The sequence below is a fragment of the Gossypium hirsutum genome, chromosome A09 (assembly GCF_007990345.1).
Source record: "Gossypium hirsutum isolate 1008001.06 chromosome A09, Gossypium_hirsutum_v2.1, whole genome shotgun sequence".
Classification (NCBI taxonomy): Eukaryota; Viridiplantae; Streptophyta; class Magnoliopsida; order Malvales; family Malvaceae; genus Gossypium; species Gossypium hirsutum.
In genome coordinates, this window is record NC_053432.1 from 77678631 (window position 1) to 77741036 (window position 62406).

The 62406-nt window shown below is 32.6% G+C and overlaps 5 protein-coding genes and 1 long non-coding RNA gene across 22 annotated transcripts in view; 3 read left to right on the forward strand and 3 right to left on the reverse strand.

Moving 5' to 3' along the window:
• The window catches only part of LOC121206240 (probable serine/threonine protein kinase IREH1), a 13023-nt gene extending 2259 nt beyond the window's left edge, over nucleotides 1-10764 (reverse strand). For 9 of the 15 annotated variants that reach the window (XR_005901296.1, XR_005901295.1, XR_005901294.1 and 6 more), the window contains exons 1-12: nucleotides 9893-10763; nucleotides 8138-8202; nucleotides 7844-8026; nucleotides 6407-7771; nucleotides 5656-5828; nucleotides 5216-5462; nucleotides 3160-3252; nucleotides 2930-3070; nucleotides 2685-2777; nucleotides 1988-2192; nucleotides 1598-1683; nucleotides 483-571 (exon numbers count right to left, since the gene is read on the reverse strand). Coding sequence is in view for 4 of the 15 variants with exons in the window: in XM_041076921.1 (XP_040932855.1) it covers nucleotides 483-571; nucleotides 1598-1683; nucleotides 1988-2192; nucleotides 2685-2777; nucleotides 2930-3070; nucleotides 3160-3252; nucleotides 5216-5462; nucleotides 5656-5828; nucleotides 6407-7771; nucleotides 7844-8026; nucleotides 8138-8202; nucleotides 9893-10553 (3401 nt within the window). In the remaining 11 variants the exon portion in view is untranslated. The other 6 variants (XR_005901298.1, XR_005901297.1, XR_005901300.1 and 3 more) reach the window with 4 other exon arrangements.
• Nucleotides 10765-18692: 7928 nt separating this feature from the next.
• LOC107890858 (surfeit locus protein 1) lies at nucleotides 18693-25327 on the forward strand. 2 transcript variants are annotated; one of them, XM_016815434.2, is made up of 7 exons: nucleotides 18693-19011; nucleotides 19093-19193; nucleotides 20892-21130; nucleotides 21945-22119; nucleotides 22208-22491; nucleotides 23592-23679; nucleotides 24872-25327. In XM_016815434.2, exons 1-6 carry the CDS (start codon nucleotides 18837-18839, stop codon nucleotides 23659-23661), a joined length of 1044 nt encoding a protein of 347 aa, XP_016670923.2. In that variant the 5' UTR covers nucleotides 18693-18836; the 3' UTR covers nucleotides 23662-23679; nucleotides 24872-25327. The 2 variants fall into 2 exon arrangements, with proteins under 2 accessions (XP_016670923.2, XP_040932858.1); XM_041076924.1 differs by lacking the exon at nucleotides 18693-19011 and having other exon boundaries at nucleotides 19098-19183.
• On the reverse strand, nucleotides 25294-34691 carry LOC121203177 (uncharacterized). 2 transcript variants are annotated; one of them, XM_041076926.1, is made up of 6 exons: nucleotides 34475-34691; nucleotides 33841-33977; nucleotides 26771-26910; nucleotides 26235-26321; nucleotides 25839-25997; nucleotides 25294-25599 (listed from the first exon to the last, which is right to left on the reverse strand). In XM_041076926.1, the coding sequence occupies exons 2-6, from the start codon at nucleotides 33950-33952 to the stop codon at nucleotides 25501-25503; spliced, it is 597 nt and encodes a 198-aa protein (XP_040932860.1). In that variant the 5' UTR covers nucleotides 33953-33977; nucleotides 34475-34691; the 3' UTR covers nucleotides 25294-25500. The 2 variants fall into 2 exon arrangements, with proteins under 2 accessions (XP_040932860.1, XP_040932859.1); XM_041076925.1 differs by having other exon boundaries at nucleotides 26771-26919; nucleotides 34475-34643.
• Nucleotides 34692-35626: 935 nt separating this feature from the next.
• LOC121206241 (WD repeat-containing protein RUP2) lies at nucleotides 35627-37173 on the reverse strand. The gene has a single exon (XM_041076927.1). It carries the CDS (start codon nucleotides 37076-37078, stop codon nucleotides 35864-35866), a length of 1215 nt encoding a protein of 404 aa, XP_040932861.1. The 5' UTR covers nucleotides 37079-37173; the 3' UTR covers nucleotides 35627-35863.
• A 6862-nt stretch (nucleotides 37174-44035) lies between these two features.
• On the forward strand, nucleotides 44036-44796 carry LOC121206242 (uncharacterized). The gene is made up of 2 exons (XR_005901301.1): nucleotides 44036-44136; nucleotides 44307-44796. It is a non-coding gene; the product is annotated as an uncharacterized lncRNA (long non-coding RNA).
• An 11188-nt stretch (nucleotides 44797-55984) lies between these two features.
• On the forward strand, nucleotides 55985-57408 carry LOC107942407 (protein C2-DOMAIN ABA-RELATED 4). Its single transcript, XM_016876069.2, has 3 exons — nucleotides 55985-56391; nucleotides 56676-56771; nucleotides 56854-57408. The coding sequence occupies exons 1-3, from the start codon at nucleotides 56272-56274 to the stop codon at nucleotides 57166-57168; spliced, it is 531 nt and encodes a 176-aa protein (XP_016731558.1). The 5' UTR covers nucleotides 55985-56271; the 3' UTR covers nucleotides 57169-57408.
• Nucleotides 57409-62406: the final 4998 nt, after the last annotated feature.

Here is a 62406-nt window from a genome sequence, read left to right on the forward strand (position 1 = left end):
TTTCAGCTTCTATAAATTGAGAAAACAAAGCTGTTAACTTTATCGAGAAAATATAAACATACAATAAATATGTCTGCAGAGATGTGTATAGATGCATCCCCTTAACTTGAGGTTTAGAAATGTTGCTTTCATGTTCATGATGGAGAGATAATTACACTATGTAGACACGTCTTGTATCTTGAGTTTCACTATGATCTATCCAAGTTGGTGCTTGATATAACAAAAAATTTACAGCTTTATTTTCTCGATCTATGGGATTAAAACCTCTTTTAGTTAAGCCATTCAGCAAAAATAGTACAATTGTATTTGCAAACCATGCATGCTAGAGAAATTCCACAAACAACAATTCCCAATAATGTCCATGGAATAATGTTACAAGAAACTACTTAAGACTTACTCTTTACAAGCAAAAGTTATATATTTCGACATGCATCGAATTCTCATGAAATACCAAAATGAAATCAATAAAACAATTTTCTTACCGATCAATTAGATCATGTGCTTCTAGGCTCATTTCTTCAGGCACCCTTGGCCAAGGTATTTTACGGTTGAGAATATTATCAAATATTGTCTATAACCAAAATATGGAAGAAAATGGAAGTAAGAATGAGCAATGCTTTAAAATGAAATTTTGTATGTGGATAGCACACTAATAATTTTAGCAGCATTTTTTAAGAACTCTGACAGTTCCAGCAATGAACAACCTTTTAAGAATAATAATATTTTTATTAAAAAACAAACTTAGAACGCTATCAACATTAGAGCACCAGGTACACCAGTTATTGTGCCAAAAGATTAATAAAAGCATAAAAGTTCCTTCTAGCTCAACCTATAGTTGCTATGCAGTTTTGACTGGACCAAACAGAAGACATTCCCCCTTAATTGCCCAAGGTGCTAGAAAAAACCAATATTACATATGTGCTCTGTTGTTTACTTCTAATATTGTCTTAGCAGTTTCCATCCCAGCCAAGAAAGGGACATCTGGAACACAAAAGTATACCCGACAATTGGCATAAGACTTGTCTTCCAATCCATGCATTTCCACAAGAAATTTATGATGGTAACTAGCATTGAGAACTTCGAATTGATGTTAACCAAGGATATGATTGATTTCCCACCCTCATTGAACAAACACCTAGAAATATGTTCGTCACTAATCTAGAAATAGCTTCATTCTTACAATGCCTCATTTTCGAGACAATCTGGATTAAAGGAAACCAGCCCTGGGATTGAAACCAAAATTTAGTGATGGAATACAGAAAACAAGAGATAAAAAGATTTGAATTACAAAGTAAGAAAGAGTTCTACAATCTGATGGTGTAATTCATATATCAACAGCACAACAAAATCTCAATATATTTTTTTTTTGGGGGTGTTTTTTTTTTGGGGGGGGGGAGAGGTAAAAAGTTGATATCCTTCAAAGTTCTAATCAACAGAATTAAGAGCAAAGAAAAAAGCCTAACTTTATATAAGACCACAGGAGACCTAATACTTAACAGATAAGGGATAACACTAACAAAATGCATAGCAAGAGAAGTAAAAGGGACCAGAACACCAGTACCATCAAGAACTACAACAGCTAGAATTGATATATTACCTGCGGATGTTCTGCATTGAAGGGTGGAATGCCAACAATCAGTTCAAACAGAATGACACCCACAGACCACCAATCCGCTGTTGCACCTGAGGAAAATTAAATGATATGGTAAACATACAGATTTAAACATGATCAACCAAAGAATAAATGCATAAGCATATGGGATAGAAACAAAGAGGAACAACCAATCTGCTCCCATAGGCTTTGAGCAAATTATGACCAAGATATCAGTCAAAAATCTTTTAATCAACAAATAATTTGGATCCAAGTTGCTTACGCTTCTAGATTAACACACTTTTGAGGTAGATCTTAATCTAACTTGCCCTTAAAGGGAAACAGCTGATTCAAAAGGTAATTAAAGCACCTTAAACTAAAACAAGTTATACAAACCATGTCCTGTTCCCAGAAGAATCTCTGGTGCCAAATAGTCAGGCGTTCCAACAGCAGACCGTTTCTTCCGCCTCTCTTGCTGGTGCTCAGATGCAGATAACTGAGGCTGCTCATCATCAAGTAGAGATGTGCCACTAACTGCTGGACCAGATAAGTCATCAGTGCTGTTGATGAGACCAACCTTTGAAAGCCCAAAATCAGTCAACTGCTAGGATGGAACGTTTAACTATTAGTTTGCAAGGGTATGTTCAGAAAAAAAAAAAGAAAGGTCAAAAAAATTTAGCACTAAAGTAATATCAATGTCACATTCCTTTAAAGTACCCTAATTTACTTAACAAATTATCAGCTTGAAATAAAATAGGTAGTACCTTGACCATTCAATCACATCTCACCTTTCAACATAATGAATACAACACACTTCTACTTGCCATTGTAATCTCAATAAATATCATAAATCATGAAAGAACAGAAAAGGAAAGATGATATTTTGCATTATAACAACAACAATAATCAATCAATTGTAACTAGAGAGATGAAATCCTGCTTCTGACAAAAAAAAAAGATATTTTCCATTGTGACTGTCAATAACGACATGGTTATAATTACTGAAAATAACAAAGTACAAAAAGTATGCAATGTGTATCTTCTAATACCCATGAAAAGAAGGAAAAACAAGGAAGGTCATATTAATCATTACCTTGATATGACCATCGTGTGCAATCAACAAATTATCAGGCTTCAGATCCCGATGAACCACATGCTGAGAATGTAAATACTCCAATGCAAGCACCTGTAAAAATATGTATATATGTTTTTACACTTCATATAACAACGAAGAAGATTTTCAACTAACATAAGCCAAAATATATATTCCTCATAATATATTAAGCCAAAACTTGTGTTTCCAAAAAAATACTTACGACTAAAAAAAACAAAACTTACCACTTCTGCTATGTACACACGAGCAACCTCTTCATCCAAGCAGCCTAAATTTCTCAACAATGAATATAAATCTCCTCCATTTAAATACTCCATCACAAGATACAAGTTCTCACGGCAAGTAAATGAATAGAAAAATCGAACCTATACAGCACATTGATAATAGATTAACGTAAGAATAAGGAAAGAAGCTCTCAAATAAAGTCAATTCTTTGCAAGCTAGACCTGCTCACCACAAATGGGTTGCGGACTGAAATCAAAATATCACGCTCTGCTAATATACTTTCAACTGCATTCTTACGAATCATATCTGCCTTCTTTAGAACCTGCACCAAACAGCACAAACAATTTTCTTTTCTTGAAAATTAAATCCACCTTCACCTCTCATTGACAGGCTAACTGCTCAGAACGATGGAAATAAGATGAGGGGCCCAAACATGACAGCAGAAATATTGAGGGGAGTCATAAATAAAAACAAAGCAGAAATTGCCTTCAACACAAAAGAGAAACACATGATCACTAATACAATAAAAAGGCAAAACAATAAGAATAGAACATAGGAATAAGATAAAAGGCCTGAAAAGAAACAAAGCAGAGCAAGAGAGAATCAGGGAACCAAAAATAAATTTTAGCTACAACATTTCTATGGGCATTGTCGTGAAAAGAAAATATAATTTTCTTCACATCCATTGTTTGTATGATTGAAAATGAGAGGAAAGAAAATAAAAAAGATGGATTATATTATTTCACCATTATATTCTTTGTTAAGATGAAAAAGAAAATACAAACAATGATGGATAATCTTCAAAATATACAAACTTGATTCACACCACTAACATTTTGCTTTTTGCTTCTTCTTTTTTCCCAATTTGGACTAATTTGTTTTAGTTATAGTAGATGTGGCAAATGATAATCTTCCCTATTTCCTTTTCTCACTTCTCTTTCCTGCCAAGCACCCCAAATTTCATTTTCTTTCCACTTTCCCAAACCCTAAACCCAAAATTCATTGTCTTTCCAGATTAATAATCAAAAGCAGCATTGCTGCCCCACGGATGCTTGTGCCATCCATCACTGCAAAACAGATTGAGCTGCGGGCATCAAAGGACCGAGATTATATTCCTCATTTGAATTACTCATATGTATGCATTTCAAAGGGACAAGGACGAGGATCTAATTCTGCCCAAAACAGTTAAAATGTTAGGATGAGTAACATCACTGTGTCAGTAGTTTGACCATATTTTATGCAAAGAAAATATGCTATTACTATCTTGGGTTGTGGGTATTTCATGAAAGTACTCCTTTTTAGCCCATAAGACTAGATTTTGAGGCCCAAATGTCCTTATTGCTCCATGCTTGAATCATACTGGAAGAAATAAAACAAAGAGGTTGGAAGGAATGCCAAGGTGGAAAGTGGAACGTTACATTATTTATTTTAAACCCAACCATTAAATTTTAAAATTTACAGAAGCCACAAACTCACATATTTTTCTCCTTTTTAGTTTCTACTTTCTTTCTACATATCTCTCACATCTTCTCCCTTCCTCCATCAAATTCAGTCTCTCCAGATTTGCATATTTCTCCAGTCTTTATTTGCCATCTACAATACTACATTCACTTTCTGTGCAACATTCTTCTCCTCATATACCTTAATTGATTATAAATTGTCTGTGCATTGTGTAGCTTGAAGATTCTATAGCATCTGAAAGGTAATAAGTTCAGATAAACAAAGAAGAGAACTTTGTTCATTGCAACAATTTGGTCTAATTAGAAGGTTTAATCTCCCACCAAGTCAGCTGCTTCTGGCAGAGATCGCATAACCAAGTCCATGTCAAGTCTTGACAACAAAGCATTCTAGCAAAAATGCAAAAACACAGCTACATAAATTTTGATAAGTGATTTACTAGAAATAAATTTATTTAGGCATAATCTCTTTCCTCAATTTTCTAGAACAATTTTAAGGTCATCTTGCTGAATGGGAATGTGAATGCAACAAAGTCCCCGAAAGGTGATCTAGTAAATCCTCTCCACAAATATTCAGGATAGAGAAGTTTAGAGTTTCTAAAAAATGAAGAGAGCAGCGAAATATGCATCATAACACCGAAGATGCACTCAAGTATTTTTACTTATGCATGATGTAAACACAAGAACCAACCAAAGTAAACAAACCAATAAAGCTTTAAAAGAATAAGAGGGGTGCCATAATTGAGGAAATATTAAAACAATAAATGTAACATCTATTATATTCATTGATAGAAAAGATCTTAGGGAAAGAAAATAAAACTCAGGTACCTTTATAGCAAAAAGATCCCCCGTTGTTCTCTTTTTAGCTAAGAAAACACGTCCAAATGCTCCACGACTAATTGGTTTTATTATCTCAAAGTCATCTATGGAGGTACGGTCCTTCGATGAAAGAATAGGGCTCGTTCTCAAACTACGAACCACATCATCCTCTAAGGGAGCATCCTCATCAATGACAGTACTAGCTATATCAACTTTTTTATCCTCGACTAGCTCACAAAGCTGCAAGTACTTCTCCCTACAACATTGAAATCATAACTGAATAAAAATGCAAAACAAACTCAATTAGCACCTTTTGCTCAAAACTCAAATATTCTTTACGATAGAATGTTCAGCAAAATTTTCATCGGATGGCTAAATATTATTTTGTTTGTCTATCTACTGCATTGTGTTTACTAGTGCCAAAGAATAAGCATCAGCAACATACTTACCTGATCAGTTTCTCAATGCGTGCCCCAAATGTTTCCACTGTAAGTGCATTAAATTTTCTGCGGTCTATGACATTTCTCAAGTCATCAAGACAAGATAGCAAATACGGCATGGATCGATCATCAGCCAATGGTGTATTTGCTACACATCTGGCAATATCAGCAAGTTCATTCATCTGCACAGCATGGAAGAAATTAGAACTTGTGCAGCTGAAGTAGGCCTAAATACACTAAACTGGATACTAAAAAGCAACACATCAGGGTCACAGAACCCAGACTCTTCAAAGCAGATACGTAATGCATCTGCAATGCATAGTATTGTATTTGCAAAATTGATCTGAAACAAATTAAGACTAAAGCTTTCATCTTAAATACTGTATAATCTATTTGCATAGGCAACTATTGATAGTCCAATAGTGGTGCATAACAGTTGTATTTGCAAAAATTGAACTGAAACAAATTACAAATAACAAACAACATAGACAAAAAGGTTTTTGATATGAAAAGTAACTCTGACAATCAAAAGGAAGAGCATAACAGGAGAGGAGAGCTGTGTATGAATGGAAGGTCAAGGGAGGGAAACTACAAACTTGTATAGTAAAATATATAAAACAAAAACATACTGTTGCATTGGACATATAAAATACATATCAAAAAGGCATACATATAACAGTAAATATAACAGTACATAGCATTTTCTGCAGTTCTCAAAACAGGCTAATCATTATGAAATAATAACTTGGCAAAGAGATACCTGTGGAAGATCCTCTTGCTCAGAGAAAGCACCCTTGCCTGACAATAACAAGTCTATCTGACAAGTTCTTGGTGTTGATAAAGGAGATCTAGGAGTCATGCTTCCTGCAGAAGATGTTGTCATTCCTTGATCAGACTTTGGGCCAAAGCGAGTTTTACATGACATGGAAGGCAAACCCTTAAGGTCATCCATAAAAACTGAATTATCAGCTTCAGGGAAACAATCAAGCATGTCTTCTGAACCTCTCCTAGACCAATCACTTAGTTTAGGAGATAGAACATCAGAATCTTCAGTCACACTCGAATTTGATGCTTTTGCAACATCTGGGCTCCCTAAGTGTTGGATATCCTTATTAGCAAAGGAATCTGCCATCTTCTCAAGTGTTTCAGCAATTCTTACAAGACGTTCATCAACACTTAAACCGTTCTGATCACATCGATCAGCAGCAGTACATATTCTTGAGTGATCTTCCACATTTGAGGTGGGAACCTCCTCCTCACAAATGCGGCATATTATAGAACTTCCTTCAGAAGCAGTCGGTTGGTCTCCCCGAGAACCCGATGAAACTTTGTGTTGATGCTTAGAAGGCTGCCCTTCAGATTCTTTTGCAGCAGGAAGCTCCTGAAGCTTAATAGAAGCCAGATCTACATCAGATGTGCCAGTTCTTTTCAGAGTTTCACTTGTGCTATTATGCTTCACCTTAACAGCAGTAACTTCCTTTGGACCTTTTCTGGCAGGTGTTGGGAGTTTCTTCCAAGAAGTTATTTTGTCTATGCTCGCAGGAGACTCCAAGTTCTTTGGCGTGTCATCAATGGGAGCAACATAACCTCCTTGCAGGACAACATGGTCCTTACTCCAATCCAAGGCATGTTGCTCCTGACTATAAGATTTCTTAGACAAGGCTGCTTTTGATGCCTTTGATGAGCTCAAACTTTTTGCTTCTCTTAGAACACCTGAAAATTTTCTATTGTCTACAGGATGCAGGACTCTAGATTGGCGAAGTTGTACCAAAGGTTCATCCTCAGCCAACCCACTTTCTTTGTGGAACTGCAACAGTCTTGTACACCTTGTAAGAATGAAAAGCATCCGGGTATAAAGCTGCTTCAGCACACATGCAGGAAGTTCTTGACGCTTATCATCTAGCTCCTGAACAATGCCTTCACACTGAAGCCAAAACTCACCAGGTGGTGTCATAGCACAGCTTCGAGCCAAAACCAGCAAATCCTCAATAGTTTCCTGCCACTCAGGATGACTGTCAGCAGTTCTTTCTAGAACTCCAACAAGATCTGCTGCAAAAATAGCCAGATCAGAGTTCACTTCCTCCTTTGCTTTGTCAAATTTTGCTCTAATAGCAACCAAGGTTTCCTGCATAAAAAGAAAATTCTAGTTAGAAACACATAACTGAATGAAAATAGGAGGCAAGAAATAGAAACAAACCTCCAAGTTGTTTAAGCGTCGAGGTTTCCAAAGCGGAAATGGTCGTACGCCTTTGGAATTTAATTCATGGGAAAAGCTCTTAATATCAGCAGGGAACCTCTTCCGAGGACCACTTGTAACACGAAGAATAGCTTGAAAACGGGGCGATTCAGATTCCTTTGGGTTTTCACAATCAAATGAAATCTGGGAAAGAAATAACACAATCATAAGTTAAAACTTAAAATGAAAACAGCAGGCAGTTGTCCCTAGTAATAAGTAACAGCAAAGTAAGGATCAAAGAAAATACTACTGTACCTCTGGTGTACAAAAATCTGAACTTTTTAAGCCTCCAGAGTGCCCAAGTGATGACTCGTCTTGCCCTGGTAACAGAATTTCAAGGTATCAAAGCAACGTTTGAAAGAAGAATCACAACAAATTGCCAGCAAGCCTTCATGCAGTGAAACCATTTTATTATGACCCAGCATTCCAAATAAAAAGTAGTTTGAACCCCCAGAAATTTTCTAAAATAAAAATCCTCTTTTAGTTAAAACAGAAAGGAGAAATGAAAAAAATGCACTCAAGAGAAATGTTGCAGCTTCAGAGAAATGCATAACTACAAAAGCAGTGGGGCCTTTCTTTATGACATTAGGAAGGAAGAAGATGGTAACTAGAAAAGCCCCAAAAGTATTTTAACCAGATCATAAGCATAGTATTCCAAAGTCCATATCGAAGTTCAGAACTTCAGATAGGTGGAGATGGGGCAGTGACAGTAAATAGTCAAAAAACTTTGTTACATAAGAAGCATTTTATAATAACTAACAATTTGAACTGGCAATATGAGAAAAGCAGTTCATTTCATATCCTTTATAATCACATCACCGTCCAAGGGACAGTTTGATTACTGAATATACCAAATTAAATGCAGCTGCTAAAAATATTAAGAATCACAAGCATATCAGCATCTTAGGGAAATTCCCTTTAGCTCTCCCAAAATCCATAGCCCATCAACCATTTCTATTTCTACTAATCACCCATCCACATTCTACATGCTCTTTCTATTTTAATCTCTTCATTCTTGAAGAAGATTTGTCCAGAATTCAAAAAAAAAAAAGATCCTGTTGAGACATGGCAAGAAGAGACAATGAAGAAAGGCCTACCAGAATCCAATATAATATAAAAGATGAATCAGTAGGATCACAAGTAATATATTTCTTTGTTGAACATGATATATTTACTCACTGTGATCAGCAGTAAACATATCATGCACTTTTAGCAATTAATTTTAATATGCTAATGTTTCCCTTGACAAAAATCTAATATTAACAGAGATAAATGAAACTTTACAGAAATCATTAGAGCAAATTATATACCTTTCCATTTGGATTCTACCAGCTCAACCTAATAGCACAATTTTAAAATTTTTCTTTAAAAAAAAAGGTAAATTGGAAATTTTCTTTGCAAAGAATCTTTAAAATTCAATACTTTGCAACATGCCAAGTGCCAACTGTTCAAGAAAAATGCACAAGAGTATGGTAAAAGTAAATAATATTAACTAAACCATTGCATATCTTTTATCATCTCAGAGTGACAACAATCAAACCAAAGCAACTTTGTCTGGCAACATGTTCTTTTAGCATCTTCATCTGTGCTAGAGACTAAAATTCTTAAATATCACCCTCTCTATCTCTCAATAAGTTTTATAAGGCACCAATTCAAATGCACTTCCACAACTTATCATGCCTCGTGACAAAGTTAAGCTTCGTGTTCATTCTGCCTAGCCCTCTAACTTTCTGACCTACGGAAGAATAGCTCAAAGCTTTAATGCTAATCTAAGATAGGGTAATCCTAAACAGATGAAGAAAGCATTATAAACTGTTTTAGCATCTACCAACCAACTGGTCATGAAACAAGGAAATCCAGAAAGAGTCCCGGAATAGAGGAGATAACAAAAATAAGAACAGATAACTATAAAGCAACAATACTGCCACTAAAGTATCATCAATGGCATAGTTGAAACATCAAGCATATGAGAAATACAAGAACAATGATGAGTCAAAGTAGGAACAGTACCAGCACCTGAAGATGATTCCCCGTTCTGCAACCGTGACTTCCCTTGCACACCAGGACTCTGCTCTCTTGAGTGCCAACCACCACCACTCCCAGGCGAAATACTATCCGAATTGCTCACTTTATCAAGCAAACTGTCTTGCAACAACCTCTTGGTCAATACGCCTTTCTTCCCAGAACCTGATTTCGACGAACTACCGTCGCCACTACTACTGCAACCTCCCGGCCTAGACAAGTTACTAGCTCCGAGCACTGAAGCCACTGCACTTTTCTCACCTCGGAAGCTGAAAAATGTCTCCTGCGGCAAGGGGCCAGAGCGGGTTTTAATCCGGTTCAAACCCAAGGAGGAGGCTAGTAGGGGCGACTCAGAGGAGGACCTGTCCTTGGCATCGGGCTTCTTGGAGGTAGAAGAAGAAGAGGGCTTAGAAGGTGGTGTTCGGGGTTTGAGGTCCTTGCTTCTAGGTCCATCTTTTACTTGGGTTTGCTTGCAAGCAACGGGAGAGAAAAGGGAAGTGGAAATGGAAGTGGAAGCCTGTTGGGAAGTAGAAGCTTTGGGTTTCTTCTTGTCCGATCGGATGGGGGAATTGGAAGCAGATCGAGGGCTGTTTGATCCGTCAGAATCCGATTTCTTCGAAGAGAAGAAGAGCTTGTTTTTGAACACCATTTCATTTATTCACTGTTTTCTTCAAGCATAAAGGAAGAATGAAAGACACCACTAAATGATTTTTCCACCAACCATTTCTCTTCTTGAATAAAACCAAGTTTGTTTGTTGTTCAAATAAAAGAGAGCGTTGAAGAAGTTGGATTTTGTTCAAAGCCTTGAGATTGAAGAGAAAGAATGCGACATCTAAGGGGACGAAGTAGATGGATCATGGATGGATGGATAGCATAATATATATTAGAAAACCGAACGGGACCGGTCGCATCAAATTTTGACTACCATGTGACTTTTAGACGTCACTTCTAACAAATATTTGGTCAATTTCTATTATTAGCCCCCTTACTATCGTTGAGTTGTAGATTTACTCTTTATATCTTTCAAATTTTGAAATTTCACTCCTGCTACCATTTGGATCAAAAAAAAATTCTCAAAATTCAAAAAATATAAAAATTAAAATTCATCAAATTAGTAAATTTATAATGTGTGAAATTTAGTGGGTTTTTTTCGGGTTTTTTTCTTCTTCTTTTTTGTTAGAGATGCTCCATAACAGCAGAAGCAAGCAGATTTCAGCAAAGCACACAGCTCTTCTAGGGGTGCAGGGGCCAAAGTTGAAAGCATGAACCCTGTCGAGTTTTTTTTACAACCTAGTCCGCAACTCTGTTGTAATCACGTCTAAATCAAGCAAAAGATACGCCCTTAAACCCTGCTCAGCACCATTGATGTCATCAAGAATGCTCGAAATTTCCCACAGACAGTCCTTTTTTTTCTTGATGGATTTGACAAGCTCTTCACAGTCGAACTCCATCATCACTTGCTACCATCCCTTTGCAACAACTACCTTGGAACCAAGTCTCAACTTAGCTTCAGCTGCTAGCGCCGACAATGCGAACACCGGTGCTTAGGTTCTGCTGATACTAAGATCAAATAAGGTAGAGATAACGGTAATGTAGGGCGGGTTTGCTTAGGGGAAGCATAATTGCTCGTTAAAGTGTGTTGGAATCTTTCGTATATAGTTGCAATGCCATAAAGTATAGGGATCCCTCATTTGCTTTTATTGTGACTGTTTAAACTGCCTTAAACATCCGAGAATATTATTATTGTTACACTTCACGCATTTAATGTTATGATCGGTTAAGTTATAACTCACAAAAATCAAAGTATTGTAATCTTTTTAAAAGAAGCTCTTACACTTCTTACATTGATTGTATGATGTATGATTAGGTACTAATGTGTCTAAACGTCTTTTTCTTTAACTTCATTTGAGCAGCTAATAATTATAAAATTATTTAATGTGAATAACTAAAAGTGTCTATAGATAATGTCTGACAAAAAATTATGCTTCTTGTTTTTATATTTATTTTTATGTATTAGCATGTTTATTAACTGATTATATGCTTATAGTAGTTGTTAGAACGTACTAGATCACCACTAAGCTTCTTTAAACTTAGTAGTTATGATGTTTGTTCCATGCACAAGTTAAATGCAAAGCAAGGAGGAATTGTTAGCAGTGGCTCATCTCGAATTTTTCGCACATCTTTAATTTTTGTAAAGACTCTTTTCGTTTATAATTTTATTAAGACATAGGACCAATAAAGATGTTAGAGAGTTTGACTTTAACGCTTTGATTATTTTTTTGCCAAAATCACTTAATTTTTGGTTGAGTTATTGAATTAATTATTTAAGTATGTTAAGCTCTAATTATTTTTAAGCCTCGTTTAAATTATGATTTTATTTATAATGACACATGAGTGTTTGAAATGTTAATTTACATGCTTATAACTCGAATTTTATGTGAATTAATTGTATGATTTATTGATCATATTGTAAAAGCTCAAATTGCTCGGGCCCTTAAACCCAATCCTATTTACAGCAAATCCCAAATCTTAAAACTACCCTAACCCTAAACAGACCCAAACTCACACATGAGCCCAAATATTAGACCTAATTAGCCAGATTTAAGGTTTCAAAAAAGTTAAAACCCTAAAACACCTTACCCAACCGCCCCGGTCACATCATCAGTGCAAGTGGCCACTTGTCCCTGCCTTCACCGCCCATCCCCTGCAAGGAAAAAAAAAAGGGAGAAAGGACAGCATAGAAAATCATGTAAAATAGGCTTTAAAAGCCCAAGCCAATTTCAATGGAAACATTCGGCAATTTTTTGCAAAAAAATACAAACATTCTATTTCAAAAGCAAAAACGAGAATAGCAAATTCCAGTGATACTAAAGCACAAGTATAACACCGAATCAGAGGACCAAAGATACCAAAAAATCAAAAAGCAAATACCTAAGGTGATTTTGTTTCTTTTATTATTTTTTTTGAATCAATTGATTTGCATAAATACATATATTATAAATACATAAAAAAATAAAAATATATATAAAAAATTACCTTTTGGAGTTTCGGCCACCGCGACGATAGAGATGTTGCGGCCGATGGCCGGTCTGGTGATCGGACTTGGAGAGGGGAGGAGAGAGTAGAGAGCATTTTTGAAGGTTTTTTTTAAGAATAAGGATAAAATAATTTTTTTTGCAAAAAACATAACTTATATAGGGGTACCAAAACGACGTCGTTTTTGCTTATGTCCCCAGGCATCAAAATGAAGTCGTTTTGAGCCTCAACCCATGGCCGACCTGCAACCCGACCCGCTCCAACTTCAAGATCCGCGTGTTTTCATTGGAGGGGCTATTTGTGCATTTAGCCCATCCGCTTTTTTATGGTTTGCAATTAGATTTATTATATTTTAATTTGGCCTTATAATTTGTTGTGCTTTCCAATTTGGTCCTCAATGCTGCTGAGCCTTTTGGTTGGAGGGGTTTATTTCGTTTTTAGTCCCTCCAATATTTGTTCGCGTTGAAATAGGTCATTTTCTCTTCTTTTTTATTTTAGATTTCCCCCAAACTCTGTTTCTAATTTGATTTTAGTCCTTTTTGTTTATTTTCATTACTTTATTATTGAATTAATTACTTTTAACATTATTATTATATTATTATTATTATTAATATTAGTATATGTTTTATTATATATGCATATATCTTTAATATATATGTATATATTTATGTAGTATTATTAATAATCGTTTTTTTATTTCTAATATGTATATATTATGTAAATATTTTAATACTATATTATGTATATATTTTTTATATATGTTATGTACATATATTTTTTTAATATTATATTTTTATATATTATTATGTATATATTTTAATATCATTAGTTATATATTTTTATACTATTTTATGTATATATTTCTAATACTATATATTGTATATTTCTAATACCATTATTATTTATATATGTATATATGTACGTATTTATGTATTGTATTATAGTTGTTTTTTTATCATTATTGTTGCTAATATATATATATGATTTTTTTCATATATTATGTATATATCTTTAATACTATATTGTTTATATATTTTTTCTTACATATTATCTTACGTGTATATATATATTTTTTTTTATAACTATATTATGTATATACTATTACTATATATCTATTCATGTAGCATTATTAATGGTTGTTTTTACTATTATTATTCCTAATATATAAATTATGTATACATTTTTTAAATACTATATTATATATATTTAATACCATATTATGTACATATTATTATTATATCTATTTTTACCCCTATTATATTTATTATTAATATTAGTATATATATTTTATTATACGTGTATATATATACTTTTTATATATAGTATTATTTTTATATATCATTATATTTATTATTATACTTATTATTTTCACTATTGTTACTTATTATTTTATTTTAATATTATTATGCATTATTTGGTATACATATATCTTTTGTACATATTGTTATTTTTTATTATACTTGTATTATTTTGTTATGGTATTAATACATTTTTACTTTTTTCTTTTATTGTAAATATTATTTATTATTACTCTAATATCCTAATATTATATTATAATATTTTTTATTAATCATCTTATTATTTTGCATCGTTTATTTACTTATGAATTTTTGTTACAATAACATCGTCAATTTTTTTTATCATTATTTTAGAAACATTTTTATTTTAATAAATAAGGCAACGTACCGATTTTAACATTAAGTCTGTGATTTAATCGCTATGTTGGGTGAATCACATTGGCTTGTGTTAAAAACGGAACATCCTTAAAAAAAAACCCAAAAACTTGAAATTTCTCATGTTTTGGTCGGATCATGATTAAATGTTACATTGAACTTGCATTTTTGAAAATTAAGACAGCACATGTTTAACGAGATACCAATTTTGGGCGTCGCGAGGGTGCTAATACCTTCCTCGTGCGTAACCGACTCCCGAACCCTATTTTTTCTCTGGCTTTTGACGTAGACCTAAACTCGGCCTTCTTTTTGTTTAAAAAATAAATTTTCTTTTAAAAAAAGAGGATTTATTAGGTGTCCGATCACACCTAGAAAAGGATCGGTGGCGACTCCCTTTTTAAAATCAAAAGTCGGTTTTCAAATTTTCAATAAATCGCCTCAATTAGCGACCAAAGTGAAATTTTTACGTCGCTACACATATTATTTTGATGATTAATGTAGCACTTTGTATTCGGATCGGACATTCCCACATGCTCGCCCGAACATACTTTATCTCCCACTTATTTGCTCGGAAAATTCAAAAAAGATCGAACAAAGAAGAAACAACTTGTAGTGTTGAGCATAAGTTCGTTGTCGTTGATGGATCTTCAGCTGCTGCGCATGATATTGAAGGCTTTTGTCTAGGCAAACTAGCTCCTCGTCCAATTGTTCCAATAGTTTAGCCTAGGGGTGTTCAATCGGTTAACCGACCCGAAATAACTTAACTGAATTAACCAACCCTTCAAAATTTTTAACCGTTAACCGAACTGAAATTTTTTCAAAAAAATTAACTGAACTGGAATTTTTTTGATTAATTCGGTCGGTTAACCGAATTAATCGAAAATTATGTGTTTTTTAATTTTTTGTTAAAATAAGTATAAAATTAACCGAATTAACCGAATTATTTGTATAAAATTATATGTTTTTTATTTTTATTTTTAGTTTTAAATTTTTATTTTTATTTATTAAATTATTTATAATTTTTATGATTGGGTTGGGTAATTGTGTTGGGTTGGAAACTTGGGTTAATATATATTAGATTGGGTATTCGGGTTTATGTTGGATTGGGTTTGAGTGGATAGTAGGCATTTATATATTATAAATTTTTTTATTAATTTTTTCGGTTAAACCGAAAAATTCGGTTAACCGACTAGTTTCGAACCGAATTAACCGTTAACCAAAAACTCAAAAAATTATTAACCGACCCCGACCGAATTAATTCGGTTAACGGACCGATTAACCGAATTCGATCGGTTAACCGAATTTTTTCGGTTTTACCCGAATTTTGCACACCCTAATTTATCCTGGTCATCACTTGACACTACGGCAGATGTTGAGCCAGTTACAATGGGGACAGTGGTTAGTGTTAACTCACCTTTTTTTTTTCAATGTCATCATCTGGAGCATTCACTTTTGTATATGCCGTAGTGTGCTTTCCCCCCTTCTACTTAGAAAAGTATTCAATTTCAGGTAACATGAGCTCGTAGACTTCTTGATTGTCAACTAATCTTGATTTTTGTTTCACAAAGAAACGGAAGATGAGGAATGGAAAAGGTAGAGCAAGCCAATATTTTCTTGGTTTTTGCATTTTTAGTAATTTCATAAAAAAGAATTAACCAAGATCAAAATAAACGAATATTCCGTTTATTTCACTGAAAATAACTTCCGAAAAATAATTTCTAAAAAATTACTTACTTTTTTAGAAAATCTAATATTTTCTGGTGTTTAGATAAATTTGTGTAAAATATTTTTTACTGTTTGATAGATTTACTAAAAATATTTCATAAAAGTTGTTTTTAATGAAATAAACATATATTTGAGATTTATGATAAAGAGTTTAAATGTAGCAGTGAATTGATTACAAAATGATATTAAAGATTAAATTGTAAATTTTGTGAAATTTATAATTGAAACAAGAGAAGTGATACGCATAAAAATTTGTTTTGTGAAATAAGATATTAAAATGAATTATTTGATTAAAGTCCTTATATGGTGAAAAATAAATTACATGGCAATAGGGACTAAATTAAAAATTGTACAAAAGTTTAAGTGTGAAATAATTTAATATGTGAATGCGGAAATTATGATAAAAGTTTAATGAATGTGTTATGAGATGATGAAATATGCATAAAGTATTGTAAAAGCAAAATTGTGGAAAAATATGAAATTTTTATGATGATAATGACTAAATTGTTAAACTTGATAAATACGTGGATAAAACAATAGAAGCGAAATATATAGAAATTTGATATGTGAAACAACATATTGAGATAAATTATATGATTAAAGTGTAACAAGAAAGAAAATTGATTTAATAGGATTAATTAGTGAATATTGAGCTTTTATGACAAAAAGGGACTAAATTGAAAAATTATAAAAATTTATAAGAAAATATTTGATAAGTAAAGAATGTAATAGAGAATGCAAGCTACTGGTGTTTTGACTTGATTTTTGGGTCGGATGTGGGAGTGATAGAGTAAACAGAGCCTTATCAATTTAAAAAATATCTTACAGTTTATGGGAATAAAGGGAAATTTTTATATGTTAACCATTCCATTTTACATGAAATAAATATAAAAAAAGAATAACAATATTTTTTTATAAAAACTTTTACATTAAAACAAACCAAACGAAAATATTAGGAATTTATATAATAGGATTATATTTTTCTTTTCCATCACATTATTTTAATTATTAGGTAGTTAATTCTTGGTTGCTATGCCCCAAAGAACAACGTATATAGGTTCAAAGTTCATTCATCCCAAAGTCTTGACTTTGAAATCAAGACATTTTTGGTTATTTGAGCATAAAGATAATCATCTTCTATTCCAAATTTGGTAAAATTAAAACTTTTTTAATTTCATAAATTTATTTTGGTTAATACGAAAAGGAATTAAAAATGTTTTTTATGAATCGTATTTATTTAAAATTAGATATTATAATTGTGAGGTAAAATATTTTATCTTATCACAATCAACGCCCATTTAAAAACATTATAAATTGCTTAAATTCGAATATTTTTGGAGCTCACACAAAGAAAGACTTCAAATTTGAAAGGAATAAAGGCTTTTTTTAACTCATTAGTAACCTAAAATATAAATGATCCATTTTTATCTAAAAAGTCTTACTTTTTGTTAGTGCATACGATATTCTCCACAAAATTTGAGGATACAAATTTTATTTCAATTGAGTATAATTAAATAGAAATCTGAAAAATTAAAAGTAAAAAATTAGAAAGAGTACAAATAATATTAAAAGTAAAATAAAATAAAATTACGAAATAGCTCTTTTTCTTATTCCAAGAAACATTATGCATTAAAATGTGATCAGGTGTGTGAAAAAAATTCTACACCAAAGTGAATTGAATAAAAATTATTATTTTTTAGTTTATTTGATTTTTCGATTTAATTAATTTTTATGTTCGCTTTAATAAATTTATTCGTCGTTTTTTATTTGACATTTTAAACTGAATATACTGATTAAATCATAACCTATTCACATACTTAAACCAAAATTTAAATCTTAAATTCAAATACTCATTTAAAACTTAATACTTTTAAAAACTTAAATTGATAATTTTTTTTATGATATTCAATTTATTTTTTGTCATTTATTGCATGTTAGATTGTTGGTCATGTAAGAAAATAAATAATTTTCAAGTTTATTAAAAATTATTTGATTTAATTTTTAATATTTTTATAATGAACTTGAAGTAAAATTAAAATTAAAATTAAAAGTAATATGATATACTAAATTAATAAGTACGTCAATTAAAATAAATTCAATAAAAAAAAGTATAAAACCGAAAAATCAGACCAAAGGAAAAACTTTTTATTCGATGTATTCAATTTTGCTCCCTAAATATTTAATTTATTCATTTTTTAATAAAAATCAAATTAACTGAATCAAACACACACCCTAAAGGTAATTACTCTATTAATAACTTTTTATTGAAAAAATATAATAATTAAAAAAACTCAATTTTCCCTAATGCGATAATTTATTTTTTCTATTTGTTATTTTATGGACCAAATAAATTTGCGTTACTTCAGCAAGTAAACAGAAGCTCAAAGCCCAAAAACCCTTGTAAGTTGTAACAGTGACCATCGGTCTTCCCTCGTTGTCACTCCGGGGCTCAAAAACAAAACAAAGGGTCAATAGGCTGTTGCCTGTAGCTGCTGGCAATGGCATCAAATGTGAGAGCAAATATGGGTATCCTTTCCAAAGCCCTAACGAGACTCCGCCCCACTGGGGCCTTGTATTCCCTTCCCAACCAATCCCTCCCCCCGCCAAAGCATTGGGTACCATCTTCTTCCTTCTCCACCGCTGCTGCTGTTGCTTCATCCCAATCTCTTCATGGTATTCTATCTTATCAGGTTTTCTCTTCTTCTAGGGATTTTTAGAGAATATTTTCCATCTTCATTTGTTGATGTTTGGCAGATAAAGAGAAAGGATCAAAATGGTCAAGATGGTTTCTTTTCCTTCCTGGAGCTATCACTTTCGGCCTTGGAACTTGGCAGATTTTCAGAAGGCAAGACAAGGTCAACTATTTATTTTCCTTTCCTCCTCTTGCCTTTTCTGTTACTCTCTAAAAACTATGCATTAGTGTTTTCTTATTCGATCTTTATCATTGTTCATTGCCCTTTTCTTCAAGTATTACGCTTGAGTTTTCCCCAATCATTCTTGGGTTTTTTTTCTTCTTCCAAGTCAAAGTAAATTTAACATTTACTGTTTTTCCAGTGAATTTGAATTGTTGTAGAAGTAGATCAAATATAATACTCTTGTTGTTAGTAATTTTCGTTTATCAATTTGAAATTGCTTCTTTGAAGAAACAGGGTTCAAACCAAAGAAAATGGTTCTGATTTCTAGTGAGAAAAAGGGATTTTCAAGCTGGTTCTAAATTAGAAAAGATTGATTATCATTTCACTATTTAATTGAATAAGTTGGCCGAATAGAATTAAATTTAGAGGTGTGTTCTAATAGGATATGTCTTGGTGTTGGCCTATGGTATGATTTTAGGTTTTATGCAAATCAGGTACCAACATTACCTAGACTTTTTCAAGTTCCTATGTCCAACTTCTTGTTTGACACATATTTGGACATGGGTATGGTCGTATAGGGTTTCATTCTATAAATATATGGAAAAACTTCTATTTGTTTCAGATACATTTTTGCATCTGACTCACCTCAAGTCCAGCTATCATAGTCAAGCATGAGGCAATAGTGCTCCATAGTGGTGTTTTCTTTTTTCTTTTTAATAGAAATATGCTGCTAGAGATGCTCTAAATTACATTTATACTTGAAATTTGGTAGATTAAGACTTGTATCTTTTTCTTATGGTGTACAGATGCAGTTAAATAATTAGGGCTGTAAATCAAGTTAGAAAGAAGATGGAACTCTAGAAAATATAAATTTAAAAAGAAACCTCTAGTTTCTTTATTTTAATTCAAGGAAAATAATAAGGATTATTATTTGGTGCACTGCCAGTGGAAAAAAAAAAGTCCATAAGCACGGTTTGATGAAATCTAAAAAAATGGACATATGTAATCATCTTAACCCTGCTTGTGGAATTTTTTATTTCCATTGGCGGTGTACCTAATAATAACCCTAATAATAATGGCTATAAAGCCTACAACTTATTTATATAGGCTTTCTTTCTTGCAAGTAAAGTTACCAGGCTTTCTTGCAAAAAAAGTTTTATTCTAGCCCTATATTTAAACCCTAAAGATACTTGATAATCCTAGCCATCCATAAAATATCTAATACGCAATAAATAAAACTGAAATAATAAAATATTATAAAATTAATAACATAAAAAGCTCCTGCATCAAAAGTTCAAACTATAGATAAACCATTTGAATGAATAAAATAGTCTGAGAAAACTAATGCACAAATGAATGATATATAATTTGGCATACATATATTATTTCACTAATCTTCTTTATCATAAACCATATACTTTGTAAGCATAGTCACCTGTCATTTTCAATGGACCATGGCACTTAAGCCCTGTGCTTTCAGGTTTATGCATCGCTGCAAGAGTTAATAGAAAGCCTTTTCCTTAACTTGTGCCTAACTATACCAATGTGTCTGCTTTTTAGAAACATGCGCATTCAACTTGCTGCACGTGTTGTTCCCATCTATTCTCTTGCTTGTATCCTTCAGGAATTTATTTTTCCATTTTTTAATTTTGTTTTCAGAAGTGCATTCTTACATTTTGTTCATTTTGCTTAATACAGATAGAGATGCTGGATTACAGACAGAAGAGGTTGCAAATGGAACCTTTGAAACTAAATGACATGCCTCCTTCAAGTGAAATATTGGACACTTTAGAGTTTAGGCGAGTCGTGTGCAAAGGAGTTTTTGATTATGAAAGATCAATCTACATTGGGCCTCGCTCTAGAAGCATTTCTGGAGTGACTGAAAATGGCTACTATGTCATTACACCCCTAATGCCCTTCCCTGACAATGCTGATAGGTTATTGAAATTACTTTTTTGTTCTATATCAAATGTCAAATTTCTCTTCATTTTTTTATTTTTCCAGTTATATCCTATTTCCTATACATCTTAGTATTAGTTTCCTCTACCTCTTCATCCCATCTCATCTTTAAGCATAGTTATGGGAGTTAGGACTTTGGAGGGAGTAGGGCATGCATAGGAATGGAGATGGTATGGTAGCAAGGACTTTCTTTGGCCAACCTATTACTACCATTTGCTAATTTTGGTAGTGGTCTTTAGCCCCAAAGTTCTTCCCCTCCCTCTTGTTTCCAAAGAATATGTGTTTCCAAACATTTGACTCTAGGTAAAACATGTAATCTGAACTTTTGAAGCTTCCAAATTTTTGTGTGGTAAGTATGTCCTGAAGAATCACATAATGGTACTTCTGATGTTGCTTTATTCATTAGGATTATTTCAAGTATTTATGGCTGAACCTCTCAACTAAAGCTATTGCCTCTGGTCAAGCTTTTCAGTTTCACTAGTGGGTTTTAAGGGATTTAGGTTCTTCTATTTTTTGTCATTTTACTCACCACACTCTCAACCCCCCCCCCCCCCGGCCGGGGAAAAAAGTGAAGTCTATGAAGTGTTGGTTTGACTGCTTTGCTCTAGGCTTTTGTCACAAAATAGTGAGCTAAGCTGCAAGATTCTAGCCTACCTTTATGATATGTGGTAATTTCCCTTTGCAGTCACCTTTGAAGGTTAATTGTTATTTGTTGCAGGACTTAATGTTCCTTTTTGGTGCATGGGGTTGCTTGCTATGTTTCCATTCAACTAATTTGAATGTACTTTTCAGTGTGCAGTCTCCAGTTCTTGTAAATAGAGGATGGGTCCCACGCAGCTGGAGAGACAAATCTTTTGAAGTTTCACAAGACAGAGAGAAATCTTCAAGTACAGATGTTGTTCCTGTCCAACAGAATGAACGAAGCTGGTGGGGAATGTTTCAATCTAAGAAGCAAAAAGCTGTTGAGGTTGTCTCTTGTCATCTCTTGAATCCTTTGCTGATGCCAATGACATATATTTTAGGAGAAAAGGTCTAAAACTTTTTGGAACTTACAGGCTCAAGCCCCTGCTATTACTTATGTGGAAGTTATTGGAGTTGTCCGGGGGAGTGAGAAACCAAGTGTATTTGTTCCACCAAATGATCCAAATTCGGGACAGTGGTTTTATGTTGATGTTCCTGCAATTGCTGTTGCTTGTGGGCTTCCAAAGGATACTCTTTTAATTGAGGACATCAATGAAAATGTTAATCCAAGCAACCCTTACCCTGTTCCAAAGGATATCAATGCCTTGATTCGCAGTTCAGTAATGCCTCAAGATCATCTAAATTATACATTGACATGGTATGAGTCCTATTTTGTGATCCAAAATATTTTGTCTGTGCAGATATAGTTCATTTGTTAAAGATATTTGAGGATATTTTATATTATTTTGCATGCTCCCCCTCTTCTTCCAGGGTTATTTTGGGGTTGTTTTGTTAGGGAAGCATCCTGAGGTGAAATAAAAGTATGAAGTTGCTGCAAATTTGTAAATTTTATTCTATTTGTGAGCACATAATTTGATAACTCTTTACTATCTTCTAAAATTCTACATCTTAGTATGATTATCATGATGGGGTATTTTTAGCTGTTTTGTTGCATCCAAGTTCTGTCTTGAATGACTACAAGCTTTTTATTTTTTATTTTATAACACTGTGTCTGGTACCTTTCAGCTGAGCCTGATGATAATATAGAAAAACAATCTAGTGCAAAACAAAATTCTGCATTTGGATGGCTAAGTAGTCTTAAAAAATTCTATGAAAGAAAAAAAAATTATCTGCTTACGGATTAATAATCTTGTTATCCTCCTTCAGAAAAATATCTTGTTATCTGAGTAGGATCTGAATATCTCAGGGAAGTGTCAGAATTATTTTCTTGAATAACTTGGCAGATAAAAATCTTGTAGAAATAAGCATAGGTTAGTTGCATTAGGGTTGAGAATCAGTGTTATGCCTCACGGATTTTCAAAATTTTTTCCTTCGAAATTAGAAAAACTTAATTAAAGCTTAACTGATTGTATATAATAAAATCTTTTGTGGTCAAGATTCTGCATAGCAGGAATCTGTAACTTTAGCAAAAAGTAAAGTTCTCTTCAATAAAATATCTTAAGATGGGACATAATGAGTCATGTATCTGTAGAGACATGTTTAGGGATGCAAGATGGATTGTGATAAGGAAGCATGCATGTGTTAATATTAATTAGATTTCTGTTTGCCTCTGTTGCTACACCTTTTATTTTGAGAACATTCTTGCTATTTCTGGCATTTTCTGAATTAGATCATGGTGTCACCTCAGCAGGTTGTTAGTGAAAAGACAACAATACAACAGATTTATCTCAACTTCAAAGCTAATTGTTTTAACTCCTATCATATCTCTTACCTGGTATCCATTTCATTTTTCTGCAGGTACTCTTTGTCCGCTGCTGTTACATTTATGGCTTTCAAGAGGCTCAAGCCAAAAAACAGTAGGAGATAGCAAGCATTACTCTAAAAGGTATAATTTATTCCTATGATTTTTGTTCTGATGTGCATTCAAGCATATTGATTGTAACATATTCTTAACCCTAAGTACATATTGCAAAAAGAAATTGTTTATTTGGTGGCACCTATGTTACCTGGACTCAGGTATAAGCATTGGATATGAGTACGTGTCCCAAATTGGTATGTTCAATGTTTTCCAAGTTTTTCTTCTGTTTGGAGAGTCCTTGGGAAGTTATATCCCCTCGCCCACGTCGCATACATTTACTTCAAGCAAAATGAAAAGTTTAATGCGTGGCACTGTTTTTAGTCTCTTTGCCCTGATTTGATGGTACTATTTGTTGCTTCATTTTGGAATTATTTGTTGGATTATGTTTTCTTCTGGCAGCCTGTTATTGTTATGGTATTATACTTTCCCTTTTTCATCCTTTATCAGTTCAAAATTTTGATATGCAATAACATGAAGAACTCATTGGCCTCAAGTCCTATTATTAGAATGAGAAAATATATTTGCTGGATTGTACATTTCTTCATTGTCGCTCCATTTGTAGAACCATGACACATTTTTTAAAAATCTTTTTGTGGATCTTCTTAATATTTAGCTCGTTTTGCCACTGCCTTGTGTATGTTAATAATTTTCCAAAAGTGCAATTTTGGACAGTGAGCCTTCTTATATTATAATCTCTGTTCAAACACTCATTATTCCTTTCTCGAGGAGTCAATTTTAAATACTATGCCATTATGCATGTTCTGAATTCTCTACTGATTAGTAATTAATAACATCTGAAGAAATTCAACTTTAAAAATATTGGTGTGCTAAATTATATCTAAACATAAAAGCACCAAAAGTGCATGTAAACCTAATAATACCAATAATCACATTTTAGCATACCTACATTAGACATTGAAAGTATAATAAGCTTTATTTGCAATAACGAAAGTAATCGCATTGTCATGTTCAAATTAGAGAAAAAGAACTATAATATTATAAGCTTAAGGAAAATTAGATTGGCGTTATGTTTTGCAGGTGAAGAATGATAGTAAACCTTGTTCATGTAACTACATTTTTCTGTTTTCCAACTTATTTAATAGTATGAACTGCTGATTGGTAGATGATTTAAGTAGAAATATGAATTATATCTTCTCTTTGTACTTTTTATTTTTCCTCTCTTTAAAGAATAAATTGCATCTTTTCATTTTGTAACTAGGTTTGCATTGAAGACCTTGGACAAGCAAACAAGCATGGAATCTTTGAGAGACACTGCTGAAAAGGCTATTCCAATTGCACCACCAGGCTTTTGATCTATGGAAAGAAACAGATGAGTGTTTTGGCTTTAAATTTAAAAGAAGGGGGAAAAACCCTTGTTGTGCACTTTAAGTTTGATATTTTTCAAGTCTAGCAAACAAAGAAAAATGAAAGGGGAAAAAATAAGAGGAAGAGGGATGATTGATTTGTGAGGGGATGGAACTTACGGGTTTTCATCTACTGTGTTTAGTTAGGATTCTCTACCATTGAGAATGTGTTGTTTATAACATAAATGGGGAACTTAGTGGATCCCGTACGTATATTCATTAAGCTGTAGGTTATTTTTGGCTTTTGTTTCTTTTTCATTTTAGTCGATTACCAGACTGAATGCAAAGATAAATGTACATCCATTCATCCATCCGTCCTTACTTTAGATTCAATTACATTGTAAGGGTGTATGACTCTTACATTAGTCATACATGGTTACATTTACAGTGGCTATAGAAGGAACATCATTGCATGGCGATATACAATTATACATATTATCCAACCTGTCAAAATTCAATAATGGATATTAAAATGTAAAGAGCTTCAATTAACCTGCTCCCCACTTGCTTGCCGTTGCTTCTCTTCTTCAACTTGTTCAAGCAATGCCTCCAGCTCTGCTTCTGTCAAACCTTCTAGCCGTTTCTGTAAAAAACAAAGAAAAGTTCTTTCAACTTTGTTACATGCATTGCTTGCTGATCGATATTCAACCAGTAAGTGATGCCTATCATCTCTTTTTTTTTTCTTTTCTTTTTTCATCGTCTTCCAACAACCTCAACTATCTTATAGGCTAGCCACAGATGTTGACAAACCCTAACCAGTAGAGCACCAATTTGGAAGATAATACCAAATAGTTGAAAGGAGAAAAGTATAGAAATAAAAACCTCCATGACTTTGACTTCATAGTCACGTAATTGTTGAGCGTACGTCATTTCCTTGTTTGAGACTCTAAAGATGTACGTCGAAATCCATCCCACTGTGAGGCCCAAAACCATTACCAATTGAACTACATTTCCTGCTTGTAAAGGATCAACTCCCACAAACTGCAAAACCATCGTCACGGGGTCATGGTGAATCTTACAGAAAGAAATTGCTCAATAAACCATCTTAATGCATGGTTAAAAGAGAATGCAAAAACAGCAAATGTCTAATTTTGTTGTGGAACTGGAACACGCAATTATGGCTATTCCAAGAATAAAAACAAGCATGCATGTAAAGGCAAAAAGGGCATAAGCAGAGAGCAAAAAAAAAAAGAAAAAATCACAAGTGAACCTAGATACCTCCAATCCACTTTTCAACCCAACTCCGGCAACAGTGACTCCAAGGCCAATCAATAGAACATCCTTCCTTGTGTATCCAAAAGGTGTCTGCCCAAGAACAAGCAAGATATGATTTCAGTATTCCAAGTCAACAAGATCAACTCATGGTGAAAGTTGAGCAGGTACTTACAGAACTGCAAATTAGATTCTATAAGAATATGTATGTAAGGAGAGTGAGCATTCCTCTTCTTTAAATTAGGTCATCAGGGTTTCAGATTTTTTTACTATTATTCGGAGAGCTTCTTCCCTCTTTTAACTAAGGGTTAATTGTTTCAACAAACCAGATCCAATACAATTTCTTTTAGCTACCAGCATTTTGTCCGGCATTTGTAGATCTAAAATTAGATGATACAACTTATGTTTCTAATCTATATGCATATTATAAAACCCTTTCTCTTTGCTTGAGAAAGAAGCTAGAGATAAATTATACATGCATAATACAGAAAAAAGATATATATATATATAAAGCTCATTTATCAGCAGTATGAAGTTCATGCCTTAGTTTGATCTTTACTGTCACTGGAGTTTGTGGACCCGCTACACCTGGGAGCAAAGGAGACCAGTTTCTTTGACCTTGTGTTGTTCAACTCATTTTGCAGAAAGAGAGAAGCTTCTTTTCTATGCAAGATCTGAGGGTCTGCAGTACCTAAGCAATTTGGGTGGAATGAACCACAATCAAATAAAGCAATATAAGGTGTTCGTTATTTATACCAAGGAAAGAAATTTAATTTATATCAGGCCCTTCCATTAACATTAAAAAGGAGTCCAGAAGATAACGGGAACTTCTTATGGTCCTCAAAAGTGATCACCAGAAAAATGCTTCCCTATTTTTTTAACTAATGTTTCATATAGAAAAGAAAAATAGAAAGAAGAACAAATTATGAACCATGTAAAGCTAAGTCTTCTTCAAGTCATCAAAGTACTGGCCAAGAAAAAACCATATTGGTAAAACTGCAATTGCAATAAGATGCTTGGGTCAAATAAGTTCAGGTAGAAACTTTATTTTAATCATATACATGCATATATATATATACATGCATGCACATGTATAACTATTGAAAAGTTTAACTCATGAATGGGGCTTCTCAATAACATAAATCCATTAACTTTACAAAGGGAATTAAAAAGAAAGACATAAAGAAGGATCAATCTGGGACATGCACAGTAAACATAATGGGAGAACAAATACTTCAGTATTGGGGTCTCACAGTTTCAGGAATAACAGTTGATTTTTTAGCAAATATCCATCAACCGATAACAAGCATTAAATCAGCCAAAACTACTAATAGCCATGCTAATGTTGCCATAAATATTTCCCTTCCAGACAAGTTTTGAGTTATTTATCAAAATTAACACTCTCCAGTAAGGCTTCAAATCAAGAGTTAAATGAAATATGTTTGAAAGACATTGTACCAGATCAAATCATTAATATATGTCAGATTTCAGTTTCCTAATTAAGGAATATTTGAGTGTATCAAATAGGATTCTGTAAATATTTTCTCCCTAACTTTAAGGCTGTTTTTAGGTACAGCATCCCTAGAATTAGTCTGTTTCCTAGTGTGAAGTTTCCTAAGTTAGGCTCATTATGTGTATAAATATTTATGTAATTTCTTGTGAAAAATATAATCAAAATAGCCTGTTTTTAACATGGTATCAGAGCTTTTTTAGCCCGATATTTGGGATTTTTTTTCTTTGTCTGGCGATTTTTTTTCCTGACTCCCAACTAGCCCTCAAGCTTGTAGAATTTGTTCAAACGAAACATGACTGAAACTGTCAAGATCAGTAACACTGGGGATGTCTCAGAAGTTTCTGTGAACAACTCAAACCCAACAAGTGAGTTTCAGAACATCCAAGTAGCCTACAGGCTAAATGGGAAAAATTACCTGAAGTGGTCTCAACTGGTTCGTACGTTCTTGAAAGGAGGAGGAAAGCTGAGTCACTCGGAACTGGACCTAAAGAAGGAGACCCTAAATTTGATGCTTGGGATGAACAAGACTCTATGGTAATGTCTTAGTTATGGAACTCTATGATGCCAGAAATCAGTGATACATGCATGTTTCTTAACACATCCAAAGAAATATGGGAAGCTGTGAAGCAAACTTATTCTAAAGTTCGAGATGCTGCTCAAATCTATGAAATCAAGACTAAGATTTCATCCACCAAGCAAGGAAGTCGATCAATCACAGAGTATTCCAATCTGTTGCAAAGTTTATGGCAAGAGATGGATCATTACCAGTGCATTCAGATGAAGTTCAGTGAAGATGCAGCACTCCTGAAAAGGTTCGTTGAAAAGGATCGAATTTATGATTTTCTTGCTAGACTAAATGTTGAGTTTAATGTAGTAAGAGTTCAAATACTTGGAAAAGAGGAACTACCATCACTAAATGAGACAATTGCAATTGTTCGTGCTAAGGAAGGAAGAAGAGGAGTTATGGTTGAGAACAGTCAAGTGGATAGTTCAGCCTTGGTTACAAAAGCTGTAAGTGAGAAGAGATTTGGCCCGGAGCAGCCAACTAGTGAAGATAATAGACAGACAGAATGTACAAAGCCTATTAACAGGGATTCCGTATGGTGCACCTACTGTAAAAAGGCCCGTCACACTAAAGAAAGATGCTGGAAACTCCATGGGAAGCCACAGACAACAAACAAAAATTTTTCAGAAAAAGGTGGACAACCAAAGGGACAAGGGTGAGCAAATACAGCAAGACAACTGGATGGAAAAAATAATTCTCAGGAATCACCTGTTGAATTCAATAAAGAAGAAATTGAGAAGTTAAAAAATTTGCTGGGATTATTGGAAAAATCTTCTTCAACAGGTACTTGTAGTTTGGCTTTTTCAGGTATATCCTCTTTTCAAGATTCTAAAGTCTCGGATACAGATACCAAAAGTTCTTGGGTCATTGACTCAGGAGCTAGAGACCACATGACCCACTCCTCACAAAAATTTGTTTCATATACACCTTGTCCTAGTAGTAGAAAAATAACAGTAGCTGATAATTCTGTGATCACAGTGGCTGGTCAAGGTGATATTGTTATAAACAAAACCCTTACTCTTAAAAATGTCCTTCATGTTCCAAAACTATTTACCAATCTTTTATCCATTCAAAGAATTACCAAAGACTCTAACTGTAAAGTGCTTTTCTATCACAATCGATATCTTTTTCAAGAACAAAATACGAGGATGATTGGACATGCTAAGGAAGTAAATGGCCTATACTATCTTGAAGAATCCAGTGAAGAAGTTAGTGCTTTGAATTCCTCACATTTATCTTTCATATCCAAATCTATTAAAACCAATAAAGACCAATTTTGGCTCTATCACCTTCACTTTGGTCATCCATTGTTTAGAGTCTTTAAAATTATGTTTCCTTCATTGTTTAAAGGATTAACTGTTGAAAAATTTCATTGTGATATCTGTGAACTTGCAAAACATAAACGTACCTCTTTTCCAGTAAGCAATAAAAGAACATCCACTCCTTTTACTTTTATTCAAGTGATGTTTGGGGGCCATCCAATATTTCAATTATTTTTGGGGCTCGGTGGTTTGTATCCTTTATTGATAATTGTACTCGTGTGTCTTGGATATTTCTTTTAAAACAAAAATCTGATGTGAGGTTTGTCTTTCCAACCTTTTACAACATGATCAAAACACAATTTGGAGCTGAAATAAAAAGGTTTAGGTCAGACAATGCCAAGAATTATTTCAATCAATTTCCCTCAACATATTTCCAAGAAAGAGGCATTATACATAAGTCATCTTGTGTTAGTACACCCCAACAAAATGGTGTTGCCGAAAGAAAGAATGGTCACATTTTAGCTATTACAAGAGCCCTTTTGTTTCAAAAAAAATGTCCCTAAAAAATACTGGGGGGAGGCTGTTTTAACTGCTACTCATTTGATAAATAGATTGCCTACAAAGGTCCTTGAATCTCAAAGTCCTATGCAAGTTCTAGCAAAATTCTTTCCTAATTTCAATACTTCAAGTAACTTTACTCCCAAAATATTTGGCTGTGTTGCCTTTGTACATGTTCATTCTCAAAATAGAGGAAAATTTGATCCACGAGCTGTCAACTGTCTTTCTTGGTTATTCTTCCACTCAAAAAGGGTACAAATGCTATCATTCAGCCACAAATTTTTTTTTTGTAACAGCAGATGTTACTTTTGCAGAACAAGAAAATTTCTTCACTCGTCCTTATCTTCAGGGGGAGATCTTATTCACAGAAGATAAGGACAAAGAATTCTTTCTTCTTGACATTCCAGCTCCTGTCCAGCAACCAAACATTCACATTTCAGCTCCTGTCTAGCAACCAAACACTCCCATTCCAGCTCCTATCCAGCAACCAAACACTTCCACTCAGTTATTGCCTGCTAACCAACCTGCCCGACTTGAAACAATGGCTCCTATACAACCTGAAACAGAGCCTAATACACCCAAATCACTAAGAGGAATTCAAGACACTACTCGTCCTTTACTGGTTTACTCAAGGATGAAGGCACCAATGCAAGTTCAATCATCTTCTTTTCCTATATGACCTGAGGTAATTGCTGAACCTACTTTGAATTCTAATACTGCAAATTTAGAAGATTTTCCCATTGCTATTAGAAAGGGCACTAGAGCCTGTACAAAACATCCCTTGTACCTATTCATGTCTTACAAAAACTTGTCCCATAACCACAAAGCCTTTCTTACTAGCCTAAATTCTATCTCCATTCCCAAAACTGTATTCGAGGCATGAGAAGATGAGAATTGGAAAAATGCCATGAAAGTTGAAATGGAAACTCTTGAAAAAAATAAGACATGAGACTTAGTGAAATTACCGAGAGGAAATAAACCAGTGAGATATCGCTGGCGTACACAGTGAAATATAAGTCAGATGGTTCTTTGGAGGGGTACAAAGCAAGATTGGTTACTAAAGGGTACACTCAAATGTATGGAATAGACTACCTTGAGACATTTGCCCCTGTAGCAAAGATGAACACTGTAAGAGTGTTGTTGTCACTAGCTGCCAACCGAGGCTGGAAATTACAGCAATTTGACATAAAAAATGCCTTTTTACACGGTGATCTTGAGGAGGAAGTCTATATGGATGTTCCTCCAGGATTCGGTCTAAATACAGGACAAGTAGTTTGCAGACTAAAAAAGGCTTTGTACGGACTAAAATAGTCCTCGAGGGCTTGGTTTGGAAGATTTACCAAAGTAATGCTCAAGTTGGGGTATAAACAGAGTCAAGGAGATCACACTCTGTTCGTAAAACACTCATCTTCAAGGGGAGTGACTGTTTTATTAGTCTATGTTGATGACATTATAGTGACTGGTGATGATCTAGAAGGAATGGAGAATTTAAAAAAATGCCTAGTAAAAGAATTAGAAGTCAAAGAGCTCAGTAAGTTCAAATATTTCCTTGGTATTGAAGTGGCACACTCTCGGGAAGGAATATTCATATCTCAGCAAAAATACATAGTTGATTTGTTGACAGAGACGGGCAAGTTGGGCTGTAAACCAGCAGAGACACCCATAAAGGTGAACCACAGACTTGGAAATGCACTAGAAGATGCAGCAGTTGATAAAAGGTCATATCAAAGACTTGTGGGGAAGCTCATTTACTTGTCTCATACCAGACCAGATATTGCCTATGCAGTAGGTGTTGTAAGTCAATTTATGCACAATCCCAAAGAATCACATCTTAGAGCTGTATATCAGATTCTACAGTACTTAAAGGGCACGCCAGGCAAAGGAATCTTATTTAAAAAAGGGGAGAATTTAACCCTTGAAGCCTATACTGATGCAGATTATGTAGGATCTATGGTTGATAGAAGATCAACCTCGAGCTATTGCACTTTCCTAGGAGGCAACCTTGTGACTTGGAGGAGTAAAAAACAAAATGTTGTGGCTAGATCTAATGCAGAAGCTGAATTTAAGGCGATGGCTCTTGGAGTTTGTGAGTTGTTATGGCTAAAAATTATTTTGGAAGATTAGAAGATCAAGTGGGAAGGTCCAATGAAGTTGTATTGCGATAATAAGTCTGCTATCAATATTGCACATAATCCAGTTCAACATGATCGAACGAAGCACGTTGAGGTTGACAGACATTTTATAAAGGAAAAACTGGACAGTGGCTTAATTTGCACTCCATTTGTGTCCAGTGATGGACAACTAGCAGACATACTTACCAAAGGATTGTCTGGGAAGTTGTTTCAGAAATTAGTAAGCAAGCTAAGAACGGATGATATCCACTTCCCAGCTTGAGGGGAGCGTCAAATTTCAGTTTCCTAATTAAGGAATATTTGAGTGTATCAAATAGAATTCTGTAAATATTTTATCCCTAACTTTAAGGCTATTTTTAAGTACAGCATCCCTAGAATTAGTCTGTTTCCTAGTGTGAAGTTTCTTAAGTTAGGCTCACTATGTGTATAAATATTTATGTAATTTCTTGTGAAAAATATAATCAAAGTAGCCTGTTTTTAACAATATAGGTAACAAGGCCTACCTTGAAGATGAGGCCAGAAAGAAATTCTAATTGATCCGGGGCAGCATATTAGGTCCACAAAAACCAATAAAACATAAAGACATCAGGAGAAACATAAAAATAACTGCGAAACGAACAACAAAGGCTTTGGTATCATGTTAAGCTTACATACCAAACCCATATTTACTTTGTTAGCTTAACCCATATTTCCCTTCTTCATTTTAACTCTACCAAGCAAAAGATAGACATTTTCTTTCAAATTTTTCTATCTTTCCTACCAATCACACCAATAAAAAGGAAAAACATGTTCTCTATCTTTGCGCTTTCCTCCTCTTCCATTTTTCTTTTCAGCAAGCCAAGCCTAAAGGTATTTGTGCTTATGAGAATGAAAAAATGGAAGGATGATATGAGGAAGATGGAAAACTGAAAAAAAAAATTGCATTTTGAGTATGTTTGGTAGGAAAGAAAATAAGAAATTCAATTACTTTCTATCTTAATGTAGAAAAACAAATCATTCCAAATTGAAACAATTGGGGAGAAAATAATAGAAATGTGAGCAAAGTGTGCATATTTATAAGATTATCCATCATTTTTTAAATTTAATCTTTTTATTTAATTTGCAAAGGGTGTAATGATATAATAATTTAATTTTCGTTTTTCTTTCAACTCTACAAGTAATGGATGGAAAATAATTACGGTTTCTTTCTTCTTCTTCTTTCTAATTTTTCTTACAAAGCACACTAATGGAAAGAGCAAAAATATTTTTTCCCTCTTTTTTCACTTTTCTCCAATTTTTCATATTTCAAATTTTCATTCCACCATACCAAATCAAGCCTAAGAGATTCTATAAGCAAAACAAATGATTTAGCATATCATTAACTAACAGGACTGCAATTCACCACTCTCAAACTTAATCAATACCTACAATTTCAGATGCTTTGTGGCAAATCCCAAACAATTAATTGAAATCAACAATTTATAACAGTCCAACAAAGTATTTACTGCTGGCAATAGAATAAAACATTGTTCGAATTTCAGCAGAAGAACTTACACAAAGCAAAACATGCATAGGGGAGCATAGGGGAAGCAAAGGAACTTACCCCGTATGAAAGAAGCAGTAGTTGATTTAGTTGAAGGTAGCAATAAAGGAAAAGCCGAAATTCCCAGAAAAGGAATGGGCTTATTTGGATGTACATGCAGAAGAGAAGGCATCTCCACAGTAATTCTTTTTGTTTTCCTGAGGAAAAGAATAAAAAAAGAACAACAGTTCATGTATGGTAGTGGAAGTAAATCTCATTTTCAGGCTACAAAACATAAACTCTCATCTTTTTTCCATTTGCAGTTTCTAACAAAAATTATTTGTAATCGATTGATAATATAATTCAAAAACTAACAAAACATTGTTTAAATGCCAAAATTGGTTGGAACTGTTTCCAGGTTACAACCTATAGGATGTTGATTAGAGAGTTAACAAGCTTCAGGAGGTTTATCCTTCTTAATAAGTGCTGTAAAGATTATAGCAAATGCCCACCATCTCAAACAATGTTGACTAGTTTTTAAAAATAATTATCTTCCTGAATGTCATGAATATATTTAATATATTTATACTTCAGAAACTGATTTCATTGATGAACATTAAAAAAATAAAAATAAAAAACTTTCAGAGACGGAAGTACTGTTAATTTTCTGCTTGCATATCAAGAAAAAGAGAAAATATGGAAGAAAGGAAAATACCCAGATAGAAGACTAGTAAGCACCGAGGGGTTGAGTGAAAGGCGATGAGGCTCGCAACGTTGCAACTCTGGACTGCTATGGTTTTAGAGGGAAGAAGAGGATTGTGTGGCAGTACCTACCTAGTTTCTTGTGTGTTTAGATAAAGTGGTACAGTTTCGAAATTAATTACAAAAATAAGGTCAGATTTTGTAATTATGCTATGTATTTTCTTCAACTTAGGGAATTAGATTTTTCTTGATTTATTTTTATATTTTATAAAATTTTATTTTAAAAAAATCTAAAACTTTGAAATATTACAAAAAAAACTAAAAATTGTAACATAATTTATATATTTTTTAAATCTTATAAAAATTTAAATAATATATAAAATCTAAAAAACTATAAAAATTATAAAAATCTAAAATTATAAGGAAAAATCTAAAACTTTCTAAAAATACATAGAAATTTTTCTAAAAAAAAGAATGATATATTATTATTTGAAATTATAAAAAAATTCTAAACTCATTAAAACTGCACTTTTGGAATTAATTCAAGTGCATTTAAATTTGTATTCACGTAAATAAAAAAATACTTTTTAGAAAAATAAAAATATATATTTAATTTTTAAAAAGAATAATACATGTTAACTGTGTCAGCTAAGTAGCTAAAAAAAATACCAATTTAATTAACAATTTTTAAATTCAAATATCAACTAAATTAAAAAAAAAGTAATTAAATATCAACTTGAATTACTTCGTCAAATTTAGGGGCTAAAATGATATTAACCCGTACATCAACCACCAAAGGTTTATGCATGTTTACATGTTCATGCAATTTCACATTTCATTCTTCCCTTTAGCAACCTTTCTTTTAACAATAGTGGCAAAACTTACAACTTTCTTTTTCAAAACTAGAAATCCTTTTGTTATAAATGAACAGTATGATCCAATCAACTTTGTTGACTTGCTCTGAAACATGATGTATTTATATTTTTGAAACTGAAGAATGAAACTAGCGTAAGAGGGAGGGAGAAGAAGAGTTGCAGGCAGCCTGGGGAAAGCGCATGGTGGAGTGCCAAAGATGTCAACTCCAAGTAGGTGTGCTTTCATATTGACCAGCTGGTTGCAGATCTCAAACAAATCATATCAAAACAAAAACAAAGCCTAGTACATATAATCTCATCTTCCTGCCTTCCTTTGATGGGCCTCCATCCCTTTTTTTTCTTAATTAATTAAATAATAGTGTCAAATCTTATAATTCAACCGAAAAGTATAAGCTACAACAGTAAAATATGGAGAATGCAGATTCAACTTTGAATATTACATTCTTGATGGACATGAAAATTTTAGTTGGAGTAATATAAGATCCCTAAGATGAGAGGAAAAGGAAGGTCATGTTTCCAAACATGGGCTACTCTGAATCAGATTTCCTCTTGCCCACGAAAACGTGTAAAACCCCATTGGAACCACCTGCAACAAGTGTGCACTGGTCTTCATTGACTTGCCTCCAGCACACACTGCTGACGAAAGCATGCTGATGGTCGGAGCTATCTCTACCCACAGGCTCGAAGCCATGCACCCAAATGGGCTCACCCCACCTGGTATCATAAACGAACACCTGGTTATTTTCTGATCCGCATCCAAGCAACCCTCCATGCCTCCAAACTGACAACCCCACAAAGCTCCGACTGTTTACGTGCCCTTTGTATGTTCTAAGTAAACGAGAATCAACGATATTCCATAGTTTTAAACACCCGTCGGTTCCAGCGGAAACCAGTGTTTGGGCATTCAGAAATCTAACGTATGTTATGGTTTTCGTATGTCCATCGAAAATGTGTACGGGCTCCACCATTTTCCGTACATCATAGACGTAGGCCTTCTTGTCGGCGCATCCGGCGGCTATCAATGCATCTCCGAAGGGGTTGAACTCCACGCAACAAACCGAGCTGCGTGACTTCGTGGGCTGCACCTTAGCCACACTTCCCCCTCCTTCGCCGCAGCGTGGGTCCCACATTTGCATGGTGCCATCGTCCGAGCCAGATGCCCCGAGGAACGGATCCGAATGAGAATAGTCGACGCTCCAAACCCGCCTCCCACCATGCTCGTCACGTTCGAAGATTGGCAACTTCGTCTCTATATCATACTCCATGACCACACCGTCGTAGTCTCCGGAACCCAAGATGCGGCCTCCGGTCCCGGGTTTCCACCTAAGGCTACTAAGCTTAGCTGGGGTAAAGATGCAATTATCACACGCATTAGTATGGTCTAGAAACGCAATACTTTGGTGCTTACCTTGAGAATGGACAGTCTCTTCTTGAGGCCGCAACAAAGAATTCAAAGTGTAAATCCTAATCTTCCTTGCAATCCCTCCGGTTGCTAAGATGGTATTAGAAGGGTCGAATTCGATGACTCCAAGGGTGTCAGAGACGGTGGCGTTGGCGGTGGAGGAGACAACGGTGGCGAGTGAAAAATCCCACTCACAACGAGCGGCTGGTTGTTTTTCTTCTGCGGATAGTTTGGTTTCATGGCCTGGGACGGCGGGGGGATGGAATCCGGAGGAGAAATCGTTCATTGCCCATTCAAATGAAATGGAGATGGAGGCATATATGGGAGGGTTTTGGACCATCAAACCAATGAAAGGCTCCCATACACCCAACTCAACTAAAGCGCAATCAAATTGGTGTGTGGTGTGGATAACTATTGATATTTATTTTCGCTTATAATTTTAGCACACCCATAACCATTCTCATATTTTAATTCAATGCTCCCTCTTAATGTTCTTTTACAGTAATGCCATTGCTTAAATTATTATTCCAAAAATAATTAGGGTAAATGAGATGAATAGTCACCATTTCATCATTAAAAATTTTCGATTTAGTAACAAAGTTTTCAAAAATAACTAATAAAAGTCTGGCACGGTTTTTTTAATTAATTCTTCAATATTTATATAATTTTAATCCTCAAAAACTTTTTTAAAAAATCTGAAATTCTTTAAAAAAATGGTAAGCATTTAGTTATCTAAAAACTTTTTAAATTTATTTTAGTACTTTAACAAAAATAGATAGCGGTATTAAAAATATGAATTAATTAATAATATTATAAAAATAAGAGAATTAAATTATAAAATTAAATTATAAATTTTTACATAGTAAAAATAAAACAGTTATTGACCATTCACTTTTCTACAACAAAAGAAAAGGATCTCGTCATCATGTCAAGCTAAGGGTGGGTTTGGATGGACGATTGGGTGCGGTGCGGTGCGTTTAGCTTACTTTTTGTCTCACGCTACAGTATCGCTAGAGTATCTAATCTCATCGCCACCGCTGTTTTTACACTAACCGCAGGTAAACGCACCGCTCATCCAAACTTACTCTAAGAAAGAACGCACATTTTAATATAATATTTGGTATTTAAATTTCACTTTTTTTCTTAATTTAGTATCTAAATTCTTCTTATCTATTTGGTAACTGAAGATGACACTTTTTCTTTTTAATTTCTAACTTAAGTTTTTTTGGGGTTTAATTTACTATTTAAACTTATCAAATGTTATACAAATTACCCAAAATACTAATGGTGCTAGTTTTTTATGAGGGGTCAAAAATAACTAAAATATGACCGACGTATGGTAGATGACATGAAATCTAATGACATAAATGATTACATTATATTAATTTGAAGTTTTTTCTGTTCACTAATATACTCAAAATTTACTTTTCATTTGAATTGAGATTGCTTTAACTATTAATTTCAATAATGATTCAAGAGGAATCACAATCTTAAAACATGGCCTAGTTTTCATAAAGCCCTTAATTCCACAAAAATATTATTTGTATGAGAGGAAATTTGTGATTTCAACCATGCTTAATGAATGGATATTGAAGAAGAAAATAATAGTTTTAAAAAACTAAAATAGAAAAAAAGGATTATGTTAAATTAAGAAGACATAATGACTTATTTGGCCCTCCAACTTTATAAAAAAATTATTTTAGCCCTCTATTTAAATTTTCGCCTTTTTTAGCCATTAAACTTGTATATTTGTCAAACCACCCCAAATGAATGGAAAAGGTAACTTTTTTAACTTTGTTAACATGAAATACATGTGGATTGTCCTGTAGGTGACACTTCAGGATTTAATTAATTTTTTAAAATTTAAAATTTTCAAAAAATATTTTTTTAAAGTAAAAATCATTAAAATTATTAATAAATATTTTTAGATATTAAAAGAATAATTAATTATTGACATGTCATTTACGTGCATGTCATGTCAATAAAGTTAACAAATATTAACTTCTCCATCTATTGTGGGACGATTTGATAAAAAAAATTGCAAGTTCAAATGCTAAAAAAAGCGAAATTTTAAATGGATGGCTAAAATGACTTCTTTGTAAAGTTGAAGGGCCAAAAAAGTCATTATGCTAATTAAAAAATTAAATAAATTAAACTAAAAGTAATTGATCATTTAAGTTACAAAAAAGAAATTTCATGCTTTTTACCACATGTCAATGATACATCGGTTATTTTTGCTATCTCATAAAAAAAAAACATTGTTAGTATATTGGAGCAATTTGTTTAATGTTTGACAAGTTTAGTCATCAAATTAGGAAAATATGTCAAGTTTAGAAAACAAATTGGACTAAAAATAACTTAAGGACCAAATTAGAAGAAAATGTCAAATTTAGATATTAAATTAAAAAAACTTAAATACTAAATTTAAAAATATATCAATTTTAAATACTAAATGTTATATTAATCCTTTCTACTTCCGAACATCTCTGTTATAGAATATATAAACTAAACAATATTTTAATTAAAACATCTTGAATACGAATGCTTACATGCTGCACCACCTCCCGCTAATCGGTTGTTCTTACATTTGAGCTTAAGGACTACTCTTCAGTCCTTACTCCTTAGGCCTAAACCAGCAATTTTACCAAATTAAGAAGGAAGCCTTAAACAAGCAATTTCATTAAATTAAGAAGGGACCAAGGCTCCGTGCCTGTCCCTTCAGGCTCGTCTCTATCGATTATTTTAAGTGAGTTCTCTAAAATTAATTATTTATTAGTTTAAAATTTTTAAAATTTTATTTATTATTATTGTCTTCACTTTTCTACATTTTATTAATTATTTTTCACTCTTAGCCGACTTTAATGACTTTTATTTATGATGAAGAATAACTTAATAAAATATATTTTTAAATAATTTTATATTTTATTAACTATACAATTAAATTTTACATTCCAATCAAATAAATAAAAAAATTTAAAATAATATTATGGACACAAAACCACAATTTATTGTAAATAATTTTTTTAAAATAAAAATATCAATAGCCGAATTAAATCTAAACAATTATTGATGTGCAGTTTGAAAAACATCTCAGTTTTTCCCTGTTTTTATGGATATTTTATCGGTTGATTATGGTATTTTACAAGTTAAAAAAATACAACATTGAAATATTAATAACGATAAGGAAAAATACGACATTCTTTCATCAATTTGTAAATACAGTATAGGAGGGAAAGACATGGGAAGGGAGAATATTAAATGCGAATGAAGGGGGGACGTTGCCTCTTTTTATACCTCAAGTTTGTCTATGGTGTGGAGAAAGGCTTTGTTTTCCTTTATGTTTAAAATATTTTTCCAAATTAATTGTTTTAAAATTCGAAATTTCATGATTATTCTTTTTAATAATATCATATTCTCGAGAAATTATTTATGGGCCATTCTCACTACATGTCTCTTTTTTAATTATTCAATAATGTTTCAACAGTTTTTTTCCATGTTATCTATATATAATATTGGTAATCTTTTATTACTCAATTATAAATTTCAAACTCTAAACTTTAAAATCCAAGATTCATGGTTCATGTTTAGGGTTCCAGATTCTGGGTTTGACATTTCAAGTTTGGAGTTCAAGATTTTGAATTTAAAGTTTAAGGTTTAAGATAAAAAATTTATCAAAATTATATATCAATAATATAAAAAAGAATTATTAAAATGTTATAAAATAATCGAAAAAATTATAAATAATGTAGTAGAAAAGACCTATAAAATAATTTCTCAATGTTGAGAGTTTAGAATATAAGCTTTTTTAGAGTATCACATTTATGTAATAGGCATATGCTTGCTTTGCATCGCATTGCATGGTAGGGTGGTTCAACGGGGGTTCATTGCTTACGTGGATTAAGCTTGGCCTTTTAATTTGTCATCCCACCTCAACTTATTTTCGCATCTCTGCCTTAACTCCAACAACTACTCTAAAATATCATTCAACTGACTGACAATGTCAATTTCCCTTATTCCAATTTCCTATGGTCCTCCTCCTCTACCGCTTCTCAATCTCATACACTCCTTTCTTCTTCCTCTTAATTGCTATTTCCTTTTACTTTTAAATGCATAGCCACCTACGGGATTGTAGGTTTCCTTCTATGATTTTATTAATTTATCTTTATTAATGTATTAAAGTTGGGTGCATATAGAAGTTAGAATTGAGAAATTATTAAAAAATATTTTTCAATTTAAAAAAATAATAAATAGTATTATGAATGAGTTTTTTTTGTAATTTTATATTTTTATAAAAAAAATAATTTAAGCCTAGAAGTGAGCCTTTTATTTATGTTACATATTTTTTTATACATTTAATTTTACATATTTTTCACTATATCACGAGTCTATCATAATCTAATTCCTTTTAAATACTCAATTTAAGTATATTAAATTATTATATATAAATTCAAATTAGTTTATTTAAATTATATAATATTAAATATTAAATAAATAGTGAATCCAAGCTAATGGGTAGAGTCGAAAATTAAGTTGGGTAGCAATCCAAGTTGGTCCATGGATAGTCTAAACACACCCACTAACATATGGTCCAAAGATATAATAAATTATTAAGAGATGATACCTGTAAATTTTATAGACAATAAAATAAATATGAACGTCTAGTATGGGTGTAGAGCATGGAGCAAATGCGCTTTGGTATTGAGACACACAGACAAAACGTCGTCGCTATGCGTTAGTGTTGAGAAGGGTTGATGGAGTATTGAGTATATCTCATTCACTTTAATGGAAAATGGAAGAGGAGATAAGATGTGGACAACATGCAGGCAGGACCACTTTCTTCTAGATTGCCCCTACCTCTTTCTGCAGCTGGTGGATAACTGGATATATGCGTATCTTTATATGTTCTTCCAGTTAGGGCAAAACAAAAGGATACCCTGCATGTTTCTTATCCATTATTGAAGACACGCGACAGTGCTTGAACAGCCCCCGGCCCCCTCTTTTTATCTTATAAAAAAATTGAAAACATTCCCACTTAACGCAAGTTGATTCATGCAACAACTACCAAACAAATCTATATATGTTAAAAATGTATTGATAACTCGGGTCGGGTTAAGTTTAGATCCGTTCCATGCAAGATATATCGACCACCTTTTTAAGTTTAGGTTTGACCCAGTTTGAAAATGAATTTTTTTGTCTATGCTCGACCCAATTTAATAAAGGAAAATTCAAGTTTGAACCGACTTGCTCATATTTAATTTTTTAAGATTAATTTTTATTTAATTTTAAAATATATATAATGCAATAAAAATGCTAAAATAAAAGTTTTCTAACATATTAAAAATATGAGTAAACTACAAAAATAGTCACTTTTTTTTGCTTCAGATTGCATTTTTGTCACTTATATTTGAAATGTTACGTTTTAGCCACTTTTGTTATATTTTGTTACGTAGCGGTCACTCTACTGTTAAACTCTGTTACCTCCCTAATGGCAATCTTACGCGGCAGTCCAAATAGGTTTTAAATGCTAACTTGGATGTCCAATTGCTGGGATGAAAATAAAATTTTAATTAAATAAATTTAATTTAGACTGCCATATATGACCCCATTAGGGAGGTTACGGAGCTTAAAGGTAGAGTGATCACTTCGTAATAAAACGATAACGTAAGTGACTAAAATGTAACACTTCAAACATAAGTGACTAAAATGTAATCTAAAGCAAACAAACATGACTATTTTTGTAGTTTACTCTAAAAATATGTTAAAAAGTGTTTATATTAAAAAACACTATCATAAATATAATAAATATTTTATTGTATTAAATATAATTTTTAATATTTTATATTTTGAGTTGAGTTATTTAGTTGGAAAGTGTATTTTGTTAGGTTTTGGGTAATGGGTTTAATTATTATTGGGTTAGTGATTCAATATAAATATATATAATTAGTATTTAACATATATAATTAATATAATATTTTTATAAGATAATATATTTGGGCCGAGCTTGGGCCAAAAAAATATTACTCAAAACCCAACCTTTTTAAGAAATGGGCCTTAAAATTTACCCAAATTCATTTTTCAAACCTCATATTTTATCTAAGTCCTTCCTTTTTAGACAGGCCTTCGAGACTGGGTAGGTGACCCAACTCATGAGCATGTCTAATACACCTATATTTTAAAGTAGTATCCATCATATTTTCCTTTTGCCACGTCCTCTTTTATTTTTTACATTTAGAGAAATGATTAAATTTTAGTTTTAGTCCCTCTATTATGTCTAAATTTGAGATTTAAACTCTATACTTTAATAGTTTAATTTGTAAAATAATTTGATGTTTGTATTTTTATAATGTTATCAATTACTCCAAATAATTAATATTTTTAACTTTTCAATTAAAATATTACACGATTATATATAGTTTGAATGTTATACGAGTTTTAGAGACTATAACACATGACTTCTCATTTCTTTTACGCTTGCGCTGTATTTTTTACATTATAACACAATATTCAAATTTCAATTTTGGCCCTTAAACTAAGTTGAAACTTAAGATTTATCTATATGCTTTACTTTTTGACATAATTTGACCCATTTGCTTTTATAATGTCATTAATTGGTCTAAGTAATTACTATTATTAACTATTTCAATCAAAATGACGATGTCAGTTTTTCTTAAGAATACTATTCTAACATAAAATAATTATTTTATAATGACAAGTTTGAATGAGTGTTTTTAAATATATTTATTAATCAATATTTCTAATGTTATTTTTAACATTACATGACTATCAGGTGTGTTTTTTTCTAATTTCAAAATATGATACCAAAGAAATTAATAGAAGAATTTTAAAAGTGGTAATAATTAGACTCGAAATTTTTAATCTAAAAAGTAGAAGCATTAAATTTCTAAATATAAATGTAATGAGACTAAATTTTAAATATGTGAAATATATACTGACCCTAAACTCTAAATCTTAAGCCCTATTTTTTTATTTATGTTTAATTTAGAACCCCTATTTTTTTTCCTGCCTCCAGCTTTCTAATAGTCAGTAATACGTTGTTCTTGCTGCTGTTGAAACCCCAACTTTCAATCTCTTCAAACTAACTACACACCTTGTTATTTATTAAGATTGATGTCATGTTTAAGATATTATCATGTAAGAATGGGTGCATTATTTAAATGAACAACTCCTCTACTGTTTGCATTACCATATTTCAACGCTACTTTTGTGGTAGAATCTGATTCCTCAAGTGGTGGCTATAAGAGGCAACCGAGCATCAATCCTTTCCAACCTAGAACGAGTGCACTATACCAAAATTGGTATATGCTTCGAGAGGTAAACTCTTTTACTTCATTAAAACTAAAATCGGTTTTCACCTCGCTAGCTCCTTAAATATTTAAGGTATAATATCTTTTTATATCTTTAATTGAGTAATATTTTCTCGTGTTATTGGTAGGAGTGTTCGGGTATTTATACATGTTATTATAGATGTTATTACAACTCATAATCAAGCCCCACTATTTTGTTTTGACTCTGCTACCTCTAATACTGACATTCTCTGCGAACTCTAGGTCTATTGGGTATGTATTCACGGAGCACGCCGTCCTTTCTATCCATGGGACTGATTCTAGGTGGACTCCATGCCTGTTGGACACGTGTTTAGATGGCATGTGGAGCACGTGGTCCTTTCTGCAAGCTCCTTGGGTATATGCGGGCTAAGACCAAGCCTAACATATGTTCTTACGAGCTGGGTCCGTGAGCTCACTTTGCTGTCCTTTCGTCGTTTGCCTTGCACTCAATCTTCTGGTAGGACCTATCCAAGTTACGGGTTAGAGACCTGAATCCCTTCTAGGACTTGGGTTGGTGATTACTAATGTATAACACCTTTCAATTTTATAAATAAAAAAAAAGTCACTTTAATTTTCCATCTAAATTAAATAGATAGTTAAAATGACTTTTTTGTAAAGTTTGAAGGCCAAATAAGTTATTATGTCTTTTTAAATATGTGTAACCCTAATATATATTGAGATAAATGATCTATTTATATAAATTAACTTTTAATCCAATATGTAAATCAAGTATGTGAATGAATGGATAGACTTTAATTGTTATTAAAGCAATTAAATTAATACTTTGAATAATAATTTAATTAACTTAAATAGAGCTTGTAAAACCTTAAATTAAGTTGTTTAATATCAATAATATGAGCTAAAATCTTACATACCCTCACTTTATCCAATTTATAAAATATAAACTTTAATAATACAATTATTGAGTGTGCATTATAAAATATAATATTAATTATTATTTCTTCTTTAATTGGGAGGAAATTTTTTTAATTCAATGCACTTCTACTTATAAACACCCAAAATTCTTAAATCGAAATATGTATGTTTTGTAATACTCCTTACCCGAGACTGTTGCCAGAATCGAGCACGAGGCATTACTAAACTTAATCTATCACTTAAATAGTTTTAAATTGTTTATTTAAGCTTTTCGGAATGTGCTGCCATTCTGCGTCGTAGTCGCCTAAAAATTCATATCTTGAGTTCCAAAACTCAAAATTAAGATCCGTAAATTTTTCCTAAAACTAGACTCATATATCTATCTATTAATTTTTTTCATAGATTTTTTACTTGGCCAATTAGTACAGTTTATTAGTTAAAGTTTCCCTTGTTTCAAAACTCGACTGCACTAACCTCTTCTTGCTACGAACCATGTTTCTTCCTGTACAAAATTCATATAACTAAGCCGTTTGTTTCTCTTAAAACTAGACTCAACAAGGATTATAACCATATAAAGTAAACCTTCTAATTAGTTTTGTACAATTTATGGTGAATTTCCAAAGTTGGAATAGGGGATCCAGAAATCTCTCTGACCCTGTTTCACTAAAACTCAGATATATCATATAATATAATACCTTTACCTGTTTTTCTTATTCCATTAGAAAATAGACATAATAAGCTTTAATTTAATATACTATTCATCTTCAAACTATGTTTCTACAATTTTTAGTGATTTTTCAAAGTTACGTCATTTCTGTTACTTGAATCTGTTTTTAGGTTACTTTCACATTTTTCATAATTTTCATGTGATAATCACCATTCAATCATACATATTAATAAACATGCATATCATCGGCCATTTTTATTAGCTAATCACTAGCAAGTATTTACACATCATTCATTGTTCATATTATACCAAAAGTAGCTAAGTTTCTATACATGCCATACACAAAAAAAACGTCTAATTATACCGAGTTATTTCTTTGATAGTGTGATCGGCCTCCGACGTTTCCTTCGATCCCCGAGTGGCTAGATAAGTACTATAAGAAGAAGAAAATAAAGAGATTAAGCACTAGGCTTAGTAAGCTTACAAGCAAATAAATCACAACATTCAACATAATGGATAATTATGCATAATATCATCTAACATCACAAATTTCTTTACTTCTCAATTTCTATCTTCTTCTTTATTCCCTTACCTTCTTTCTTACCTGACCTTTCCTTTTTCATAAATATAATCTACTTTTCCTTTGCTGTTAATTCACTGTAATTTAACTCGTATTCTGACCCGTTGAACCACTCGAAATACTAAGGATACTAGGGTCATTCCTGTCTATCAATACCCTGCCAATGCCATGTCTTTGACATGGACTTACATGAATTATTCCTATCTCCAATGCCATATATAATATGGACTTACATGGCTCAATCCTGTCTCCAAAGCCATATTTCTAATATGGACTTACATGGCTCATTTCTGTTCTGTCCTGTCAACCCTAATATCCTAACATTCCTAGGGTTCAACCGGGGCTTTCTAACACTTTTCCTCTGTCACTTCACCTTAAATTCGACTTTAAATATTTTCATAACATAAATATATAAATGCTGGAAATTGACAATAATAATGTAAAATAAAAGAATATTGCATTTATTTACTGTAAACTTACCTCGATACAAAATGTGACTAAAGTTTACAATTTAGTCATTTACTTTTTCTTTTCCCCGATCTACTCTCGAATTTCGCTCTTCTTGATCTATAATAGCAAATTTAGCTTATTTAATATCAACATTTATCAAAACAACCCTTTACTCAAACTTTGACAAAATCACATTTTTGCCCCTAAACTTTCACATATTTTCACTTTTGCCCCAAGGCTCGTAAATTAAACTTCATCCTATTTTCTTATGTTTTATGACATACTGATCATTTTTCCCTTCTATGACAACATCAAATTCACACACTAACATGTACTTATGACTATTAGGTATTTTTACCGATTAAGCCTTTTTACTCGTTTTCACTTTAAACCAAGTAGCACAAGTTGTCTAACATAATTTAAAGTCTCATATTCCATCATAAAACATAAAAATACACAAATTTCACCTATGGGTATTTTTCCAAATTTGATTCCTAACTTAAATTATTGCTAGCATAAGCTTTATCGAGCTACCGGGACTTAAAAAATGTAAAGATCATTAAAAACGGGGCTTGGAATCACTTACTATAAAGCTTGAAAGTTGAAGAAACCCCAGCTATGGAGAGAGGTAAGGTTCGGCTGGTAACTTGAAGAAGATGATACAATTTTATCATTTTTTACCTTTTTATTAATGTTAATAAACAAATGACCAAAATACCACTCCTTACTAAACTTTCAAAAATTCCTTCCATGTCCTAATTTTGTCCATGAACTTAAAATTGGTCAAATTACCATTTAAGATCTCCTAATTAATATTCCAAAATAATTTCATACTAAAAACTTCTAGAATGCAAGTTTTGCAAATTATTCGATTTAGTCCCTAACCTCAACTTAAGCACTTTATGCATAGAATTTTATCACGAAATTTTCGCACAATCATGTAATCATACCATGAACCTCAAAATAATAATAAAATAAATTTTTTTTACCTCAGATTTGTGGTTTCACAACCACTATTCCGTTTAGGCCCTATTTCGGAATGTTACATTTCTCCCCCCTTTAGGGATTTTCGTCCCGAAAATCATACCTGTGAAGAGATATAGGTACTGTTTTCGCATAGCCTCTTCGGGTTCCCATGTAGCCTCGTCTACCCCATGTCTATTCCATAGTACTTTCACAAGTACAATACTTTTGTTCCTTAATTGCTTTACCTCTCGAGCTAGAATCTTTACCGGCTCTTCACCGTAAGTCATGTCTGGCTGAATCTCAACCTCTGTCTGAGAAATCACATGTGACGGATCTGAACAATAACGATGTAGTATAGACACATGAAATACATTATGAATCTTCTCTAACTCAATCGGCAAAGCTAACCGATATGCTAATGGTCCGACTCTCTCAATCACTACAAACGGTCCAATAAAACGTGGACTTAGTTTGCCTTTCTTGCCAAATCTGAGAACTTTCTTCCACGGGGATACTTTCAAAAAACTTTGTCACCAACTTGATATTCGATCTCTTTTCTTTTTAAATCTGCATACGACTTCTGCCTGTCTGAAGCTGCTTTTAAACAATTTCTGATAACTTTCACTTTTTCTTCTGTTTCTTTAACTAGATCAACCCCGTAAATCTGGCTTTCTTTAAGCTCTGTCCAATATAAAGGTGTGCGGCATTTACGTCCATACAAAGCTTCATAAGGTGCCATCTTCAAACTTGACTGATAACTATTATTGTAGGCAAACTCTACCAATGGTAAGTATTTTTCCCAACTACCTTGAAATTCTAATACACAACATCTAAGCATATCTTCAAGTACCTGAATAACTCTCTCTGACTGACCATCGGTCTGAGGGTGAAAAGCCGTACTAAAACTTAACTTCGTACCTAAAGCCTCTTGTAACTTCTTTCAGAACCGTGAAGTAAATCTTGGATCTCTGTCTGAAATGATCGATAATGGCACTCCATGTAGTCTAACTATCTCTGAAATGTATAACTCGGCCAACTTGTCAAGTGAATAATCCATACGGATTGGGATAAAATGAGCCGACTTAGTTAGCTTATCAATCACAACCCATACTGCATCTTTCTTTTTCAGTGTTAACGGCAATCCTGTCACAAAATCCATAGTAACTCTGTCCCATTTCCATTCCGGAACTAGCACAGGTTGCAATAATCCTGAGGGTACCTGATGTTCGGCCTTTACTTGTTGACAAATCAAGCATCTAGAAACAAACTCTGAAATATCTCTTTTCATTCCTACCCACCAATACAATTTCTTCAAATCATTATACATTTTTGTATTGCCTGGATGAATAGATAAAGAACTGCTATGTGCTTCCTGTAAAATCTTTCGAATAAGCTCATCATTCTTTGGTACACAAATTCTGTCTCTAAACATCAAACAACCATCAGAACCAATCCAGAAATCTGATTCTATGCCTGACTCACATTGAACTCTTTTAGCTTGTAACTCATTATCATCTTTCTGAGCTTCACAAATCTCTTCAAGAAATACCGGTTTAGCTCTAAATTCAACTAAAATAGAACTATCATCTGACATGGCTAAATTGGTATTCAAACTTCGCAATGTAAATAAAAGTTTCCTGCTTAAAGCGTCAGCAACTACATTTGCCTTACCTGGGTGATAATCAATCACTAACTCATAATCTTTAAGCAATTCCAACCATCTTTTTTGCCTCAAATTCAAGTCTTTTTGAGTCATCAAGTATTTCAAGCTTTTATGATCAGTAAATATCCGGCACCTTTCACCATACAAATAATGTCTCCAAATCTTCAATGCAAATACAATAGCAGCTAGCTCTAAATCATGTGTCGGATAATTTTTCTCATGTGGCTTCAATTGTCTAGAGGCATAAGCAATTACCTTTCCTTCCTGCATGAGTACACAACCGAGCCCATTCAAGGATGCATCACTGTAAATCATAAATTCTTTACCCAGTTCCGGCTGTACTAAGATAGGAGCTTCCGTCAACAATGCCTTTAACTTGTCAAAACTTTGTTGGCACTTCTCAGTCCATTCAAACTTAACATCCTTCCGTAGCAGTCTCGTCAACGGGGTAGCTATCATAGAAAATCCCTCCACAAATCGTCTATAATATCCGGCAAGACCAAGAAAACTTCTAACTTCTGATACATTTCTAGGAGGCTTCCAATCAACAATGGCTGAAATCTTACTCGTATCAACCTTAATACCTTCACCTGAGACAATATGTCCAAGAAATCCAACTTCTCGTAACCAGAACTCACTTTTGCTGAACTTGGCATACAACTGATTATCTCTCAGAATTTGTAAAACTGTTCTCAAATGCTCTGCATGCTCAGTCTCATCATGAGAATAAATCAAAATATCATCAATGAACACAACTACAAACTTATCTAAGTATGGTCTAAAAATTCGGTTCATTAAGTCCATGAAAATGGCAGGAGCATTAGTCAAGCCAAATGGCATCACAAGGAACTCATAATGACCATACCTAGTCCGGAAAGCAGTCTTCAGGACATCTGACTCTTTAACTCGCAACTGATAGTATCCGGATCTCAAATCTATCTTGGAAAACACAGTAGCTCCCTTCAATTGATCAAACAAATCATCAATTCTAGGCAATGGATACTTGTTCTTTACTGTTACCTTGTTAAGTTGCCGATAATCTATGCACAATCTCATCGATCCGTCTTTTTTTTTCACAAATAGCACTGGTGCACCCCATGGTGAACTACTAGGTCTTACAAAGCCTTTATCTGTTAATTCCTGCAACTGAGCTTTCAATTCTTTCAATTCCAATAGAGCCATTCTATAAGGAGCAATAGAAATGGGCGTGGTACCTGGAATCAACTCAATACCAAACTCAACTTCTCTAACAGGAGGCAAACCTTGGTAGTTCTTCCGGAAACACATCGGGAAACTCACATACCACAGACACTGATTCAATTTTCAATTCTGGATCTTTAGTGTTCAACACAAAAGCAAGATAAGCTTCATACCCTTTTCTCAAGTATTTCTGAGCAGACATAACAGAAATTATGGGAAATGAACTATCTGACTCTTCTGAATTAACCCGAAAAATTTCACCATTTTCACACTTCAACTCAATGAATTTCTTTCCACAATTCACTATCACATCATGAGTAGTCAACCAATCCATACCAAGAATCACATTAAACTCATCAAATGGCAATAGCATGAGATCGGCCGGAAAACAGTAGCCTCTAATCATTAAAGGACAATTTCTACATACTTTATCTACTAATACATGCTTGCCTAATGGATTCGATACTTTAATCACAAATTTTGTAGATTCTATAGGCATACTTATACTAGGCATCAATTTCATACAAACATAAGAATGAGTCGAACCCGGATCAATCAGAGCAATGACATTAATATCATGTAGAGAAAATGTACCCGTAATCACATCGGGGAGGATGCCTCTTCGCGTGCACGAATAGCATAAGTCCTTGCAGGGGCTCTAACATCTGGTCTCACAGCTGAATCTCTAGAGGTACCTCTGTTACTTGCTCCTACTCCTAGTTGCCTCGGTGATCTGCCTCTAGTAGGAGCATTTCCGGATCTAGCATTCTGTGTTACCTCTCGGCTAGCCACTTCTGGACATTCTCATACAAAATGATCTGGAGCACCACATTTATAGCAAACATTTTCGCCTGCCCGACAAGGACCATAATGAAGTCTACCACACCGTGGACACCCTGATCTACCCTATCTGACATTACCTACACTCGTAGTCGAGGTGGTCTGAGCCTTCGGATCCTTAAATCTGCTACCTCTATTCTGACTAGATTGCCCTGCCGAAAAGCTAAATCTGGTAGAAAACTCTTTGGGCCTCTTGGATGTAGCCTGAAATGATCTGCTCATCTGTCTCTTCTTTGTATCTTGTGTCTCTGTCTCAACTTTGCCTTTTCTTTTTAATAGCTCCTCTGCCTTACAGGCTCTCTCAACTAAAATAACGAACTCTTTTATTTCTAGGACACCCACTGACAGTCGGATATCATCATTTAACACATCCTCAAACCTTTTACACATGATAGCCTCTGTGGACACACATTCTTGAGCATATTTACTGAGCCTGACAAATTCACACTCATAATCGGTCACCGTCATATTGCCTTGTTTCAATTCCAGGAATTCCTTTCTTTTCTGGTCAATAAACCTCTGACTTATGTACTTTTTACGAAATTCTTCCTGAAAGAAATCCCAAGTGACCCTCTCTTTCGGTACAACTGATACAAGTGTCTTCCACCAGTAGTAGGCTGAGTCTCTAAGAAGTGATACTACACATTTCATACACTCCTCGGGTGTACAAGATAATTTGTCAAAGACTCTGATAATATTTTCTAACCAAAATTCTGCTCTTTCTGCATCATCATCTTTTGTTGCTCGGAACTCTTCTGCCCCTTGTTTCCTGATTCTATCAACTGGTGGCTTTTCTCTTACCACTGTACCTGTGACTGGGGAAGCTTGAGCTGCATGGGTAGCCTGAGAATCATGAGGGGGTGGAGGTCTAACTGCCGGATTCGTACGAACGAACTCGGCAAACAAATCATTCAAAGCTCGGAAGAGAGCTTCTCGAGTCACTCCTCCCTGATCAACTATTACTGGCCTATTCTCAGATGGCGCTGCCCCTTCTGTGGAAGCAGGCGCATTACTTTCTACATCATCATCACCAGCTCACCCGGGATCCATTACTATAAAACAAAATGTTTATTAAAAAAATTGTCAGGAGTCGTCACACTATCAAAATACAAGTATGGCATGTATAGCTAGACTTTTTCTCACACTAACTGTTCCGAGAACCAACTAAACCTGCTCTGATACCAATAAATGTAATACTCCTTACCCGAGACTGTTGCCAGAATCGAGCACGAGGCATTACTAAACTTAATCTATCACTTAAATAGTTTTAAATTGTTTATTTAAGCTTTTCGGAATGTGCTGCCATTCTGCGTCGTAGTCACCTAAAAATTCATATCTTGAGTTTCAAAACTCAAAATTAAGATCCGTAAATTTTTCCTGAAACTAGACTCATATATCTATCTACTAATTTTTTCATAGATTTTTGACTTGGCCAATTAGTACAGTTTATTAGTTAAAGTTTCCCTTGTTTCAAAACTCGACTGCACTAACCTCTTCTTGCTACGAACCATGTTTCTTCCTGTACAAAATTCATATAACTAAGCCGTTTGTTTCTCTTAAAACTAGACTCAACAAGGATTATAACCATATAAAGTAAACCTTCTAATTAGTTTTGTACAATTTATGGTGAATTTCCAAATTTGAAATAGGGGGATCCAGAAATCGCTCTGACCCTATTTCACTAAAACTCAGATATATCATATAATATAATACCTTTACCTGTTTTTCTTATTCCATAATAAAATAGACATAATAATATTTAATTTAATATATTATTCATCTTCAAACTATGTTTCTACAATTTTTAGTGATTTTTAAAAGTTACGTCATTTCTGTTACTTGAATCTGTTTTTAGGTTACTTTCACATTTTTCATAATTTTCATGTGGTAATCACCATTCAATCATACATATTAATAAACATGCATATCATTGGCCATTTTTATTAGCTAATCACTAGCAAGTATTTACACATCATTCATTGTTCATATTATACCAAAAGTAGCTAAGTTTCTATACATGCCATACACAAAAAAAACGTCTAATTATACCGAGTTATTTCTTTGATAGTGTGATCGGCCTCCGACGTTTCCTTCGATCCCCGAGTGGCTAGATAAGTACTATAAGAAGAAGAAAATAAAGAGATTAAGCACTAGGCTTAGTAAGCTTACAAGCAAATAAATCACAACATTCAACATAATGGATAATTATGCATAGTATCATCTAACATCATAAATTTCTTTACTTCTCAATTTCTATCTTCTTCTTTATTCCCTTACCTTCTTTCTTACCTGACCTTTCCTTTTTCATAAATATAATCTACTTTTCCTTTGCTGTTAATTCACTGTAATTTAACTCGTATTCTGACCCGTTGAACCACTCGGAATACTAAGGATACTAGGGTCATTCTTGTCTATCAATACCCTGCCAATGCCATGTCTTTGACATGGACTTACATGAATTATTCCTGTCTCCAATGCCATATATAATATGGACTTACATGGCTCAATCCTGTCTCCAAAGCCATATTTCTAATATGGACTTACATGGCTCATTTCTGTTCTGTCCTGTCAACCCTAATATCCTAACATTCCTAGGGTTCAACCGGGGCTTTCTAACACTTTTCCTCTGTCACTTCACCTTAAATTTGACTTTAAATATTTTCATAACATAAATATATAAATGCTGGAAATTGACAATAATAATGTAAAATAAAAGAATATTGCATTTATTTACTGTAAACTTACCTCGATACAAAATGTGACTAAAGTTTACAATTTAGTCATTTACTTTTTCTTTTCCCCGATCTACTCCCGAATTTCGCTCTTCTTGATCTATAATAGCAAATTTAGCTTATTTAATATCAACATTTATCAAAACAACCCTTTACTCAAACTTTGGCAAAATCACATTTTTGCCCCTAAACTTTCACATATTTTCACTTTTGCCCCAAGGCTCGTAAATTAAACTTCATCCTATTTTCTTATGTTTTATGACATACTGATCATTTTTCCCTTCTATGACAACATCAAATTCACACACTAACATGTACTTATGACTATTAGGTATTTTTACCGATTAAGCCTTTTTACTCGTTTTCACTTTAAACCAAGTAGCACAAGTTGTCTAACATAATTTAAAGCCTCATATTCCATCATAAAACATCAAAATACACAAATTTCACCTATGGGTATTTTTCCAAATTTGATTCCTAACTTAAATTATTGCTAGCATAAGCTTTATCGAGCTACCGGGACTTAAAAAATGTAAAGATCATTAAAAACGGGGCTTGGAATCACTTACTATAAAGCTTGAAAGTTGAAGAAACCCCAGCTATGGAGAGAGGTAAGGTTCGGCTGGTAACTTGAAGAAGATGATACAATTTTATCATCTTTTTACCTTTTTATTAATGTTAATAACCAAATGACCAAAATACCCCTCCTTACTAAACTTTCAAAAATTCCTTCCATGTCCTAATTTTGTCCATGAACTTAAAATTGGTCAAATTACCATTTAAGATCTCCTAATTAATATTCCAAAATAATTTCATACTAAAAACTTCTAGAATGCAAGTTTTGCAAATTATTCGATTTAGTCCCTAACCTCAACTTAAGCACTTTATGCATAGAATTTTATCACGAAATTTTCTCACAATCATGTAATCATACCATGAACCTCAAAATAATAATAAAATAAATTTTTTTTCTACCTCGGATTTGTGGTTTCGCAACCACTGTTCCGTTTAGGCCCTATTTCGAAATGTTACATGTTTAAACTTATTCTTTTTAGTTATTACAATAGTAATTAAACCAACTAAACTAAGATTGAATGATTTTTTTGGGCACATAAAGGAGTTTTATTGGATGAACTTTGTTAATAGAGGTGATTATCGGTCGGTCTAAGTCAGATTCGGGTCAGATTTCAATAGAATTTAGGTTTGGACTTGATTCAGTTTGAATAATGGGTCTAAATTTTTTCCAAGCTTGGCTAGAATAAAAATACTAAAACCGTTTCCAACTCGACCTGCCCGTATTAATTTTTATAATATTATTTTTATATAAATAAATTTAAAAACTATAATACATTAAATGCACTAAAAATATTGAAATAAATGTTTCCCAACAAATTAAAAATAAATTTAAAAAATATTTATATTTAAATAACACTAAAATATGTGTAATTTAACAAATAAATGTTTCTAAAATAATAATAAAATTAATAATAAAATAATGATTACATAATATTTAAACAATAACAACAACAAAATAATAACAATAAATAACAAAATGGTAGCAAAACAACAAAAAAAAAAAGAGAACAATAATTTTTATTTTTCTACAAATTCGAATAAGATCATGTCAAATAAAACTTTATTAAGACTCGATTCGTGTAAAAATCGAACTTTATTTCTTACCAATAACTATTTTCGAGCTTATATTATTCTCAAAATCTTCTTCTCGAGCTATGGGGGTAACGAGGTATATTAAAGAAAGAAAAAAGGAAAAAAAAGAAGTGGTAAGAAAAAGAGAAATGGAAAAGTGCAAATGAAGTGAGATGTCCAATAATAACAACCAGTAATTTGACGCCACGTGCTCATACAAGGTGTTGGTCGTAGTTGGTTGATTTCAAGTTAAGGGTAAAAAGAAAATAAAAAAGGGATAGACCAATTCCCTCCATACAGAGTAGCGCTTCTACCGGTCATCCTTCTCTGATATTAACCTCACATTCTCCCACCCGCTAGGTCTCACCACCACTATTTTTTACCTTGATAAAATCCAAAAGGAGTCTTTCTCGTCCACCACATAATCGGACTAAAGAATTTAACTTTTTCCTTCTTTATCTGTTATATTAATTAAATTTTATTTTTTCTAGACAAAGAGATAATTTCCTTTGGATTTGGAAGAAGGGGGAAATTTACAAAGTAAAAAATAACAAGGCAACAAAGAGATGACAAGCATGGACGAGTTGATGGGTCTGTTGAGGATTCACGTCAAACGGGGCATAAACCTTGCTGTTCGTGATGTCCGTACCAGCGACCCTTACGTTGTTGTTCGGATGGGCACGCAGGTTTTTCTTTCACCTCAAACAAAAAATTGATATATAAATTATCCACTTATTTTATCGTAAGTTTCATATTTTTTCTTTTTCATTTTTAAAACAATTGTTTGGTAAGTAATATTAAATTTTCAATTAATGTACCAAATAATTACTTTTAAAATATGTTTTTATGTAATTATGAAAAAAAATACAAAATTTGGGTTTATTTATCAAAAAAATTGGAAAAAGAAAGTAACCATTTCATTTTCCTAGTATATATGTTAATCAGGGTTCTAATTTTATATTTGTTGCAGAGGTTGAAGACTAAAGTAATAAATAAGGATGTTAATCCTGTATGGAATGAAGATTTAACTCTTCCCATTACAGATCCTGGGGAGCCAATCAAGCTCGTAAGTCCACCAATGCATAATCATCATGCTTCTTACCTATTATATCTCATCTAAATGTGACATCTGGTGGTTTTGAATGCAGACAGTGTTTGACTATGACACATTTAGCATGGATGACGAAATGGGAGATGCAGAGTTTGACATACAGGCATTCGTACAGGCATTGAGAATGGATTATGCAGACTTCCCAGATGGAACCATATTAGCCAAAGTGCAACCATGTAGGAAAAACTGCTTGGCTGAAGAGAGCGTTGTTGTATTGAAGGAAGGGAAGGTACTCCAAGACCTTTGCCTCAGATTGAGAAATGTGGAGTGTGGTGAGGTGGAACTTCAACTCGAGTGGATTGAAGTTCCTGGCTGTAAAGGTGTCTCAGCAACACCAACACCAACTGCATAAATTATTGCTCTTTCACTCTCTGCTAGTTATTACAATGATCACGACCTTCATTGGTCTATTTTATAAGTTGTTTTAGCAGTTGTATTACTAGTCAAAATTCTGTCCGAACTGTGGCTTTTATATAGGATTGAACATGTCTTAGCTTATCCTGCCCTGCCATTCATTTTGGATGCCGAATAAAGTATTTACAATCTATTTTTGTTTTTTGCCAGAATCTATCTCTGGCAAAATGTTCTTCTATACACATATCTTGTATTTTTCTGTGATGATTCTATATAATACTTCCATTCATTTGAAAGCTGTGTGCTATTCGGGGCTGCAACTCATCAGCATGCTATTAATTCCATCAATGTCTACGAGGATCAAAAGTTGGAATTCTTTTATTTTTGTTCCACACAAGTTGGAAATTGAGAAGCCATGACAATGTAGCAGCTTCTACACCTACATTAACCCATTCAACCACTAAATGCGTCATACCTTGATTATTTCTCTTAAGCCGTAATTCACTCTGTGTTGCTTGAATTATACCTTGATTATAGTGTCAAGGGTGACCTTAGCCCCGCACAAAATAGTAAAATTACAATTTAGTCCCTCAATTTTAACCTCTTAAAAATTCTAAAATAATAAATTAATAAACTTATGAAATTATGAAATTATACTTTTGACTCTTTAAAAAATTTAAAATCAATTTTGACTTCCCTAAAATAAATTTCTAGCTTCATCTTTACATCTTCTCTTCTTGTCACCTTCCATCGTCACCCTCGGCCTCTTCCCATAGACCCCAAAAGTGGTACTAGTGAACTCCTTTATCCTTCTATTTAGCAATTGAACAAATGAATTTTGTAAATATATATATATAAAAGCAATGAACAAACTATATCTTCTCTTTTGGTTTGGATGAGTTGAGCTTATTCAAGGTGATTAACACGTTCCACGTTTAGTTTAATTAGTAGAAGGTCAATTATGGTTTAGAAATAGTACTTGGAAAGCTTATTTAAATTGAGAGATTAAAATTATTAGTGAATTTAGATTAATAATTCTACGTCTATAGAGCATTATTTAGAAAATGAATTTCTTAAACAATTTTTAGTACAACAAATAATTTATGCTTAATTTATCTCAACTCACACAATGCTAATTATAGTCTAAATATTATACACAATTATTTATATTCACTGTCTTTAAACACTCTTATTTATGAAGGCAATAATCACACAAATAAATAAATAAAACAACAGAGAAAATATCGCAATAAATATCTTCAAAGGTGGTGGATGGCTCTTTATATAGACAAGGAAGTTAGCATTTAAACTTCATGTTTATCCTTTTATCAGCTTTGGAATTTGAAATCAAATATTCCAAGTTTAAAAATCAACTTCACTTAAAAACTTTGTATTTATCCTTTGTCCTAAAATGCATTTAAAAAAATTATTTTATGGATCTTTCTCATCACATTATTTATAATTTTTTAATTATTTAATAATATTTCAAACACTTTTTTCATGTCATTAATATATAATTTTAGTATTTTTTACTTTAAATTTCAAATTCTAAATCATAAATTCTAAACTTAAGTTTTAAGATTCATGATTTTTGAGCTCGAGGTTTGAGATTCAAGATAAAAAATTATCAAAATCATATGTCAATAACATAAAAATTTTATTAAAATATTTTAAATAATTAAAAAAATCATAAATAATATGATAGGAAGGATTTATAAAATAATTTCTTCATACTTTTCCCATCATCCTAAATATATTTAGAGAAACTTCCCTTTAAACATGGATTCTTTGAATGACTTACCAAAATCCTTTTTTTCATAGTAATATTGCATTTGCTGCTTATTTTCGAAATAAAAATAAATAGTGTATTGTCATCTTAACACAATGTTCATTGACTGTAGTATAGCATTTCTAAATAAATATTGCAACATTTAAGATTACAAAGTTATAAATTACAGTGCTCACTAAATAATAACTATTAAATTTATTAAGTTAAGTTTTACTATTCTAATATTTGATGCAAAAAAATATATTATCATATGTATAATGTCATGTCAATTTGTTCTTTCCACATATTATTCACTAAAAATTCAGTTAATGGATTAGTGTCTATCATTTGCATCAAGGATGAAATTTCAAAATTCAAAAATATAGGAACTTAGAATGACCCAATTAGAGAATATAAACTAAATCTACAGTAAATGATAAGTAATTAAATTTAAACAAATAGATTTAACTGCTATTGTTCGGGTCAAGACAAAAAATTCAAAAAGTACAAATACTAAAAAATTGATCAAATTAAAATATAAAGATTAAATTCACAATTTTCATAAGGTACAGGGACTAATATCATAGTTTAATCTTTTAAGCCTAAAGGCTATTTTATAAACCTTGCATAAACATATCCACGTGTACGTACTTAATTTTATATTTAATGTAAATGGAACTTTTTTTCATGTATAGAAACTACTCAGAAAAGATTAGAAATAGTTTAATTAATTAAAACAAGGAAGAGTGAAAGGCATTGCAGTGCGTGATGGTTGGAGTGAGTGAATTTGTTCCCTTTGCTTCAACTCTTTCACTCTGAACTTCCAAAACGCATGCTTCACCTTTTACTCACTTTTAGGACCAATCCATTTGTCTCTCAATTTTTATTCAAATCCACGCAACCAATCATTCCTGGCCGTACCACCATTTTTTTTCCTAAATTAATGTTGAGTAATTTTGATTAAAAATAATCCATTAAGATTATTCAATTATTATTTTAATTTTTTATTTTACACAATACTTTCATTAAATTCAAGAAAAAAATTTTAATAGCATATTTTAATCAGAAATTTGAATGGTATTTTTACTAAAAGTGTTTCCTGTCATTCTCGTTTATATTTGGTGCCTAATTTAATTGAGGTGTTTGCACTTCTTGAAGTTTTTTATTGGTTGCAAGCTATTAATATAAGTAACATCATAGTTGGATCTTAGTGTCTTTAGGTAATTATTGCGATTACTAAGAGTAAAAAAGATTTATCGGATTTTGGTTTGTTGATTATGGATTGTTGAGCTATTGCTTCTCAACTCCATAATTTGTCCTAAGGCAGCTCATAGTCTTGCTAAGATAGCCTTATCTTGTGTGGATCACATTGAGTGTAATAGTTTTCCCTCGTTCCTTAATCTTATTTTCATTTGATAATGCTTTGAATTCTAGTGTTGTTGTTAGTAGAGGATGATGGGACAGGGTGTACAAAATAAGCATGTTGGCTTAGGTTTAGTTTTTGTGCTCTTCTTTTGCTTGTTTACAAAGTTTATTTCTCAAAAAAAAAAAATAGAAACATGAAATTAATGAATGATAACTTTTAAATTGCTTAATATATAAACTGGCCCCTGAATTTAGTAATTTCTCTTAAGTTAACCCTTAGACTTTCTTTGGAACACATTAGTTCTAAAGGTTGGCTTCCATTACATAAATTGGTTCTTATGGCTAATACCGTTAATTTTTGAACAATTGGGTGATGTGGCCAAACTAGAATGTGACACGTGAGCAAACAAAGAAACAACATATATTTTCCTCTTTAATTATTCTAAAAATAGTAAAAAAGCTTAAAAATTCAAAAAAAAGAGAGAGAAAAGCTAAATAATTTTTTAGAAAACATAAGAAATATAGATAAATTCAAAAATTCAAAAAAAATCAATAAAACATTTTTTAAAAAATCAATAAAATTTATTAGAATTATTAGAATTTTATAAAATTACAAAAATTAAAAATATATTTAGAATTCAAAAAATAAAATTTGATTGGTGAAAGCCCGATCATCATGGGCTAAAGCATGGTCAACATTGATCAGTGTTAGGTCAACACTCGGTCTTTTTGTATTTACTTTTTTCAATTATTTGTAGCTTTTTGAATTTAAACTATTTTTTGAATTTTTTTACATTTTATATTTTTTTAATTTCTAAAATTTAAAAAAAATTATGTTTTGAATTTTCAAAATATTTATGATTTTTTTTAAATTTTAACTATTTTTTATTTTAATTCTAAATTCAATTTTTTTGGTTTTTTTATAATTTATATATTTCTTATATTTTAAAAAATTGTTTATTTTTAATTTATATATATTTCAATTTTAAGCTTTTTTATTTTTTAAATAATTAAAGAGGATAACACATGTTACCTTGTTTGTTCACGTCTCACCTCTGTGTTTGGTCACGCCATTCAATTATTCAAAAACTAACAATGTTAATCATAGGAACCAATTTGTGCAATGGATGTCAATCTTAAGGACCAATGTGATCCAGAAAAAATATTAAGGGTCAATTAAAGAAAAGTTGCCAAATTTAAGGTAGAATCTATTAGGGCGAATTTAGAAGGGCTAGCAAGGCCTCGGCCTCCCTAAAATGAAAATTTTTGACCCTTTAAATTTATAAAATTTTAAATTAATAAATGTAAAATTACACTTTACCTCTTTTAAAATGATAATTTTTTGATTTAATCATTTAAGAATTACATTTTACTATAAAAAATTACAATTTAATTTTGGCCCTTAAACAAATTTTCTGATTACGTCCCTATATCTATATAAAGTGGTTAATAAATTAAAATAGTCAGCTTTATTGAGTGGGGAACATCCCCAAATTTCTACTTGGAGGTCATCTCCACCTCTTTGTATTGATCATTGGATAGATTGAAGCATAAAACAATTAAGTTATATCATGGTTCTTTTTTAATTATATTCCAAAATTTGAAATTATATGAGATCTAAAAGTAATTTAACAATAGATTGAAGCATGTTGGATGAGATATGATGTCCAAAATTGAAATCCATCATTACTATCTTGCAGCGAAAACTGAAAATTATAAAAAGTAGGATGGTAAGAAACAATGAAAAGGCAAGAATTCTAACCATGATATCCTATTCGCAAATTATGATGATTTATTGCTTCTTGTGTATGTTTTTTACTTGCTTAGTTTACTATGTACAAAGTTTTGACCTACAACTACGCCTCCTTCTTCTGTAAAACAAAGATTAGAAAACCCATTTTCAGTACTTTTTTTCTATTCGAGATCGGTGAATATGGTGAAACTAGTTGAGGGTTATAAAAACTACACATATAAAATATAGTGGATGGGAATAATTGGGATAATTGTAGGGATATGAAGATAGGCTGCTAGTATGGGATATAATAAGGCACAAAACAAGTTGGGTAAAGGTGAAGTGTATGTTGATGGGATTTAATCATAATA

Coding starts and splice junctions, on each gene's coding strand:
- LOC107890858 (XM_016815434.2), top strand. CDS start 18,837: ATGGCATCAAATGTGAGAGCAAATATGGGTATCCTTTCCAAAGCCCTA. Junction 19,012..19,092: donor TTCATCCCAATCTCTTCATG/GTATTCTATCTT, acceptor GATGTTTGGCAG/ATAAAGAGAAAGGATCAAAA. Junction 22,492..23,591: donor CTAAATTATACATTGACATG/GTATGAGTCCTA, acceptor ATTTTTCTGCAG/GTACTCTTTGTCCGCTGCTG.
- LOC121203177 (XM_041076925.1), bottom strand. CDS start 33,952: ATGCCTTCTCTTCTGCATGTACATCCAAATAAGCCCATTCCTTTTCTG. Junction 26,920..33,840: donor TACTGCTTCTTTCATACGGG/GTAAGTTCCTTT, acceptor CAAATTGCTTAG/GTACTGCAGACCCTCAGATC. Junction 25,600..25,838: donor ATGAAGTCAAAGTCATGGAG/GTTTTTATTTCT, acceptor TGTTTTTTACAG/AAACGGCTAGAAGGTTTGAC.
- LOC121206241 (XM_041076927.1), bottom strand. CDS start 37,078: ATGGTCCAAAACCCTCCCATATATGCCTCCATCTCCATTTCATTTGAA.
- LOC107942407 (XM_016876069.2), top strand. CDS start 56,272: ATGACAAGCATGGACGAGTTGATGGGTCTGTTGAGGATTCACGTCAAA. Junction 56,392..56,675: donor TTGTTCGGATGGGCACGCAG/GTTTTTCTTTCA, acceptor TATTTGTTGCAG/AGGTTGAAGACTAAAGTAAT. Junction 56,772..56,853: donor CTGGGGAGCCAATCAAGCTC/GTAAGTCCACCA, acceptor TTTTGAATGCAG/ACAGTGTTTGACTATGACAC.